This window comes from Alligator mississippiensis, chromosome 11, assembly GCF_030867095.1.
Source record: "Alligator mississippiensis isolate rAllMis1 chromosome 11, rAllMis1, whole genome shotgun sequence".
Taxonomy (NCBI): Eukaryota; Metazoa; Chordata; order Crocodylia; family Alligatoridae; genus Alligator; species Alligator mississippiensis.
The window spans coordinates 31,785,166-31,849,724 of NC_081834.1; the positions used below are offsets into that span (position 1 = coordinate 31,785,166).

General features: G+C 42.1%; 1 protein-coding gene across 4 annotated transcripts; it reads left to right on the forward strand.

Moving 5' to 3' along the window:
* The first annotated feature begins 19,249 nt into the window (after window positions 1–19,249).
* CA12 (carbonic anhydrase 12) lies at window positions 19,250–58,306 on the forward strand. Of its 4 annotated transcripts, XM_019477910.2 has the most exons (11): window positions 19,250–19,460; window positions 22,746–22,766; window positions 31,946–32,125; window positions 34,069–34,211; window positions 39,119–39,214; window positions 41,991–42,054; window positions 42,978–43,135; window positions 44,974–45,100; window positions 55,494–55,578; window positions 55,915–55,974; window positions 56,290–56,458. In XM_019477910.2, exons 1-11 carry the CDS (start codon window positions 19,370–19,372, stop codon window positions 56,366–56,368), a joined length of 1,104 nt encoding a protein of 367 aa, XP_019333455.1. In that variant the 5' UTR covers window positions 19,250–19,369; the 3' UTR covers window positions 56,369–56,458. The 4 variants fall into 4 exon arrangements, with proteins under 4 accessions (XP_019333455.1, XP_019333453.1, XP_019333457.1 ...); XM_019477908.1 differs by lacking the exon at window positions 55,494–55,578 and having other exon boundaries at window positions 56,290–58,306; XM_019477912.2 differs by lacking the exon at window positions 55,494–55,578 and having other exon boundaries at window positions 55,915–56,370.
* Window positions 58,307–64,559: the final 6,253 nt, after the last annotated feature.

Below are 64,559 nucleotides of genomic sequence, written 5' to 3' on the forward strand. Positions count from 1 at the left end.
TCCTCCCTGCCACCTGGGCAGCCTTGAGGATGCTCCCACACCTGTGCACCTGGGCTCAGCAGCCAGGGGGACATGTGGGGACTCTACCGGGGGGGTGCAGGATGTGCAGGGACACCCCCCTGCTCCCTCTCCCCCCGGGCAGCCTGAGCCCAAGCCCAAGCCCAAGCGGCAGGGGTCCCTCCCTCCCCGCAGCCCGTGACTCACCACCCTCAGCGTGATGTCTGCGGGCACGGGGGGATACAGGGAGGCGGGAGCGGCGCCAGCTTCCCACCCTGACAGCCACAGCCGCAGCAGCAGCAGCAGCAGCAGCATCTCCCGCAGGCCTGGCTGCAGCATCCCTCTGAGCTGGCATCCATGCTCCCTGCACTCGCCCGCCCACTGCACCGTGACCTGCTCCAGCCCACACGGCTGGCGAGGACCGGTGCAGGTCAGGGCTGGCATGCAAATGAGGGGCGGGGCTAGGAATGGAAACCCTGCAATGTGGGAGAGGGGAGGAGCTGGCATGGAAACGAGGGAGGGGTGGGGCGAGGAAGGGGCACCATGAAATGAGGGGGGAGGGAAGGAGCCGCACCGCATCAGCAACGTCAAGCTGACGTGGTGCATGTGGGAACCTTGTCCCTTCCCTAGCCCTTCAGCAGCCATTAGGAAGCTGCTGAGGGGCTGGGGGAGGGACAAGGAGCGGGAACGAAAGTAAACAGTGTTTACTTTCATTTCTCATCACAGCACCGCAGGCCAGAGAAAACGGCTTGGCGGGCCGCATGGCAGCCCATGGGCCATATGTTGGACAAGCCTTGTCTACACAGATGGTGGGTATAAATTCACCCTCACCCTGGCTGTCCCACATCATGTTAAGCAGGGTGGTCCCTTTGGGCTGGTGAAAAACGGACACAAAGTACCCATTAAGCGTGTTGACTTTTTCCTGGGTGTCGGTTGTCAGTTGTCCCATTTGGTTTAGCAGGGGTCCAATGTTGCCTTTGCTTTTCTTCCAACTCCCCGCATATGTGCAAAAGGACTTTTTATTGTCTTTGATATGGGTAGCCAGTTGGAGTTTGGTTGTAGCCTTGGCTTTCCTGGTTTGCTCCCTACAGGTACAGACCAGTGCAGAATACTCCTCCTTAGTGTTGATTCCTGTCTTCCATCCTTTATAAGCCTCTTTTTAGACGTAGTATGTCCCTGCTGAGCCAAGGGGGTTGCTGTGCCCTTTAGCTACCTTTCCTCTGAGATGGGATAGATATCCCTTGTACTTTCAAGATGGCTCCCTTAAAGAGCAACCACTCATCTTGGACTCCTCTTCCTATTGAGTCACGGCCCCTTAGGGCATCAACAGCAAGCCTCCTGAGCCTATCAAAGTCAGCTTTCCTAAAGCTGAGGACTTCTGCATTGCTGACTGATTTGCCAGCTTCACAATGGGTTGTAAAAGTAATCAGCTTGTAATCGCGGTCTCCCAGCTTTCCTTCAATTCTTAGATCGCTGTCTAGATCATCCTCTTTGGCCAGTACCAGGCCTAGCAGCGCTTTACTTCTTGTCAGTCCATAGACTTCTTGAGTCAGGTAGAGCTTGTTCACGCATTGAGGAAGCTTTGTGACTGTTTGGATTTGGCCAAGGGCTCTTCCCATGAGATATCCAGGTAGTTGAAGTCTCCCTTGAAGCTTGAATTTCAGTACCCAGTCTCTAAGCCACCACATGGAAGCTGGCTAAAGTTAGTTGCATTAAAATCTTTCCCAGCCATTTGGTCAGAACCTTGATTGAATACCTTAAAATTAAATGTCTAAATATATTTGAACTTCCAAATCAAGCATATCCAGGATTAAAAATATTTCTGAATAACTCTCTTTAACAACTATAAATACTGCACTCAGTCTGCTTCTCTTACGGGTGCTGCCTAACCTATTCTAGGCAACATAGTTTAGTCTACTGTTAAAACATAACCTAAACTTTCACAACAGCTGCGACCTGAGGCAAAGGTGCTTTGCACAGGCATTTTCCTGTAACAGGTTATAATCAACCCAGCAGTTCAAGTGAACTGAAGCCTTAAGAAAAACACATGCAACTAGAAAATATATACATTGTAAATGGATTTCGGTCCTGGCTGATTGAATTTGCACATCACACACCTGATTCCAGTCACACTGTTTCTGATCCTTAAGCTTATATTTATAAATAGGGATCTACCCTATTCATAATTTTTTGTTTTTCACAGAAACCGTGAAAAACAGCAGTTTCTATGAACCCTGAAAAAGTGGCAATCCCCATGATTCTGGCAAAGAATCACCGGGGGAAAAAAAACTTACTAAACATAAAAATGCCAGCTCCCCAGTGGGACCCAGGGATCCTCAGGGCCACTGTGGCCTGGCCTCACAGCCTGCCAGGGGGAGGGGGGAACCGCCAGTGTAAAGGAGAGCAGCAAAGATGGCAGCCACCCCCCCCCCCCGCTCATGATTTGCCAAGAAGGCTGCCGATTGTGCAGCCCCACCCCTCTCCGTCAATCAGCAGCAAGGGGTGGGGACCCTCTTGGCCAATCAGCAGTGAAGGGCAGCACTGACAGGGCCCCTAGGCAAATCAGTGATGGGTAGGAGGGAGCCACCACAAAAAGACTATGAAAATGATGCCACGTGCTGCAAGCAGCCCATGATTTTTCTTTCACCTCAGCACAATTGAGGTAGATCCCTATTTAGAAATGAGGGCATTCCAGACTGCTATCTTATTCTTCTAAGGGAGTATGCTGCAAAATATTAGCTGTCTCAGGCAGTTATAATTAAAGACGGTTAGAAAAGCAGGACCTTTCCCATTAAAGTGTTCATGAGAGAGGTCCCTCTGTGCAGTTACACCAGTTGGGAAATGCTGGTTTCCTGTGAGACTCTAAAAATATGTGTCCCCTATCACTCCAGCACCACATTCCAGCTAAGAGAATGTAAGGGTGAGAATGTGGGGATAAAAACACTTTAAAACAAGTTATTTGCTCAAGGAAAACAACATTTTTTTAAAAAGTTGTTATAAAAATTGTTAAAGAAGAATACCTAAAACCAGTTATTAAAAAGTTCATTCTGCCTGCCTGAGGTTTGCATAGGGATTTGTTCATTTGCAAACATTTAATGGAAGTATTAAAACTTATTTTTCCTATGAAAAGTTTTCATTGACAAAATTTTGTTTTGCAATGGAAAAAAAGATTGTTGGGGAAAAAAATCTTCTTTCAGGCTCCAGCTATGAACTTGCTAGTTTGCTAGAGATACCGTCTCTTCATCCCAAGTGGAGGACACTGTTACACAGTTTTAGATATCATTAGTAAGAGTTCCATAATCCCAGAAGGTAGGGGGAAGAAGCAGCAACCTGAGTTTGGAGAGTATGTGACCCAAGGCGGGAACTAGAGTGCTGACAGACATGACAGTTTTTTGCATGATCAGCCACTGAAAGCACTCTACAGCCATGTACTGACAGAAGTGCACTGCTGCAGAGCACTTTAAAAATGCCCAATCAGGAGACAATCTGAACCCTCATATAATGAGGGTTCAGATGAAGGTGCTCTAAAGTGGAGCATTTTTATTAATGTCTGTCAGCACAGCCAGGAGCAGGGATTGGGGGCTCCAATCCGCCTGCCCCACCCTCCAGCACCAGCTGGGCAACCCCCAGAATGAGCTCCCTCCCACTCCCTTCCCCCCGCCATTCCAAAGACAGCGTCAAGGTTTGGAGGGGGAAGGGGCGGAGCTAGGGGCCAGCGGCTGCGAAGACCCAGCCACTCTAAACTGCAGCTCATTCCCCCGTTTGGTGAGGGAATTCCGTGATGTCTTCAGTGAAATTCCTGGCTGTGCGAGAGGAATAACCCACTGTATAATAACCCCTCCAGGGCAGGTTGTCAGGGAAAAATGAAGGAGGATTCCCCATTACAGGTATGATGCCACTGTACAGAGCTCACTAAGAGGTTGGAACGAGGCATTATTCAGGAGTTGTGTAGTCTGTGGCGGAGTCCCATTGTAGTGGTCACTAAGCCCAACAGGTCATTGCGGCTATGCGTGGACTTTAGGAAGGTGAATACCATATTGTGATTTGACACCTTTCCCATGCCTCAGATCAGCGAGCTTCTAAAAAGAGTGGGGCAAGCCTGATTCATTTCTATGCTTGATCTATCTTAGGGATATTGGCAGGTGCTGCTGAGGAGGGAAGATAGGACTAAAATGGCCTTCACCACCCCATGGGGCTTATATGAATTCAAGAGAAAGCCTTTTGGGCTGCATGGGGTGGCTGCAATTTTTCAAAGGTTGATTGAGTGGGTGTTGGCCCCACACCAGCGGCATGCTGCCACCTATATAGAGGACATTATAATATACACCCAGGGATGGGAGGAACATCTAGAGGCCATGAGAGCAGTGTTACAGGAATTATGCCAAGCCAGTCTTACAGCCAATCCAAAAAAATGTGTCCTGGGTAAGGCGGAAACTAAGTATCTGGGTTTTATGGTAGGGCAAGGTCAAGTTCACCCATTGGTTGATAAGGTAGAAGCCCTGCACTAGTTTAAGCCACCACACAGCCATAAACAGTTGAGGGCCTTCTTAGGGTTAGCGGGATATTACCAACAGTTTATACCTCAGTTTGCAGAGATCACAGTGCCCCTTACAGATTTGCTAAAAGGAAAGAGGGAAGGTCCTCTTCAATGGAATCCTGAGAGTATGCAGGCATTTAAGCAGGCTAAAAGGGCCCTCTCTTAGGGACCCCAGACTTTGAGGTACCTTTTACCCTACAGACCGATTCTTCAGAGCGAGCCTTAGGCGCAGTTCTATCCCAAGAAGTCAACAGTCTCCCAGCCTGTAGCCTACACCAGCCGGAAGCTGAACCCACAAGAAAGAAGGTATGCAACGGTGGGGAGTGTCTCACCATAAAGTGGGGCATTGACTATTTTCGGTATTATTTGCTTGGGCATGAATTCACTCTCATCACCCATCATGCCCTGCTAAGGTGGCTCAAGAGCACGCAAATGGATAATGACCACATTACTCCGTGGGCCCTAACTTTACAGCCATTCCACTTCAAAATCATGTATAAACCAGGAAAGACTAACATGGTTGCTGACTTTCTCTTGAGATGCCATGAAGATGAAGAAAAGGTGGAGCGAGGTATGACAGGAGGGGAACCCGTCATGTCAGACTCGCGAGAAGATACGCATAACAGTGAGTTAAGGGGGAAGGTGTGTGAAGGACCAGAGGATACTCACCCAGGGTGTTCCCCTGGTTGTGAGCATAGGTCCGGCCAGAATAACACCTCCATGCTACAGCAGGAGCTCCAGTTCTGCCCCAGATCTGCTTTACCACCTTGTCAGGTGAGGCGGACTGGCAGAAATCAGTGGCCGGGACAATATCCGAGGCCGAGCAGGGAACTGGGGGAGAGAGGCGAGTGAGAGTGGAAGACGACAGGCAGGTAGAATGGTTGCCATACCTGGCCTGAGATTGAAGTCCCTGGGAACGGGGCAAGAGACCGATCTGGTCTTGTGGGCTTGGAGGAGTCCTCATTAAAGAGAAAAGAAGAGAGAGAGAGAGAGAGAGAGGAAACAGACACTTTTTCTTGGCTTGTTTTTTGGTTGTGCTGATTAACCGCCGCGGGCAGCCAATTAAGCCAGACGCAGCGACAATTAGAGAGGGAAGAGAAAAAAAACAAAACTCCATTTGCCTGCAGTACCAACAGTCAAGCATCTGGGAGAAGGCAGGCAAAGCAGAAGGGGTTGTCTTGACCCTGACAACCGGAAAGGGGACTCAATGTGTTCAATAAACTTTCTTTTTCGGGTGTTTTTTTTTCTCTGTCTTTTGCCAGCATGCAATTCAGCGGCATGAACCAGCGGTCAGTCATTGTTGGGGCAGGGAAGTCATCACCCCTCCCTTTTCTTTTACATCCTCAAAACAACAAAGTCACGGTAGGTGGGAATAGAGAAAGAGAAAGAGAGCCACCCCAACCAGACCGACACAGTGTCATGACATGTGGCAGAGGACCGGTGAATGCCAACCGGGTGCAAAGGCACATGCCCATATCCGGTGACCACCTGACAGACAGGTGCTGCATACAGCCCACACCCCAAACTAACCCCCTGTGCTGCATGCATCCCGCACACTGCATGCAGTGGGCAGGACTCAGGCTGGCACAAGCTCCATGTGGCAAATAGTGTTGGTCCAGGGAGGCACTGGGCTGGGGGAGGGTGGGGGGGGAGGGCGTGGTTAGAGAAGAAAATGAAAGATAAGGAGAGGGAAATCTCTCTCTGACCAAATACGGTCATGCTACACATTAAAATAACTCAGTATGAAATGTGAGGATACTGGATTAAATGGACCACTGGTCTGATCAGTGAGATAGTTCCCAGATTACACTGCCCATAACTAAATGCTGTGGAGGGGTGTGCAATTTGACAACCATGGAACAACCTGTCATAGCAGAAGTTTCCTAATTCCTGCCTCAGTAGTTCCTCCATGCAAGTTTATAGCCCTTGTAACTTTCTTATCATATAGATGATAGCCAGTCATGGGAATTAACTAGTTAAAAAGTTAATTAATTAGTTAAAAAGTTAAAGAAATGGCTAATTTTTAACTCTAACTAGTTAAATTTTTCAGCTATCAAATTTTAACTTTAACTAGTTAAAGAAAAAGGTCAACTGAAACTTTTTTAAAAGGATAAGTTAAAAGTTAAAAAAAAAATTGAAATCCAGCTTTCCCAGAGTTTTTCCTGATACAGTCACTCGCTAGGACTTACATGGAACAATATTTCTTTATTGAAACTCTAGGACTTCTTGTTTGAGAGACAGAGAGTAGTGTGCCTTCCTTTGAGTTATGGTCTCTTAAGAACTACAAGTCCCAGAGTTCTGTAGTTCATGCTGGCATTGTCTGTGCATTTGCAGAAGTCAACAGGGTAGCCAGATGGCTGCAGGAGAGGGTACAGGCACAAGCAAGCAGAGACATTGATTCCAGTAAGAGTGGGAGCAAGTAATGAGGGTGAAGCACATGATGACTTTTTAAATTTTAATGAAGATCCAAACCAGAGTCCAAACGCTTTCTTTTTAAGCGTACCCCTGGTGGCAAGGGGGGCATGGCTGCGCTGGCTGGAGCACAGCGGCGGCAGCAGGGTGCTCCTGCAAACACTGCTGGCACTGTCGGCAGCAGGGTGGGGGCAGCAGCAAGCACTGACCAGGGGTCAGAGACCACCTGTAGGCGCCACCAGCATCAGCAGCCAGGGGTGATCGTGGACTGCCCGCACACACCGCCGGAGGTGGGGTGGCAAGTGGCAACCACCTACAGGTGCTGCTGACACTGTTAGCAGTGACTTTTTGCAGGGGGTGTTCTACCACATGCAGGGGGTGCACGTGCACCCATGTGCACCCCCTATGCGTTGTCCCTGAGTTGAGCATTACTTCTCATCTGTGAGAAACTTATCTGAGATGTCCCCTACTATGAAAAAACTATTCGTCTGTTATAATACAAGCATTCCCTCATCTGCTCATGTAGAGCGATTGTTCAGTAGTGGGGGCTTAGTTTTGCAAGACAGAAGAGCAAAATTGTCAGATGTAAATTTTGAAATGCAGCTTTTGCTGAAGTTCAATAAGCATGTTTAAACAGTTTCTGCTATGCAACCGAACATTCTTTTTCTCATTTAAATTGAATTTCTTATTTCAGTCTAATTTTGATGTTCAGACACTTTCATTATTTCTAATTCAGATGTATTTCATACCCTTTTGTTACCTTTTGAGCAATAAAAATTGTAACAACAGAGGTTTTCTGTGGAAACAGTTTTCATTTGTCACCTGGCTATGAATATCTCCTTTCTGTTATTCTGGTATACCTATATGATGCATTGACTTTTACAAAGTACTTCACATGGAAAGGGTGAGAAGGATCTAACATTACATAGGTATTGGTAAATTGTTATTCTGAAAACTGGATGACAAGTATAACATTGTTTTCAGGTAAAGCAGGATGAATTCCAGTAAATTAGTGTGCTTCTGTGGGCTTATGGAAAAGAAACCCACTCATTGCATTTGAAAATGAAAAATGATGCTAAGAGGCAATTCACTGTGTTCCACGCATTTCTCACAAATCAACTTAACTTTTAACTAGTTACTTTCTTTTTAACGTACCTTTTACCTAGCTGGAATGGGAAATATTTAACTTTTAATTCAAATTAATTTTAAAGGCTGCTAACTTTTAACTTAAACTAGTTACATTTTTCATAAACTTTTCCCATGACTGGTGATAGCTCTTTCTTATCATACAGAGCTGGCATCTGGAACATTTTACTAATCACTTTCCATACTCATTCATTCCTCTCAGGAGTTCACTGCAAGTGTCCTCAGATGTACTTTAGGCCAGGTACTGTGCAACCCCGCTTCATATTGAACATTTTATTGCCAAGACTATATGCTGTTGGGAAAAAACAGCCATGAGTCAGTCCTCCCAAGATCCTGGGATTTTCCCTCTGAAATGCACCCTCAGAGATCAGTTCAAGTCAGACTTCTCAAGCTTCTCCACACAATGAAGCTAGAAATATTCTTAAATTGTATGATGAGATTCTCACATGTTCATTTGACTCTACAAGCTTAGGTTCAAGTGACACGTGACTCATAATCAAGTTGTGAGAGCTGGTAACACTAAACATTACCTTGAAACCAATGGAACTGACTAAAAGGAATAAGAGTGGCACAGTCTGGTCCATCTGATGGTAATAACTCACTTGATTTAATGTTCACATTCTGATAGCCTTGGTCCTCTAGCAGCTGCAAATACAACGCCTGCTCGGCATTCCAAAACAGAACACTTGCTAAAAACCAAGGAAGAGCACACACCAACTGCTGAAGCTTCCTTAGCCTGACGAAGGGTTTTTGAACCCGAAAGCTTGCTTAATAACTATTCTCCAACCATTTGGGTTGGTCTAATAAAAGATATCAAATTCACCCAAGGAACCTTGTCTGGCTAAAAACCAAGGAGTTTCTACATGTACTCACCTGGATTATACACTTAAATCAAAATTACAAAAGGCTGTAAGTATTTGATGCATATTTATTATTTGTCAAAAAATCATACGGCTCAAATCTATGACAGTTTAAATTAGATCTGATAAGTAGTATTAGCTACATTTTTCAAGGCATCTTTCCATAAAATTAATCAAAATTCAGGTTTAAAAAGGAATATATCCAAAAATCACTTGACATCAACCCTTAATCTAGTTTGAAATTTCCAGTTAGACAGCTAGATCATCTCACTGACCAGGGGGAATAATAATTCCTCCTACTCATGTAACACTCCTCAAAGAGATAATCGTAGAGCACTTACTAACAGAGAGGAGGAATGTTCAAAGCATGTTATGCTACTGACATTGAATAAATGATGTAGGAGAGCAGATTAAAAGTCACTTCTGAACAGAGTATTCAAGAGTAGTAGAATACAATTTAGAGGTTAGGATTTCACTTATGTATTGGGTTTATCAATCACTACCCTCGCAAAAGGCTAGATGCATATCAGGGTCTTAGTTTTATATATCATGCAAAATATGAAGGTTGATTTAAAAAGTAGCTCTTACCTTCCAATCTTGCTGATGTAAAGAAAATGAGATGAGCTAAATAAAATCACAACAGGAACAATTTTACAGTTATGCATTGTGCTTCTGGATCTATACTCAGTGCCTTTGCCAAGAAAGAGAAGGGTAATTATGTCCACAGATTCACAGAAGTTTAGAGCTGGAAGGGCCCTCATGAGATCATTGGGTTCAGGCCCCCTGCTCTAGGCAGGAAAGACTGCTGGGGTCATACAACCTCAGCAAGGCATGTGTCCAGTCTCCTTTTGAAGATCTCCAGGGTAGGTGCCTGCCCCACCCCTGCTGGGAGTCTATTCCAGAGTCTGGTCACACAAACCATGAAGAAGTTTTTCCTTCTATCCAGTCTGAAACTTTCTTCTAAGAGTTTATGACCATTGCTCCTGGTTTTCCCCTGGGGCACTTTGGTGAATAGTTGTTCACCTAGCCCTGATGCTCTCCCCTGATATATTTGTAAGCTGCCACCAAATCCCCCAAAAGTCTTCTCTTTTCTAGGCTGAACAGTCTCATATCTGTCAGCCTTCCCTCATATGGCAGACCTGTAATCATATGAGTGGTTCTCTGGACTCTCAAGCTTCTCCACATCCCGCTTGAAGTGTGGCGCCCAGAACTGGATGCAGTATTCCAGCTGCAGCTTCACCAATGCCAAGTAGATCAGGAGAATAACTTCTTAGTTTTGCTTGAGATGCATCGGTTGATGCATGCCAGCGTATTGTTTGCTCTGCTAATTGTAGCATTACACTGGTGGCTCATATTCATTTTATGGTCAATTATGACCCCCAGGTTCTTTTTGGACATGGTGCTAGCTAGCGTAGTGCCACCGAGCCTGTAAGTTTGTTGTGGATTTTTCCTCCCCAGGTGGAGCACTTTACACTTCTCGGTGCTGAACTGCATCTGGTTCTAGTCCGCCCATCTAACTAATCTGTCTAGGTCTGCCTGAGTTGTCAGCCTACCCTGATGCGTGGCTGCACCTCCCCAAAGATTAGTGCCATTGGCAAACTTTGCCAGTGTGCTTTTCACCCCCATACCCAGATCATGGATGAAGATGTTGAAAAGCACTGATCCAAGTACCGAACCCTGAAGGACCCCACTTGCTACCTTCCACCAGGCTGACACAGATCCATCTATTAGTACTTTCTGGGTCTGACCCCACAGCCAGTTTCCCACACATCTCACCACTGAGCCCACAGTCCCCTAGTTTTACCTTGAGAGCCTCATGGGACACCAAATCAAAGGCCTTCCGAAAGTCCACACTGCTTATTTGAAAGCACAAAGTTCATTTCAAAGATTAGTCTTTTTGTCAGTCATGGGTTAGGTCTACCCAACTTGAGGAGGTGGCTGGCCAATTCCACAGGCAGATCTCAACACTGACTGCCATTTTTGTGGGCTGAGTGCAGAGCGGTCCCCCCATGCCTCTGATTGGCTGAGAGGCCCTTGCAGTCCCATGCCTCCCCGGAAGTTGCCACACAGCCTGAAACCCCAGGTTTCCTGAAATTTAATTACCCTGATTAAGCCTGGGGAAGTCATTCATCCATGTTATTAAGCAGTTTTCGTCCATGCAAAAGTGGCAGACTCTTTGATTTTGGCGGGTTTGCTGGGGAAAAAAACAACTTACCAGCAAGCAGAGAAGCCCTGCAGTCTCAGTGCACAGGGCGGAGGGTGTGTGGGGAGGAAGGGGGCAGGGAGCCAAGGGGAATGCCTGCCATGGTGCATATCCACATGCCCTTCCCAACAGACGGATGGATGGCACAGCTGGGCTGGATCACCTGCCCGCAGTGCACTGCAGCCTGCAGGCACCTGGGTTCTGCCTCTGGCTTGGCAGCCCCACACTCTACCAGATCTGGGCATCACACTTGGAGTGGGTTGGGGGCCCTGGCAGCAGGTACAGCTCCTCTTACACTGCCCTGATTGCTCTGCGTTCCACCTGCTGCTGTGCTTCTGGATGCTGCCAACCAGAAGCTGCCAACCCACTTCTGGGTCCTGCTACAATGCGGGCAGATGCAGCAGGTGTGTTGGTCAAAGATGGGCTGCTGTTGCCCCATGCCCTGCTCCACGCTGCCAACACCCTAGCCTAGCTGTCGGGACCCTGTGGTGCTGCCACCCCCTGGAGCCAGATCTGCCCGTGCCTTGTCTCAAGCCTCCTCTCCACCTTCCTCCCCCCTCCCCCCATACTCTAAGACTGCAGGGTTTCTTGGCTTGCCAGAAAGTTTGTGGTTTTTTTCAGTGAGCCCAGCAGAAGCTTGATGTCTGCACTTTTACACAGAGCTTGCCTGAAGTTGCAGTTTCTCCAAAAATCGCACAATCATGATTTTGGTAGGTCCCTAATCATGAGGTATTATGTACTCATCATTAATAGCTGGCCAGTTATTAATGACTTGGGCTTTTAAGTTTCTTGGTATATTCCTTCCAGTATATAAAGCGGATATCACTTTCCCTCTGCTGTTTGCTTATTTTACTAGCTGCCTCCTCCCAGACACCAAGGGCCTTATCCACATGGCATTTTTTTTAAATCTTTCTTTCTCTTAAACTGGTCTTTTTTGTAAAGCATTTTTTCCTGAAAGAATTTTTCTCCTGCCGAGTAATGCATTTGTTAAGAAGGCAAGAGCCTTAGCAATCAAGTATAGTCTACAACCAAGAGGATGAACTATCAGTTGCAGAGACTGAAGTTATAGCCATCCCTAGTCATCATGACTCTCCACCTAAAACATTTGGATACTGCTTGTCTCGCAAAAACCAGAAGCACATTTCAAAATGAATCTATTAGAACTCTTACTAAGAATCCATTCCTCCTGTAACTTCACTAGAAAAATGGTTTTCAACCTGTGCTCCACAGATCCCTGGGGGTCTGCACACTATGTCTAAGGGGTCCATGAAAGATAGTTATGATCAATTAAAAATACGTAAATACCCACACTTACATTTCAAAGGGGTCTGCACCTCCATTTGAAATTTTTTAGGGATCTGCAATGTAAAAAGGTTGAAAGCCAGTGTTCTAGGGGAAGCCCATACCTAAGAATAATGGTCTGTGGTATTCCTGTGAGATGCTAAGCAACAAGAGAGAGGTGACAACAGCTGAAATTGAGACAAACAATATTAGTGGATAGAAGACTGAAGAAGGCTTTGGGTACACGCAGAGGTGGGCAAAATGCAGCCTGCAGGCAGGATGCAGCCTGCCAGGTCATTCTATCTGGCCCATGGGGGCCCCCCAAAATTTAGAAAATTAAGATTTATCTGCCCCTGGCTGCCTGTCTTGCAGGACTCAATGGCTTGCCAAAACTCAGTAAGCGGCCCTCCGCCCAAAATAATTGCCCGTCCCTGGACTACAGTAAGTTACAGATTTCTAAGATTCACCTACTTCACAGTGCACCCACTGTGCCAACACACACGTGGATTGAGACCAAAATTCAGATTTTGAAGTTTGGAGATACAGTAAAAGTTGTGTTAACTGACATTTCACTAACAGGAATACTTTATTATCAGGAATTTAATAGGTTAATAAAGTATTCCCAGCTGGGGTGGCTGTGCTCTGGGTGGGCTGTGGGACTGGCCCAGCACATGGTGCTAAACCGCAACATGCCTCTTTCAGCACCAAGGTGCAGAGGCAGGGAGCAGAACCCAGCCCGCAGCTGCAGCCCACCCTAGCCCCCTACACAGATAAAAGAAAAGTAGATCAAAAGAAACTTACCAGCCTGTTGGGCTGGCTGCGATCCTGGCTGAGCAGGGTATAACTCTCAGATAACTGGAATTTTTAGATAACTGGCACTCCCTTACCCCACTCATGCCGGATAACAAAGCTTTTACTATATTTGGATCCAGGGTTTGGGGTTGGTTGCCTTTCTGTTTAACAGCGATATAAGTCCAACTGGTTGGGATAACCTCTGAGAGATTTAATGAGGGCTGAAATCTCCATTTGGTGTTTTAGGAGCATGGGATCATGGCCTTACTACTTAGCACTTTATGATGTCTTGTTCAAAAGTGAAATAAAAAGTCTATGTGTTACGGTAGCTATGAAGTCTCCTGCTCTCAGCTGCTTCCTGGCAACCCACCTAAACTTGTTACTTTAAACTGCTATGCTGCAGATTGAAGAGCAGCAGGAGTAGGTCAGCAGAAGAGTTATTCCTTCCACACCAGTGTTTAAAACATCAGCCTTGTATGTTTACATTAAAAAGATAGCATCAGACCTTGTTCCTGCCAAGTCTTGGATCACTTGTGAGAAGCGCCAGTAACCAGCACTGTGACTAGACCCAACAGGGGAATGACTGTCATAAAGATCAGCAAACAAGTTTTTATCTTGTCTGTGCACATTGTTTAGAGAAGAGGACATTTCTAGGACTAAGGTTTTGTTGCCAGTAAAGGAGAAGGGGCAGGCTGAAGATTTCAGGTAATCAGGTTGCTTTTTGTGTAATATATCTGTTTTACTTATTAGCCATAAACTAATTTAACAGAATTATTTGATAGGGGGGGTGTGCCCCTCCAAACATGTTAACATTCTCTATTGCCTAATAATTCATACATGCAATTCTGAAAACAATAAGAGACTGAATGGCTTGAAGAAGGATCATGTCAAAGGAATAAGAAAAATGCTCAAGACAAAGATAAACAACAAAAATCCTATAAATAAGAACAGTCTGATTTTACAGTGGGCTGCCTTAATAGGGGAACCAATCCAAATATGAATGGAACAAAAACTGAGGATCAGAACAAACTATTTTATCTTTAAAACTAAACAGTCTGAGGAGTTAGGGTTATGCATGGGTACCCAAGCTGTTCACTCAGGACACCAGTGTTTATATTCTGATGTAGATCCAGTGTGAAAAAGGGAGTTGTTGGACTCTCATTCTCTGATTATGCATGTGACAAATTACCAGAAAATTGGCACTTGAGACTCTTCTAGTCACTGCAAAGGAGCTACAGTAGGTCAGAACTGAGACAGATGTGAACCAGGCTGGGACACAATCACAGCTCCCACCCACCCCTTATGCCTTTCATGTCATATTAACTGGCACTGGTCTCACTAATCCTTGTCCAAGATTTCTAAGCAGCCGGCCTCTGAGTGGGATACCACTAGATGTCACTATGTACGAGACTGATTTTTGTCATTTCAGAGGGTGAATTAACTCCTTGTTTGGGTTTTAACTGACCTTTGTGTTTCTTTTTGCTTACAGTATGCACAGTATCTTGTAGAGAATCTGTTCAGCTGCTTGTATTTGCCAGTTGTTCACTATCTGTTCATTACAATTCTTCTATGGAAAATCCTTCAGTCCATACCAGCACATCCACAGAACTTTGATATGGTTTATTTTTCTCTCCCTTTAAATTACTTTTACTTTTAAATTACACCAATTACGTTTTCCCTTCATTTAAATTCACTTTTGTATGTAAAGTTACAGATTTTTTTCTTTTTCAGTCAAGCAATTAAAACTTTGCAGAATGAAAACTTTCATATGTTAAACAAGTCTCCTAGTTCTGCCCCAAAACACCCTGGGGTTAGAACTATTCTGTCCCTAAAACTCATGGCAATACTCACTTAATCTTGGCCTTGTCTGGCATGAAGTGTGGCACAGTACATTTTCCTGTCTCACTGTGCATTTAAGACAGGGACAGGCAATTATTTCCAGCGGAGGGCCGCGTACTGAGTTTTGGCAAGCCACTGAGGGCCACATAACAGGCAGCCAGAGGCAGAAAAAATATTAACTTTATTAATTTGGGGGGGCCCCGCGGGCTGGATAAAATGGCCTGGTGGGCCGCATTTTGCCCAGCCCTGATTAAGATGATCATAGTCCAAGCCACCCAGTTCACATTAAGGTAAGTGGAAAAGGCTTCTACTGACCTGGTCGGTTGTTGTAGTAGGAATTTAATTTTGCCTCTTAGAAATCCAAATTGTCTTTAATAAAAGCAGGCTCTTGATAGACAGCCTTATTTCTGTTGGCCTTAGAGTGGTCTGGATGGAGTTACAGCATTGGACACAGAAAAAAAGCAGGGTAGTTGCTGTCAAGCAACACACTGTCCAAAGCCTAATACTTCTACAAATTAATCAAATCTTCTTATTGATCAGTGATATGGAACTTTGGGGGGGCTGTGGGGGAAAGGGGAGGTTTAAAGCCCAGATCCCCAATTCAATTCCCTGATAAAACAGATCCTTCAAAAAATATCCTTTCATTTGATTCTCACATAATAGTGATGATGCAATCCTTTTCAATGCCAGAAAGTATGTAAGGAGCTAAATATGTACAAACCCACAAAATAGTCAGTCAGTCACTGAAAATGAGTGCATAGCAGTTGTGCCATGGGAAAACCAAACTGTAACAAACCATAGGGGGCTGCGACAAAACCCACAGAGGTCTTCATGGGGGATGATCTGTAATTCTGTGCTCTAAATCACAAGCCTGCAGGCCAGTGTAGGCATAAAGATGCAGATGGCATTGCTGAACTTCCTTCAGTCAAAACTGCGGAGAGTATAGGGACTTTATTTTAAATATATTTTTCTAGTTGTCCTGGACCCACACCTTTTCTAGCCAGTGATGGCAACTTACTGCAATAACTCCTGCAGTCTTTGCTGGAAAAAGGTTCTTCCCCATCTCTTCCAACATCTCCACGGACAGCATCTCCTCAGTTAACTTTTCTGTTGTAATTTGGTTTGGCATCACATTCAGAAGGAATTTGGGACAACGCTAAGGCTTTCAAGGCTGCATGTGACAGAAAGCTTCTATGCTCTTTGCCTTCAATGTACAAGCTACAGGAGACTGTCCACAACACAGTTACTGTCCTATCTTACACAGAACACAGTCATTTTTGTTTAGAAAACTGCCAGGAACATTGGCAATGGCTACAGATGTGCAACTACCTTATACTGAGCCTCAGCACCATTTTCTCTACAAGTAAGCATTATCTGCACTTTGTAGCTGGGACAACTGAGAAAAAGAGTTGCAACATCACCCTCATTCAGGAGATATTTATTTGGGCTCTACTGGATATGGTACATTGAAGATGAAATCTCTTAACAGATTCCCTGTTCCATCCACGCTGATTTTAGTCAACGACCTCTATCATGCTCTGGCAATTGGGGGTATTCGAGGGGTGGGGGAGGAACAGGGCTGCTCGCTGGTCTAGTTTCATTTGGGGAATATCAAAACTTTCCACTAGGCACTCAAGAGATACTGCTTTTTTCAGAATGTTGCAGGTAATTGGAATATGTGCTGCACAGAAAATTTAGTGTAGAGAACTGATTTTGGGGACAGATATCCAAGGTTAGGTGGGCACTGAGGGCAGATATATAATATGACCCTGGCAGGTCACTTGTAAAGAGTGTTCTGCTTATTTCAGATTCTAGACACTGCTCTATCTCACCTTCCTGCAAGTTTCTCTGATCTAATATCCCAAACCAGAGCTCCTCAGACTCTCTTGTTTTAGATTCCTGTCTGCACTCCTTCAGTCCATTCTCATTTAGTTTATTCATCCACCCCCCAACAAACCCACACTCAAACCAAAATCCTAAGATGCATCTTTATTCAGACTTCATGGATTCAGTGGCAACATCTGACTCTCTGTATTTGAAGCCTTGTCTGAAGTTAATTGGCAGTTCAAAGGTGGGACATTTTCCAACCTGCCTTCATTTTGAGTTCAATAAATGTCCTATTTTTACAGTACAGTTCAAGTGATGTTGTTGCTTCTTTCATCAAGAAAATCTTTCCAAGCTACATTCTCACAGGAATTATTTTACCGCTTTTTGGTTAACAATGGTGTAAACCACTCCATTTGGGATACACCGTTGGAACTTTAGTGACCCCATAGAATGAACAAGTCCTTGACAGGCTTTGTCTAAAAGCTATGCACAATGTAAATTGCGTAGAAGTTACATACTTCTAAGAAAAATATTGAGTCAACCCTGGATTTAGGCTCAAGGCTGCAGGCAGCAGAAGGGTGTCTGAAATGCAGATTACTGAATTCAAGATTGGTGTCCAAAGGGAAAAAGGGAGCTTAGCCTATCAGCTTGCTCAGACCACTTTCCCTGAGGCTGCAGGCTATTTTGTACAGGAGTTGCCCCACACAATGATTTCTGCTGAATCCAACAGCTCGTAAATTAAGTTGCAAGAGACTTGAACCTTGGCAGGTGTGACATCAGATTCATTTTCTCAGCAGAAATCACTAAAACAAGGCTCAGTTCACGTTCCAAGACTCCCCCAGTGCATTAGCTGATATGAGAGGCCCCACACATGCACAGCTACCCTGTGGCATTGTTCCATAAAGCCCAGCAGCCTCATGCCTCTCACGCACACAAGACAGAGAGACAGGAATTCTTTTGTGACAGCTCCCTTGGAGAGCTGTTCTTTCATGGTAATGGGGACACCCAATGGAATCAGCAGCCAACCAGGAAAAAAAGAGCACAGAAAAAACTTTCTCAATAGCTCAAATCCATTTAATTATAGATGAGATGAATTATGAGAACAGTGAGAGGGACAGAGCCAGGGGAAGTGTTCAGAGCCAGGGGAAGGGCTCCTTTCAAGCCCTTCTCAGCAGATAGCATGCACAGACAAAAGAAAAGAAGCCTACCTGTACACTGGCCAGTGATGGTCTCTGCCCCCACTCGCCCCACAGGGACCTGGGAAACAACAGCTGTGGAGCAGAAACCTTGCTCCTGGGCCAGTTTTCTTCCAGAGACCTGGTTAGAATTGAGCCCAAATCTTAATAGTCCCACTGATTATGTCCTTTAAATAATGTAATTAATAATGCCAGGTACAAAATATGTAATGTTAATGATAATCCCAATGCTTCTAAGAGAACAATCATTAATTGCTAAATAGTAATGCTAATTAAAAGTTTAGTTAATGAATACTGAATACAAATATAGTTTAACAGGTGATCATTAATTGTAATAAGTAGGTAATAAAAGTTATACATAAGACAGTACAGCATTAAAATATTAACAGAAACAAGGAGAGCCTCTCAGAACCAGGTATCTCTCTGTGGGACGAACTGACTGCACTCCTTCACTAGGACGAGGGCAGCACTGAAGAAAGCCCTTCCCCACCTGTATCCTGGGATCCTGATGAGGAAGGGGGTGGCTGACCTCCCCCCTCCCCCATGTTCCAGTGTAAGAGGATGTTTGTCAACCTCCTTCCACAGGGAACATAACCAAACCTCTACCTCCCACCATATCCTGACCCTCACTCATACAGCCACCTCTGGGGCTGTTTCCTTATGACTCAGTAACTGTTTCTATCAACCCAGCACTGTTAATCAGGAAATCACTTACCCATAACCTAGACAATTTGTCACAGGAGTTTATTTCACTCTGAATTATAAGCAGTCTCCCCTACAGTCTCCTGTCTTTGGGGTCTATACAGCTGGGCTTATGGCTCCACTAACAAATCATGGTGGCTTGGAAATGTGAACTGAGTGATCCTGGGCTAGAAATAACAATGCAACAAACAGGTACCTCAAAAGGTAGGAAGGGCTCGATTGGTAAACACCTGCATCTCCACTGAAGGGTTTCTGAAATTCCCTTTTCAATCCCCCAGGGTAAGTGCCAAGCCTAACTTTTCTGGAGCACAGCAGAACAGGAATGATCAATATGATTAGTTTCATGAAGATGCTGTGACTGGCAGGCAGGTCTGATTACATCACTTGTTTGGGGCTGAGTCTGAGGAGCTTTATAAAAACAAGACCAAAAAGGAGCAGGAGAGAGAGAGAAGGGCAAGAGCTCATTAAAAGTAGCTCTGTGTGCACAGTACTGCTAGCAAGCTATCTTCCAGGGGATTCCTTCAGTGAGGGAAGAAAAGTCTGTGAATTGTTGGGATATTATAAATCTTTCCTTGAGATGTCAGCCAAGAGCTTTAGCAGAATCAAAGTGACTGCAGTGCTTTTTCTCTTCCTAAAGATACAACCCTCAGTGCAAGCACCATTAAATGGTAAAGTAAAGCCTTTCAGATTTGTATGTTACTGCCAATCTTAACTTAGTATATGTGCATGCAGAAAACTGGCTGGGTTACTGGTTTCTAAAAGAGTGTTTATTCATGTGTTACTTGGAATAAGCACTCTTAAGGCAATTTCTCAGAGCAGGTATATTTCCAGGGGGAGAGACTGAGTCCAGGTTAAAGACCAGTTGCATGTTTAGTACTGTTTTCTCTGTGACCTATTTGTTCCTTCGGCAGAGAGGCAGAAAGGGGATGCTGCCTATATTAGTGGGATAACCATATTCTTACCCTCAGCCTTTATAAAATAGAGCTCATTTTATTTTTAAAGAGAAGGCAGCCCTTGTTTCTCCTTTCTGACAAATTAGTTCTTATTTATTCAGGAAAAATAACTGCAACTATATACAAAATCATGGAGATCTGCAGCAAGACAACATATTCAGTACCTTTATTCATGGGAGGGAAGTCTGTGTGGTTCAGAGGAGCCCTGAGCACTCAGCTTCCTACAGTGTCATTCCAGGACAAGCAGTACATTATGGCAGTTTGTTCACATTCCTGATGGGTAGAATTTAGACTTTTAAGGTCAAACTATTATTTCAGGCATTTTTTTCTGAGGGACTATCATCTTCTCCAGCAGCAACTCTCACCTGTGTGCTAGTGGTTCTCAAACTACCCTGCAGAGTCCTTCTGTGGTAGCTCACAGAATAAAGTATTTGGAAAAAAAGCAGGAGGCTTGAAAGTGAATGCACATCCGGGCTAGGAGAGAAGCTTTCTTATGAAGTCCTCTGGAGAAAACATTAGAAAACACGTATTGTCCCACTACAGCACACACAGTAACTAGCATGTCTTTCCCATTTCCTCAACTGTAACAGTTTCTGGTGGGAAACGATCACTCCTCACATACAGTAACTAAGGGCTATCTACTTCCCCATTTTTCCATTTCAGAGGTACAGCTAGGGAACAGTCCCTCTCCATATGCTTGTATGATTGGCCACTGCCACTATGTTCCTCCTCCACTTTATGCAAAAACATCACTGTGTTACTCATCATTCTGTGTCCTTGTACAAACAGAGGAGATTCCCTGAATGAAAAATGAGGAAGAAACAAGAGTTCCCTGTCACTGACAAAGAAAGAGATAAGACATTCTGTTGACTTGTGTCTAGCTATGGGAATTGCTGTTCTAAGATACTTTATCCCACAGTTACTGGTATTTTCTAGGTAGAGTGGTATTTGTTTTACTAAGAACAACAATGACAACTTTACTGCATGGGCAAATGTGCACACCACCATCACTGCTGCTCTGCCTGTTGCAGTGCAGACAGGGTTAAGGGGGTTTTCCTACATAGCCATCAATTCTTTCTCTGATTTGAGTTAGATGACACAATACTGCCCGAGCCCTCTCAACATCAGTTTCTACTGTTATTACCACCCATTGAATAGGAATTCTAGAGCTTCACTAGTTCCTCTTGACCAAGTTACATGTTGTAGCCATGTACCGTACTATATAAGTAACTACATTTCAGAATACTGGAGACCTAGCTAAGTATTAGTAATTGTGTAAATACAGATACTAGCTTTCAGATTCTCTTTACTTAGGATGCTTTTCTACGAATAAACTCAAATTGAATGTGCCCAAGCTTGGGCTAATTGAGATTTGCATTGGTTTGGAACCAGTTCTGCTTCAAGTTAAGTCTACCTTCATGAAAACAAGTGCCCCAGAGTCATAGATTCATAGATTTCTACAGTTGGAAGGGACCTATTAGTCAATGGCAGGCTTGAAGTTTTATAATTACAACTATGAATATATCCCAATTTAAAAAAAGAATTTGAACAGTTATGAAAAGTTCCACACCCCTGGTCAAATTATTTTAATGGAATTTTTGTCTGGCAATCAGCAATGGGCTGAGATTGGGAAAGAGAGATTTTTGTTAGCAAGAAATGTGATACTTTGTTGTGACTGGCCTTCTCAGATCTTTATATCTATACTACAGTGCTACATGTAATATCAAAACCATATGTAGTATATAAGCTGTACCTGTTGAAAATTATAAACCAGGATCCAGATTCAAAGTAGCTTTTAATTGATCCTGGCTAATTACTCATTCTTCAAAATTTTACTTTGACCCCTTGTGTCTGTGTTTGTCTAGTACAGGGGTTTTCAAGCTTTTTTAATCAGTGTACTGCTGGCAGCTGAACGCGGAGCTGGGGGTGCCATGTGGCTGGATATAGAGTGGGGGAAGAAGGGGTGTAACACGTGGCTGGATGCAGAGCAGCAGCAGCACAGGGTGGTGGATGGCAGCAGCGGCCACCACATGTGAGCTCCACGCCCTGCCACCTGTCTGGCTGGCCAGGCAGTGCCTGTGTGGCCTGCAGAGGGGTGCCTTGCCCCTCCCCCCTGGCCCTGTTCCTGGGAGGCAGCAGCATGGGGTTGTGGGTGGCAGCACTCCATCCCCAACTGCCCGTGTGTGCCCCCCTAAGGCCTTCCCACATACCCCGCTTTCTAACCCCTGGTTTAGTATAAAACTTAGGTTAACAAATTAAAAAAACAAATTAACAAATCTAAAAAAAACTATAGTGTTTTCTGTAGAGAAGTTTGTTGTGATACATGGATCTTCCAATGAAATGGATAGATGCTGCCACGAACTCAGTCCCTCATGCAGTGGTTTAACTTGGACCACTGACTAACAAATAAGCAAACAACAGCCACCAAGGTTCTCACAGATCTATTGTCCCATGCCTCACGAAAAGGCACCTTATACAGCCTCTTAACAAAGTACAACATTTCTCAGCAGCTTCAGGTGGTGAATACAAAAGTTATTGTGCAGAAGGGACTTCATGTCATTCCTTACTTCAGCAGCTGGCCATGAACATTTTGCTTGGTGCAGGTGTGTTTCAACCATCTGAACTATGCATGTGACCTTAATGTCAGCAATGTGCCATTTATGTTTCTTGATGTAGAAGCCAGAGAAAAGAGCTGAGTTCTAAGAGCAGACTGCAGCTATACCTAAAGCTTTGGGTTTTAAGGAGGTATGTGCCATGACTCAACTAAGCTAGCCTTGTAGGCAGAACACACAAATAACTATAACCAAAATTACAGGGGTTCAGTGCTTTTTAATCTTAAAAACTGGCCTACTGGTGTTACATAGTAGCTGAGAGAGGAAGGCATTGTGAAATTCACCAGATCAGTTTAAATTCTGGGGGGGGGGGGGGGGGGGGGGGTGTTAAGTTATAGAGAAATTCACATTTCAAATATTCACAGCTGTGTTTTGTTTTTTTTAACAGGAACTAAATGGTCTTATATTGGTAAGTAGTGACCAGTTTATACATGACTATCTGATTCTTTATTTTGCACTTTTAAGGGAAAAAGGCCAAATTTATCCTGATGAAATTGAACTAGAATGTGCTTCACCAAGGCTTGGTCCATGGTCTAAGAACCTTGTCTTTAATTGTCAGGGTAATGAAAAGATTTCTTAAAAATACAAATAGGTGATTTTTAGAGGGATCTATGTGGAGCTGCAAAAATGACAAGAACTACAATGGGATTATGTAAGAATATGGAACTGCACAGGTTTCCCAGAGGTGGCATTTTTATTCAGAAGCCTCTACATGGTGTAGCTATGTCAGTGGTTCTCAAACTTTTCAGAGTAAGGGCACCCTTCTATAACTTCTTGATTTTGGCAGCATGCCAGTTGAGAACCATAGATTCATAGATTCATAGATGTTAGGGTCAGAAGGGACCTCAATAGATCATCGAGTCCGACCCCCTGCATAAGCAGGAAAGAGTGCTGGGTCTAGATGATCCCAGCTAGATACTCATCTAACCTCCTCTTGAAGACCCCCAGGGTAGGAGAGAGCACCACCTCCCTTGGGAGCCCGTTCCAGACCTTGGCCACTCGAACTGTGCAGAAGTTCTTCCTAATGTCCAATCTAAATCTGCTCTCTGCTAGCTTGTGGCCATTGTTTCTTGTAACCCCCGGGGGCACCTTGGTGAATAAATACTCACCAATTCCCTTCTGTGCCCCCGTGATGAACTTAAAGGCAGCCACAAGGTCGCCTCTCAACCTTCTCTTGCGGAGGCTGAAAAGGTCCAGTTTCTCTAGTCTCTCCTCACAGGGCTTGGTCTGCAGGCCCTTGACCATACGAGTTGCCCTTCTCTGGACCCTCTCCAGGTTATCCGCATCCTTCTTGAAGTGTGGTGCCCAGAATTGCACGCAGTACTCCAACTGCGGTCTGACCAGCACCCTATAGAGGGGAAGTATCACCTCCCTGGACCTATTCGTCATGCATCTGCTGATGCACGATAAAGTGCCATTGGCTTTTCTGATGGCTTTGTCACACTGCCGGCTCATGTTCATCTTGGAGTCCACTAGGACTCCAAGATCCCTTTCCACCTCTGTGCCACCCAGCAGGTCATTTCCTAGGCTGTAGGTGTGCTGGACATTTTTCCTCCCCAGGTGCAGCACTTTGCATTTCTCCTTGTTGAACTGCATCCTGTTGTTTTCTGTAGTCATTAGTCACTAATGAATGCATTGCCAGGCTTAAAGATATAAGAGTTAATTAGAAAGACTGAAGATTGAGCTTTCACCTCCAATTACCTATGCCCTTCATTTTATGCCAGTAAACTCTGCGATGCAGCAGTAAGTACTCTGCTCCTTGATAAGTGCTTGCCTGCCTATCTCTGTCTATGCCAGTGATCATGTACAGGCAGCAGGGAGATTTAATAAATCAAACTCTGAAGCAGATTGCAGAGCAGGCTGATTAACTGTTGGAATGTTACTAGAGAGCATGCCAAAGCATCTTTCTTCCCATCCTGTCTGTGCAGCTCTTAAACCAGATGGATCAAAGCTTTGACCAGTATCAGGAAGTTAAAACACAGTTCATTAACTTGTGCTGCTTTCTCTGCTTGCTGCAGAAAGGCTACAGGAGCTGCTTTTGATGATCACTTACAAAATGTGCTTACTAGAGCTCAAAACAGCTTGTCTATTTCAGGCCAAGACCACCCCTTAAAATATTATGGAAGCAGCTTTAATGCAAGCAAGTGGCATGTAATCAGCAATTATAGTGTCAAGCAAGGACACCATGTCACAGAGACTCAAGAGAGAAGGAGCCAAAAGCAAGACATTTTCCCCATAGGGCAGTGGTTCTCACCTGGGATGCTGTTACTACCACTGTCATCATGGTCAGGTGAAACTGTACCACGTAGCTCCTGCAGAGCCAGATCAGGAAGCAGCTGCGGCAGGAGTGCCTGTTCTTGCTACAGGCACTCCTGTAGCAAGAACAGGAGTGCCTATAGAACCTTCCCAGTACAATCCTGCATTGTCTCTCTCAGAAAGAGGCCCATGGGGCAGATGGAACTGTCCCATGTGCTTCTGGGGTTGCACCTGAAAGGGCTGTGGCAAGAACAGGCGCTCCTGCTGCAGCTGCTTCCTGATGTGGCTCGGCAGGAGGTGTGCAGAGCAGTTCCACCTACCAGTACCAGAGGTAACTGTGCTGTGGCGCTCCTGAAAGGGTCTCATGGCACCCAGTTAAGAACCACTGACATACGTGCTACAGTTCTGGATCAGAAGACACACCAGGAAGTCTCAGCAAAATTTCATGAGCGCTCATATCGCTAGTCCAGTTGATCTTTATTTCAGCAACCACGCCTAAATCCAGATTCTCCCAGTTTCAGAGAGAATTGCTGTGACTGGAGATACAGGCCCTGAAACTTCGGCTAACAAACTGATACTGACAATATCTTTTACCAGGATGAGGAGTATATTTTAGGCAGTCCCCTCTTGGCACTGGGTGTTAAACCAGAGGAGCCTTCTGCCAGGCTCTAGCAGCTGTCCAGGAAGAAGATGAGTCAAGTATTCTTTTTTTTAAAAATTGAAGCAATATTTGTATTCAGTAACTAGATTCTAATACTTCACACCCATTAAGAAGCAGGAAGGATTAAGAATCTCTGAAAAAAGCCTTGTTCTCAGCTTTAGGTGCTGCTCCAAGCCAAACCTCAGAAACTTTGAGATTTACTCACTGCTAACAGCTCCTCTGTTTGGCTGTATGCCAATTTAACCAATTTATTTGCATAAACAGGAGAAAAGAAATGTCTAGGCTCTTCTCAACTTGTGGCTGCATGTCTGTGGGGTTCATCTGTCTAATCCTCACATTTGTATTCATATTTTCAAATGCTCATATTGAAGAAGACTTAGAGACCTACTTTCATAAAAGTCAAGATTCTCCTTTACAAGAGCAAAGGACTCCTTGGTCAGCGGCTTGCTTCAGCCCATCCCTATTCAGTAATAAGGAAAGCAGGATGTGGTTTTCAACACGTGATGTAGAATGGCTGCCCTTTATATCAGCAATAGGGGTTGTCTCACCATTTAATTCATACTATATTGTGATTTCCTGTAAAGGGAGTGTAGAAAGCTTGCTTCTCAGAAAACTTACTTCACCATTGCACATTAAACACCACTGAACCTGCAGTCAGGATTCCTAACACCTACTGGAGGAAGAGTTTTTCAAAGTTAAAGTTTTTTAAATAACTATTCATCTAATAATTTTTCATGTCAAAAAGATTAGAGGAGAACCTGAATTTGCAATTAAATATGATTTGAATGCAACTGCAGTGTTTGTTAGAACTCTTCTTACTTGGTTATATAGGAAAAAACAATGCATGTGTGACCTCAAAGTTAGTAAAGAGTTTTGCTTACGTTATTCTACTGCATATTGACGCGATTCCTCCCCTCTTTAACCCTATTACCCTTCCATCACACAATGTCACATACTAAAAGAAGTCAGCAGGGAGGGAAAACAGAACAGCATTATGCTCATTATGATCTTTGATCTCAAGGTGAGGGCACAGTGATAGAAGACAGGAAAAAACCATGAGTTGCATGAGTGAAGTTAGAGAAGGGGATGCTGTCAGTGAGCACAATCACTCTTTGTTTAACAGAACAATGGGTAAAGCTAAATGATAGTGCTGCCAAGCAGCAGTGACATTACAGTCTAGAGCGGGAACATTTCATGTCATTGTGCTTGACAAAGTAATACTTTTCAGAACCAACTTCGAAACTGTTAGAATCAAGATTCCAGTATGTAGTTCATACATCATGTGCACACACAGTGAGTAATAAATCCTCTTTGCAAACAGGATTTAAAAAATAGCCAAGCAAACCAGAAGTGTAAGCTCACTGACAACTGTGTGATGTCTGAGACTGGAGTCCAGTCCAGCTTGTTCTTCCATGCCTCAGCACTAGTAGTAATAGATGGCTCAGTATTAGTTAAAACAAAGTCCTGCACTATGTGATGCAGGGCCTCACTATTCTTGTGGAACCGCAGCATTTCCTGGAAGAGATACAAACCTTCCATGGAAGTCTCTGGTGGTGTGGTGAAGTACTGCCATTATTCCTGCTTATAAGGTAGCATGTAAGCCTTTGCTTCACCAGCTCTGTTGGCTGTACAGGAAAGACTATCAATTTGCTTCTTCCCTACACTCTGTCATGGCTCATTCCCAGAAGGGAGCAGGGATTGCTATTTTTCCCAATCCCTGGGGAGGACAAGAAGGAAAGGCTCCTTCTACTCTTCTACAGAAATAGCTAGCACTGATATGCTAAGAAACAAGATGTTATTGTGACATCAATTTTCCAACTCCAGTGCTGCATAGTATGACCATAGTGCTGCTGGGCTTGCTTGAGTTTTATGCATGCAAGTCACAGGGTGGAAGCAAGGGGATGGCACAAAATGAGAATGCAGCCTGAGTTTTGATAGTGGCTGCTTAGCTCATTGCAGACCGGGTCATGAGTGTTGCTCAAGTAGTTCTTACTTATATTTTAGTTACAAGCTTCTACTATACCACTGCCAGATTACTTTTCTTACTTGGGCCTACTTACTGTTTATAAGGAAACGTGTCCAGGAACCAGAAGCTGCTCACTGGACCAGGAGGTGGCTTATAGTTCCAGATCAGGGGTGGGCAAAATAGCAGCCCGGGCATGGCATGGTGGCCAGACTCGGCTTCCCAGCAACCCCTGCGGCAGTAGCTCACTCTGCCTGGCTGCCGCTGCCAGTCCACCCTGCACCCACTGCTAGGGGCACTGGACAGAGCCAGCAGGCAGGGTCTCCATGGAGATCGGCCCAGGACCCCCATGGGCAGAGCGCGCTTGGCCAGATGGATGGGAGGGGCCCACAGGTGAGTGGGGAGCAGGACAGGTGGATATGTCTGGGGCTGGGATTGCAGGGTGGTGACAGTGCAGGGCTCAATCCACTCTGTCCCAACTCATGCGGAGGGGATCGAGGCTCTGCCCCAGCTCTGGCCCCACACTATCATTGCCCCATGATCCTGGCCCTGCCCACCCATCCCACTCCTGGATGCCATTCCCTGCCTGTCCATGGTCCCATCCCATCTGCCTGCCTGAAAGCAACCTGCCTGCAAGTGTCCTGGGCTGGTCGCCAATGAGAACTTGCCTGCTCTGTCTGGCACCCCCCACAGCAGTGGGTGTGGGGCAGATGGGCTCAGGGTCACATAGGATCAATTGCCCCCCACCTGGCTGGGTCAGCGCTCCCTCCTTCCCCGGCCTCACAGCAGCTCACTTAAACTCCTTAAGTGGCCCTCCAGCCCAAATAATTGCCCACTCCTGTTCTAGATGAAAACAATGAGGCCCTAAGTACACTACACCAAGGTGGAATTCATGCTTTTAGTCTCCACATTATGTTATAGAGGTGGCAGGGGTCCCTTCCCCTCCTAGACAACCAGGGACAGCAGCAAGGGGCATCCATGCATTATACCTCTAATTCAATAGCGAGCCAGATTGACCCCTAGTATAGAGAGTTGCAGCTTCCATTGACTTCTTTGCTGTATGTCGGGGTGAACCTGGCTCACATATAGGAAAATCTTACAATGAATTTGTCACAAAAGTAGTTGGGAAATACTTCACACCTGCAAAAATCAGTTTCATAATCACAAGATCTTTCAACAGGCCAGCTCTTTCAAGTGAGAGCTCTGATGTACGAAAATGAGGAAAGCTACTTGACAATAAGGAAGGGTTCTCATAAAAAAATTGGTTTCCTGCAAAAGAACAAATAGATGAGATGGTTGAAGTAGCAGTGGGAAGCAGGCCGGAATTTCTGTCATTTAATCCCCATTAGCTGTCATTCTTTCCTTACCAGAAATGTCCCTACAAAGGTCATTATTATGCTTAAAGACTTCAATAACTGGAACATTTACCAGAACAATTCACCTCTATCTGAACTCCTGACATGGGATAAGAGATGTAGAAGTTTCTGTATCCTGTTACTAATCCCCAAACTCATCTAATCCCTCCAAAAAGAAGTTTCAGAAAAAAGCATATTGCACTTCATAATGTGGCTTCCAATGGATGGAGTCAAATTCCTGTTTTACCAATAAAGACCAGTTATTTAACTATCATATTGGTATCATAACCTATTAAACTAGTGTCTTTCTGAAAACCCATAATAGTAATGAGGCTTATAAAGTCAATGGAACCTTACCTACATTACAAGCTTTCTACTAGTTTTCAAGCACTTCTAGAAGAATTAGTTTAGATGCGACTGATTTTTTAGGATTATGTCACAAAGCCCAGAATGACACTGGTCCCGATGGTTTTATATTGTTTATGCCTAAAAGAACTCAATAAGTTTTGTATGAAGGATGGCTGCAAGATCATTCCCATTCAGTCTGAAATGCATGAATATCGCTGAAATCTATTCTGCATGGACTTATCTGCATGGGGACCCTCAGGAAATTTTGGACACATGAAATATGTCCACTAACTCATCACATGTAAACTAAAGCATTATTAAGCCATGAATAGATGCTCCCATTTACAAGTAAAGAGGTCTAAATTTGCTATAGCTTAATCCTCCCCCAAAAAGTTAAAACATAAATTATTGTTCTTGCACTATAATTTAGGATTTGTACATCAAGTCTCAGGTTCAGGATGAGCTGGATTATGTCTCTGTAGTATATCTATTCCCATAAACCTGTTAAAAATATCACATATCTTAAGATTACTTTCCTATGTTCTTTTGGAAATGACTAGACAGACCTAGCCACATGTGAAATATATCAGGAAAATCTAAATGAGAAATCAAAATGATTGGCAAGCAAATGGAGAAAAAGATATGGATGATTTCTCCCTGCTACATACATAGTATAATTTTTTTTCAGCAGTTCTCCCCAGAACATTAGGCATCATGCTAGGCATTATCTGCCTGTAGATTGCACAGGGGAGAGTCATTCATGCCAGGTATCAATCGAATTCCTGTCATATGGCCAAAATTAGGTTAGCATGCAGAATACCATTTAAAGGAACATCAATAAAAGGAACAGGAACAAAGCCACTACAATTAGAATGACCAACCATTTTGCTGCTGTCTAAAAGAACCCTATCACATAATTGCAGACATACAGGAAAATACAAGTAATTGAAGCATAATTTCAGGGGGTAAAATCTATTCTTTAGGGATGCATAATTTCAGGGGGTAAAATCTATTCTTTTAGGGATGCTTCAACCAGGCATGCAAGTGACTTGATTTGTACAATCAGTCCCAAGCAGCTACCATACTGATAATCAATATTTTTAACGCTTCCTTCAAATCATGCCAGTGCAACTGCCTGGCTAAAGCACAGAATGACAAAGAATTAAACTCAGTGCATATAACTGAGTCAGCTATTCCTAAGAGCTTCATACTTTGTGGAGAATACTAGTGAAATAATCAGTGGGTGCATCTACACAAGACACCTTACTGAGGAGCCGACTAACTAGTTCTGCAGTTTCCTGTAGTCCTTTAGAGGCACTACTGTTTGTTCTTGTTGGGTGCATCTACATGTGATGCTACATCATCATAGTGATGAGCTATAGAGATGTAGCGCCCATGGGTGTCTACATGTGACCAGCAGCTACTTTGCCATAGCAGTACACTCCCTCATTACAGTGCACTGCTACGGCAAAGTAGCTGCTAAAAATAACTGTGCACCATGCATACGGCGCAGTACGGGCAGTTACTGCACCGTGCTTCAGTACTTCGAAAAAGAAGTACTAAAGCAAGGCGTAGTAACAATGTTGCCATAGGACAATGTGTAGATGCACCCTGTGTAGAGCAGTGGTTCTCAACCTTCTAAGACTCAAGGCACCCATAATTAGGCTCAAGGCACCCCTTGGAAAACTAGCTCTTAGGTTTTATTAATTTTTAATATGGAAAAAATAATAGAGCAATTCTTCTGTTGCAAAGAACTAAGAAAGACCACAGCAGGTTAGAATGTTTTTGACACTATGGATTTCTACTTGAAATGTCTAGATTTATCTTGTGAATCACATATAGGTGTTCACACACCAACAGTGCTAATATTGCCATTGTCATTGTTAGCGATCCCTCACAGTGAAGAATGATTGCTCCCACAGGTCAAGTAAAGGATTGTAGATGAGCTAATATTGCACAACACCCTTAAAAGGAGCCCATGGCACCCCCCGGGTACTGTGGCACCCTGTTTGAGGACCACTGCTGTAGAACACCTAGGTGCCTAACCCTAAATTGCTCTTAGCTGCATCTCTCCATTGACTTTATAGAGGTCTGAGGCATCCAAATTGGTCAAGCTGAATCATCCTCCAGGGTAAATAACCTAATACTTAGGTGCTGCAATACCTAGGAGTAGTTGCCTAAGAAACCAATTTAAATCCTGCCTGCATCACATTGTCTCACTTGGCCACTTTCCATAACTCAGTAATGCAATGAACTACCAATGGTGTACTCTGGATCTAAGATCCAACAAGATCTATGAAACGCTTTAATTTGACTTGTAACAAAAGAACTATTTAGCTCCTAGTTAAAAATATTGTTAGTTCATTTATATGTAAGTTAGAATGTATATTTACGATGCACAAATGTGCGTGTGTGTACACACACACGCACTCGTGTAATCTAAATTCTCTGAAGGTTTTGCCTGTTCGAGGGTGAGGATGACTAGATGCAAGGTCACATACAGATTTATGTCTCCTTATCAGTGATCACTAAGTAGAAGTGAATGTAATAGGCATTTTTGTACCACAAGCTCTTATTAATGGTAAGTAAACCTCAAGTGTTTGAGAATTTAATTTGTTTTGAATGGCATTCAAAAGCGTGAGTTCTTTAGCCAGAACTAAAAGCTGTATGGGTCTGCCTGTAAGTCTCCCTTAAGCAGCCCCTTATGTGTGACTTGTGGTGTGTCTGCCTTGAGAAACCACTTGCATGAACAGATTGGGTTACAGAAATTTGGCCCTAGTAAAAAACTGAACATGTGAAATTGAAAATTGGTTAGTGTAGCAAACCATGTTTTTAAATCCAGAAAATGACAGTTGGATCCTGCCCAAGTTTGGAGTAAAGGTTCTGTGAAAACATGAGTTCTTACATTAGCCAAACCAGATGATCCACACCAAGCTATTATTAGCATGTAGGGAAGGCATCAACATGGGCAACAATAACCATGTCTTCTCTGTTAACTTTCTCAGGTCCTGATGGAGAAACAACCTGGCCCCAAAAGTATCCATTTTGTGGAGGAGGATTTCAGTCTCCAATAGATCTTCATAATAATATTCTTCAATATGACTCTACTCTCTTGCCTTTAGAGCTCGTAGGTTATAACATGTCCACCACTGACCAACTTGCATTAACCAATAATGGTCATTCAGGTAAGAAAACCAAATAGGCAGGTAAGAATTTGAAAGTTACTGGATTCCATAAACTTGTATTTTGTGTGTTAATTACTTAAATTATTGCATGAAGTAAAATTCAGCTATAATGGACCAAACCTTTGAAACCGAATATAAACAGTTAAAGATAACTACCTAAAACACTTGGTAAGTTACAAAATTTTATCATAATCATGATGAAACTTAAAATTAATTCTCTAAAGTCCTTAAATGAATGTTTAGCAACTCATAGAATTGATCTATAAACTTCTGAAAAGTTTTTCTAGATAATCTGGTTCAAGTATTGAGAAACAGGAACTTACTTTGTGGCTTTGTTTATAAATCACTAAAATCTGCATGAAGCAACTTCTGAAATTCTAGCCTAAGGACCTGGAAGGATAATAGAAATGGCTCAAATACATTTAAAACAAATCAACAACACTGGAGCTTTACCATATGGCTCTACTACTGGTGTTAAGACAGAAAACTTCTTTGATTGTGGAAGAGCAGTGTATATATATTAATCATCAGGACTAGCTTACACATGTACTTATCACACTTCATCAGAGAACCAGAAATCACAAGAAACTTAAGTATCTATTACATCAACGCAATCTAGAGTACCCATAATCTAGCTCCTGGAACAGCAACAGTTCTTCAGCACAGTTTTCCTTACTACTGCAAAACCATTACAAAATATTATAAAGGGGCTTCAGTCTCTGCTCCTTCTCATCCTGCTTTGTTGAAAAAAGCTTGACAGGTGAACCTCTTTTTTCTCACTCTTTCAGTGGGGTACCTGGTTTGAGCCCACTGTACAGGTAAGGATATGAGCCCAATCCTGAGACCACTGTACCTCCTAGGGCCTGATTTCTGGTCTCTCTCTCCCCCTCACCCAAAACCAAGCTGCTCTAGATTAGTAATATTGAAGGGCAGTCTGGCTCCAACCCTTCTTGTGGGGCTCCAGCATGTCCTTCTTAGTCCTCAGTGACAGCTTGTTCGGTTACACTTGTACATATTAGGCCAGTGTATTACGTTAGAAGGCAGAGAAGAACCTGTTGTCATCGTAGCCCCTCACAGGTGCCATGGAGAAGATGGAAATAACACAACACTGACGGTCTGTTCCTTAATTACTAGTGATGCAAAAAGAATCAAATTCTCATGTTGAATCTATGACTTCATAAATTTTTCAAATTATGACTTCTACAAATTGCTGTCAGCGCGCAGAAAAGCAGCCCTACCCAGGGAATTTGGTGAGATTTCCAAAAGTTCCATACTTTCCCCAACAGATGCTTTGTACTATAGCATAATTTATTTTTTAATTTAATAAAAATACATCAGAAGTTGCAAACAGAGGTACACAGTCACCTATATATAAGATAAACTTGAAACAGTGGAGAACAAAGGAAAAATCTTACACACTGGCTGAATTATTCCAGGGGGAGCGGACAGGGGGAGCGACCAGGTGGTTCTTTGTTGGGATTCCAAGGATATTTTCTTCAATAAAAACTTTGAAAAAACTAATTTTGCCCCAAATATAGGAAAAATCAAGAGATGAAAAGCACACAATCTTTGTTTTGCTTCACAGATTCCCTTTACTGAGACTGGGGTGCTTTTGCAGCCTCCAGGGAAGAGAAGGAATTCCAGCAGCAATTGAGAAATCACAGCTCTTATTATATTCAATTCAAATTCCATGGAGTTCTAAGAGAACTGAAGATAAAATGTTCTAAACTTCTTTGAACTACCTAAAAAGGCCAACACTGCTAAAACAATAATCTTTAAGCTACTAAAACATGAAATGTGTAGGATTCTGTGTTAAGCACCTCAATGGTTCAATCTGCTGTTGTAATACTTTTCATCCAACGGTGTCAGTCATGGTAGTTCTGTGCGTCCCACACTTCTACATTGTGGTATCATCTTCTCCCACATTTTTGGTCTAATTGCAGTGAGAGTGGGTCTGCCTCCTACCATGTACATCAGAAACCTCCCTTTCCAGTACACTGCAACTCAGCTTCACTTACACTGGGGAAACAGAAAGAAGCCAGAAGGCTCAGAGCACACAATCCGTGGGAAGCATTTTGCAGCAGAGGTAAGAAGCTTAAATCAGTGAAAAGGAAGATGGAAGTTGGACAAACGCTAATTCACAGATTCACAGAAGTTTAGGGCTGGAAGGGACCTGGTGAGATCATCGAGTCCAGCCCCACCTGCTCTGGGCAGGAAAGACTGCTGGGGTCAAATAACTCCAGCAAGGTGTGCATCGAGTCTCCTTTAAAAATCTCCAGGGTAGGTGCCTGCGCCACCCTCACTGGGAGTCTATTCCAGAGTCTGGTCACACGAACTGTAAAGAAGTTATTTCAAAATGAAAAGTGTAGTTTGATTAATTTACTTTGGCATAAAGCAGGGCCAGGCATTTATTGAAGCGGCTGTGTCTTAGAAATTGGACAGTCATATATCAAATATTAAAGCGGCTGGGGGTCAAATGCCCTGTTGACCACACCAGCGGGGCTACACACCAACAGACTGCATTAGGGCAAGCCACAGACCCCCCTGGGCCACATGCTACGTGGATGCCCCCCGCTGTTGCACTGTGAGGTCACCCTCCCACCACTGCACCATGTGGCCCCAGACTCACTTCCTTAGGTCCTCTGGCTGCGCCAGACTGCATTGCCCTGCCTTCTGCATCCAGAGGAGGGAAGGGGAGCCCAGACTCTCTGGCTGCTGTTGCACACGAAGCAACGGGTGAAGTGGCCAGGCAGGAGCTCAGGGACTGCAACTTGACCCCTCATATGCTGCCAGTTAGACAGCCCGGACTTAGATCAACTTTGCAGGTTCTGGGTAGTCATGTGGTACTTCAGCCCCAGACTAAGGTTGAGAGTGGGAAAACTTCTTTCTTCCTGACTACTTGAGCCTTGTGCACTTGAGAAGACCAGAAAGAGTGCGAGGTACAGTTATGTTAGTAACCATAGTTACTAACCACTTCACCCATTGCTGCTGTTGAACCTGCAAAGTTGATCTACGACCCGACTGTCTAACTGGCAGCACATGGGGGGTCAAGTTGCAGTCCCTGGGCTTCTGCCTGGCCACTTCACCCATTGCTGCTGTTGCAACAGCAGCCAGAGAGTGTCCGGGCTCCCCTTCCCTCCTCTGGACGCAGCAGGCAGGGCAATGCAGTCTGGCGCAGTCAGGGGAGCTAAGGAAGTGAATCTGGGGCCACATGGTGCAGTGGTGGGAGGGTGCCCTCACAGTGCAGCAGCGGGGGGCATCCATGCAGCATGTGGCCCAGGGGGGTCTGTGGCTTGCCCTAATGCAGTCTGTTGGTGTGTAGCCCCGCTGGTGTGGTCAACAGGGCATTTGACCCCCAGCCGCTTAGAAACTGGACATTCATATATCAAATATTAAAGACACAGCTGCTTCAATAAATGCCTGGGCCTGCTTTATGCCAAAGTAAATTAATGGTAGGTCCCTCCCAGCCCCTGTAGGCTGCAGGAAGCTCTTGCAAAACTGCAAAATCCGTGGGTTTCTCCACTAAAATGAGAAATTTGTGGTTTCCTCTGATTAAGGGAGTTAAACGGAAAACCTGGATCCCTGCTAATAACTGAGAGCCTGTTAGCAGAGAACGAAACAATTTGACTAGCATCTGTCACATGTGGTTTGTTCTCTCTCATCCTCCTTCATAGAAAGAATGGCTTTGGGTTGATTTTTGTTTTATTTTGTTTTAATGTGACCTGAGGCTGCTTAATTTGTGTGAAGATTTATAAAAAAGTAGGATAATGTAAGCAGCAAAAAACAAACAAACAGACAAACAAACAGACAAAAAACAGAAAAAGTTTAGCAAATCAATCCTTTATCACAGAACTTCCAATTCTCCTCTGATGTTTAGTGAATAATTTTCAGATATATTAAATAAGATCAAACTAAGCATTACTGGGTGCATCTCCATGTGCTATTAACTCTATGCTTAGTTTGATCTTATTTAACTTGAGTTTGATCTTATTTCAAACTACATGTGCAATAAACTCTGCCACATATTGTGCTGGAGTTTATTGTTTCTGGGCACTGCAGCTTCATGTGCACCCAGGACTGCAGCACATTGAGCTGAGTTGGAGCAATCCTGGCTGGCAGGAGGACCCGAGGGAGTGGGGGGTAAGCTTGCCAGCCACAGGCTGTTCTGACCTGGCTCAACATGATGCAGAGGGGCTGGCTGGGGCACAAGGGTGCTTCGGTGCAGGGCTAGCTGACAGGAAGACCCGCACCGAAGCATGCTCAGCCAGCCCCAACAGCATTTACACATGCGTTGCTGCTTGTTAAATGCTGCTGCAAGATAGTATTTGTATTTACAAGTATTAACCTGTGGCAGAGCTAGTTTCCTGTGGCCTAATAGGGCCACATGTGTAGATGATGAGACTTTACTGTGTAGCTAATTAGGCAGCTCGCAGTAAACGTCTCATGTAGATGCACCCACTGTCATTTATTTAATACCAATGCAGAGGTAGCTATATAAGAGAGATTTTCTGGGAACTTTATAAATAAACTCCACACACAATTTACACTAAGTTCTCAGCTCTTTTTTGAAAAGTAAGCAGAATTGAATCAGATGTTAGTTTTGTGTTCCTATTCCCATAATTGATCATTTTCAACTGGAAGTTTCTCTCTCTTGCAAACTTCTCTTCATGTGTCTTGAACAATTAGAGTTGAGTAACAATTACAGTTAGTTTGAGACCCAATTTTGCATCTTTGAAGTGAACAGAAAAACTATTTCAACAACTACTTAAAAAAGTTATTGTAAAAATAAGTCAGAATACCATTAATCACAGGCATATAAAGGACTTAATTCTGACACTTGCCTCTCCAGTGTCGATGCTTGTCATTGTCTTGTGAGCACAAACAATGCCAGTAGTGTAACCAAGTCTGTCTAAAAGCCTATTTACTTACAGTTTTGAGTAGATGGCTTTAGTTTAATAACTTTAAAATTTCTTGTTCAAAATATGTGTCTTAGAACTACCTTGCATTGGTTTCTGATGATGAAAACACCCACAGGTACTCAAAGAGCTGACAGGCATCGTAGCTCAGCCCCTGGCACGGATCTTTGAGAACTTCTGGTGCTCTGGAGAAGTGCCCGACAATTGGAAGAAGGCCAATGTGGTGCCTATCTTCAAAAAAGGGAGGAAAGTGAATCTAGCAAACTACAGACCCATCAGCCTGACCTCTATCCTGGGGAAGGTCTTGGAAAAGATTATCAAAGAGACCATCCTATACAGGCTAGCTGACGGCAATATCCTGAGGGATACCCAGCACGGGTTTGTTGCGGGTAGGTCTTGCTTGACCAATCTCATTTCCTTTTATGACCAGGTGACCTATCACCTGCACAAGGGGGAAGAGATTGATGTAATTTATCTTGACTTCAGAAAAGCCATAGATCTGGTATCCCATGATCACCTCTTGGCAAAACTGGCTAAGTGTGGCATTGACCTCACCACAATCCACTGGCTGGGGAACTGGCTTCACAGCAGGACCCAGGGCATGGTGGTTGACGGAATTCAATCATCGTGGTGCTTTGTGACCAGTGGGGTCTCTCAGGGCTCTGTCCTAGGGCCCTTACTTTTTAATAGCTTCAATGATGTAGACCACGGTGTCAGAAGCAGGCTGGCCGAGTTCTCTGACAACACCAAACTCTGGGGTAAAGCATCCACACCTGAGGACAGGAGGGTGATCCAGGCAGATCTTGACAGGCTCATGAAATGGGCGGATGAGAACCTGATGGTGTTCAACACTGAAAAATGCAAGGTTCTCCACCTTGGGAGGAAAAACCTGCAGCATGCTTATAGGCTTGGCAGTGCTACATTGGCTAGCACTACAGATGAAAGGGACTTGGGGGTCATGATTGACCACAAGATGAACATGAGCCACCAATATGATATGGCTAGTAAAGCGAGCAAAACACTGGCTTGCATTCATAGATGCTTCTCAAGCAAATCCCAGGACATCATTCTCCTGTTGTACTCAGCCTTGGTGAGGCTGCAGCTGGAGTACTGTGTCCAGTTTTGGGCTCCACAATTCAAAAAGGATGTGGAGAAGCTTGAGGGAGTCCAGAGGAGAGCCACGCGCATGATCAGAGGTCAGGATAACAGACCTTATGACAAGAGGCTGAGAGCCATGGGACTCTTCAGCCTGGAAAAGCGCAGGCCCAGGGGTAATCTGGTGGCCTCCGGGGTCTCTTCCAGCCCGAATGTCTATGAAATCTATGAAAAACCATGAGCCATTTGTTTTTGGCTTCATTAAAAGAACAGTAAGAAGTCAGAGTGAATTTTTATGCCTCTGATTAGTTGGCCTGCAAGAACACTAATCAAGTTCTCCTGGAATTATTTTGAAATGTCTTTGTCTTTTCATAGCCAATCTTAATGTCTATCCTCTATTTATGTTGGCCCCAAAGCAGTTGTCTAGAGCACCAGCTTTTGCACTTAGTGATTAATTGAAAGCTGAGATTCTGATACAGAATTATAATGGCTGCAAAGAAAAGTTTGAAATATGCCCCAGGTGTAAATTATGCAGTGATATCCGTAGAGAATAGACAGCCTGAAATAACAATGCTTAGAGGGGCAAACTGCACTATGCATCTTAATTAGATATTCGCTACTCTGGTCTCCATCAAAACCACTCCAGCAGAGGACTCTGTGCAAAAGACCACCTTGCTTAGCCAAGCAAGTATTCCTTGACTGCTGTGGTAAGTACTGGGCAAGGGAACACCTGCTACTGCCCCTACTTCTTGTGCTGGAAAGGTTATCCCTGTCAAACATGAGAAGGTGGAAGAGGAGAAAGGAATGTTATGTCAGTGCCTGTTTCTCTCCCCCTTGCACCTGCCTCTACCAGGGGAGCAGGTTCCTGTGGGCAAAAGGCCTTATCTCATCATATTTAAGGCTCTTGCTTCAATCAGTCGATAAAACAGAAGAGTTATTACTACCCAGAAGTTATAATGCTGTTATTTCTCCTTCTTTGTAGCTACATATTGTACATTACAACTCTGACAAATATCCTGATGTAACAGCAGCAATGGATAAATCAGATGGATTTGCAGTTTTGGCTATCTTCATTGAGGTAAAAGGCATGCCTTGTTCGGGGACAGAGATTTAAAAACTCGACTGGGAGCCCTATCAGTGCTGGTGTGTCTGGATCAATGGCTTCCCTTTCCCACTGCACATACCAACAAAATACAGGGCTAGATAGTGCCCTCACTCACATCCCTGCAAACTGAGTACATACTGAGAAATAAGTGTTGAGTATTCTCTCACATTTTAAAAATTAGCTGCAGGCATGCTCAACCTTTTGAAATGTGACTTTTACAAACTAAAGAGCAGACAAGCTTCTTAAGTTATAGTACAAAATTGAACTCAAACTTGCACATTTGGATATTCTCAAATAGCACTGAAGTCAGTTAGTATATATGGCATGGAACGCTTCTTAACATAACAAGGAGACACGGGTGGGCAGAATCTTGCTACAAATAATTACCTGAGATTTGTATCTGACCACACAAGTGGCATCTAGCACTTCAGGGGTACTGTGTATCAATGATTCTTATAATGACACCAAATTACAGACAAGAAAATGTATTAGATTTTTCAACCTGACAGAGGGACCAGCTTCCAAATCCCATTAGTGAGTTGTGACAATGACTAATTAAATGAATCCGTGTTCTGATGGAATCTCTTGAAACTATGCCCTATGTATGTATAGAATTACTTTGCGAGACAAAACAGAAAATTGAACTCCGAATTGGGCCAATCAACTGTACAGTAAAACTGACTGGATTTTTTTCTGCAAAAAATTAAGAGTAAAAAAATCTACACCTTAAAATTTTAAAAATTGCCATCAAAAACTACAAAATGGTCAAGAAGCACATATACCTTCCATGAAACTTTTCTTTTAATTCAAAATCCAATTTTCTATTAAAAATTCTATAAAACATTTGACCAGGAATATTTTACAGAAGTCTATTTTTTCAAGAAAAGCTTTCATGGACTAGAAAATAAAAAGGATGTTTTCTAGAATACCCTTTTCCTGCTTAACCTTCTCCCTCTCTGTTAAAGTTTCAAAGCAAAAAAGGGTTCCCTAAGTTCTCCTCCAGAGTTGATAATATAATCAGGGAAGAGAAACAATATTATATATTGGTCATATAAAAAAATCACATACAAGCAAAAAGGACTAATAAATACAGTTCACAATTCTAAGATGCTGAGTGTAGAATAATCAAATTGTTGATGATCAGATCACAAATAAAAAATGTTTGAGGAAACACCTCAATGTCCTGCTTGTGGACATTTCACAAAGAAGAACAGAGCTAAATTCATGATGCTCACTCAGCTCTGGTTACAAGAGAACAGGCAAACATTCTAGAGATGGTTCAGAAATTTCTAGTTTTACTGCATATTACTTCATCTGATTTCTGAGCAGGTCTAGGAATTAGACAACAGATGTGCTAAATTTCAGTGCATTTGGGTTACTATATAAAGTGAAATCAAAACAGCCGTGCACAGTATGATAGTACAGCACATCATTTTAAGGCTAAGAAAGAGTCTAGGCTTTTGTTTTCTCTACAAATTACTAACTGCATGATGCTGCTTAAATAAACAAACAAAACATCAATGAGCACATCTCTAGATTTAACAAGATTCTTTTTTTTTGTCTGATGAAAATAAGCCACATAGTAGCTTTCACAGTTAAACAAGTACACATATTTAATGTGTCTGGCTGCCAGATGAATTGCTGAGTATTAGCTCTCAAGAACTCATAAAACAGGCATTGATCAACTCTAGCAGCTGTCGGGAGCTTCACCGCTATCCAAACCAGCTACGTTACAGTTAGTTTAGGTATAAGGACATGTACTACAGTCACACTCCCAACATAGACATACCTCCAGAGAATGCGGTCTAGATGGGGACACTGAGCTATACCTCTTCGCTCCTGTATGTGAGCATTCACATAGTTTTATGAACTTTAACTTATGCACACTCACTTCACTTCCTGTATTTATTTGTATATCACACACACCCTTTCCCCAAAAATCAGGCTTCCAAAACTGGGGTGCCTGTTCTAAGTAAGGAAGCTGATATCCACATCAGAAGAGGAATGCGGTTGCTGTAATGGCTGCTGGGCTGTGCTGCCTTCCCATGTCTTTCCTTCTAAGGCTGCATGGAGGAGAGGCAGAGTTTGCTGCTGGTCACTCACTATCCTTGCAAACTATGCCGCTCAAGCTGTAACCCATCACAGCCACTGCCAAACTGGCTGAGCAGTTAAGCTAAGGACAAAGCAGCCAAAAGCTGCTGCAAATTCAGCAGCAACTGTGTTAAAGCCATACTGAAGAGTTTGCAAGGACAGAGTGAGTGATGCTGAAGAACAAGCACAAGGTGCGTGAAGCATGTGAGAAAATACAGTATTTATTTTATCTAAGTAGCTATCCTTGGTGTTCTGTGCAGAAATGACCCACATAAGGCATAAGACTCAGAAGACGAAAATGTAATATCTTCAATTCAATAAAGCTATTTGCACTAGGGAACCAATCCTGCAGTCTCTTTGCAGACAAATGACAATTTAATATTGGGTAATATGAAAAAGCAGATCCAGTCCCTCTAGTTTGTTATTCTATTGTGAGAGTATTAACATGAAAAGACAAAACAAAACAATTCCAAAAGACAGTTAATTTCTCATGTAAAGGGCTATATCAGTGTGCGTTATCAAATAAGTATGTGTCTTTTGGGATAGTTTCATCAAAAGATAAAGTTGTCAATCAAATGCTGACATCAGCTGCTACAGAATTTACAATTATACACACAGAATTCCGAGTACTCGAACATCTCCTGTCTCTTTGTTACAGATAGGTCCATTCAATCCATCATATGAAAAGATCTTCAGTCATTTCCAGAATGTGAAATACAAAGGTGAGTGGCTACAGTGTCCAAGGGATCAACAGTGGCTGAAGGTAACAAAAACAACAACAAAATATCAACCTTGGTTGAAATGGACATCCTTAAATGTTAGGAAACAATGAAGAAGTCCATAGCAAGCTTCCATGAAAACTGTCTCAGAACAGTGCCAAACACAGCACACTCCTCTTCAACGGACAGTAAAGCTAGCTTGATAGACACTTACATACATTACCATCACATGGATCATTACGAGACCCTATTTCTTGCATGTACTATTACTTTAGTTAACAGAGCCTTAGTTAAATATTCAGATAGCTGATTGCATGCAAATACTAAATATTGGTGTGTTCAATCCCAGTAAGTGATCAGATTTCACAATATTTTCCTCCACATATATTTTTAAAAACTAGTGTTGGAGCATACAGTAAAGTGCAAGACAATATGGAAGAGATGAGTAACATTGTGTTACCAAGAAACTCTTCATTCTACCAGTAACAACATTCAAACCATAATGAACAGTAGAAAACATTAAAAATGTAGTCTTCTAAAACCCTAACATTGGGTGACTGCCTGCACTACTTATAAGGAAATGTGTTGGATAATTCCATGCTTAATTGCATGAAAAGAATGCACTCTAAAGGGAAAAGCAAGTTCTCTCACTAATTAGAATTCTGGCTTAGTATTTAACATGTAACACCAGATTTGGAAGATGTTTAATTAACTACATTTCTAAATTAAATTGGGGCTAACATCTGTTAGAGTACATCAGATATATTTGAAATTAAAAAACTTGCTGAAAAATAAATTTGCCTCACAGGGCTTCACCTATGCTGAGTCAACAAGGCAGTGCAGCCCAACAGCATGTTAGGGTGATGCAGTTAGTGCTGAGATGTATATATTAAAAATACAGTATTTACAAAGATGCTCTCTTTCAGGCCAGAAGGCTCAAGTCCCAGGTTTCAATATCCAAGAACTGCTTCCCAAAAACATGAATGAGTATTATCGCTATGAAGGATCCCTGACCACTCCTCCTTGCTACCCTAGTGTTCTTTGGACCGTTTTCCGACATCCTGTACACATTTCAGAAGAACAGGTAAATTTAAATCAAACAGTATTTTATCTAACCTGGCAGTGTAGTCTAGAGTCTGATGCTAAATTAAATGCTACCAAATAGATTTCATGTTTGAGGTTTACTAACGTACGTAAATAAGAAATTTTCCATTATAATACTAAAAGATTTTAGTATTATATCAATATTATATCAATTATTGAACTTAATCCTTTGAATGCAAACAAGATCACAGCCTCAGTAATTTTGTTATTTGTTTATAGTTGATGTGCAAGGGTCAAGGGACTGCAAATGGAAATACTCTTGTTGAGGTATTATCTAGAATAAACATGTTAAATGACAGTTTTTCAGTCCCATTTTAATAGGATCTCTGTTTTTGGGGCCATAAATTTGGGGCTGTAAATCACTGGGATAACTTAAGTTCAATTGTCCTACAGTATTTGGTAGTTCATCTGAAAATCAGAAGCAAGCTATCTTAATAGGGCACATCCCCACAAGAGGGAACGTACATTTCCCTGGGGACAAAGAGCAGTGGACAAGGTGTGCTGCTGTTACTTGTCCCTGGGGAACCCCCATGCATGCAGTGCTCTTGTGTACAGGACATTACCTAGGGTGGGGTAGGGGAGTTTGGGGCGAGCACCTGGGCTGGCCCCAGCAGCCTTACCTGGGGTCCTGGGGGTCTCCGAGGGGGTGGTGCTGCAGCTGCGGTGATCCTGCAGCAAGGAGCCTGGCTTGGCCAGCAGCCGGAGCATGGCTTCAGCTAGCCAGGCTCCAGTTTCAGGCAGCACATGCTGCCACCACATGCACCACCCCACTTATTTATTTCTTTTAGGTCCAGGTTTCTTTTGACACCAGCATCTCCTGCCATCAACCCATCTCCCTCCTCCACCCTGCCAGGCTGCAAATTAGCAGTGTGGGGAATGCCTGTGCAGTGCATACAGGGTGGGGGTGGAACACTGCAGACCTGTCTGTGGTGCTGCATACTGCACGTGCGTGCTCATCTGGATGCACCCATAGTGTTTTAAAAACGGCAATCATAGATAAAAAAAAAAAAAAAAATCCCACAGTTAAACAGGCACAAAAAGAGATACCTATTTGGAAATCATAGTAAGCTCATGTTCTTACTTTTTGTCTCCACTTAGTCCTTACAAGTTTTTTCTGTAAATTGCTACTCCCATCTTGTGCCTTTTTAGGCATATGCCATACATGGAACTATTGAAGACTTGAACTGCAATGATTTTTAAATAAAATAGGACCCAGTTCTGAACAACTTCTGGGCTGGATTTTGTTTCTAAAACCTGAAGTCTAACTAGGGGAGGGTTATTTCACAAAAGCTATCTTGGATCTTCCCCACATCTAGTCTCTGTTTATACATCTTAGAAAAAAAAGAAAGATGTTTGCTTCTGAGGTGGGCCACCAATAAGTTAAGAGGGAAATAGTATATAAATGCTTAAAAGCAATTCCACTCATCCACATTTTACTGGGGATTTAATGAACACTGTTCAATGGTTCATCAATTAAGGAAGGCAGAGAGTTCAAACATTAGAAAAAAGGAAAACAAGAACAAAAAGGATGCAAATGCCCACTATGAAAAAACAATTACCCTTTCTACATTTGATCTAATATGAATTAAATTAAATTCACAAATGCATATATAATAGAAAAACAGCTTGTTGGACAGCTGAAGTCACATTTGCACACTGCATTTGGGCTCACACAGCACACTCAAACTACTGCATAAAATATCCCACCAATTCTGCTGATCTCTGTGCAAACACTCCTTACTAAATGATTTCCAATGTCATGTCTAAATACACCTACACTGTATACCCTGTATACTGAACTGAGTGCTCTGTTTTTAGCTGCTGGCATTAGAAACAGCCCTGTACTGCACACGATTTGATGATCCTGAACCCCTGGAAATGGTTAATAATTTCAGACACGTTCAAGAGTTTGAAGAAAGACTAGTTTATGTCTCTTTCCATGAAGGTAAGTAAAATAAACAGCTTTGTGTAAGAAATGGTAAACTGTTATGCATGTGGACTTGGAACACTGAATGAAGTGGCTGTATTATTGCACTGGTTTCTTTAAGCACATAGATATTAATGGGGGAGATGACACACAGAAGCATTAGCTTCTTGTCTTCCTTTTTCTTCTTTCACAACTGTATGAGACTAAGCCATACAGAAAATGTTACCGCTTATCAGTTAACATTAGGTGAGCAGATCCTGCACAACCATTGTGCTTTGATCAGACTGAATAAGATAGGGTGTAGGAAAGAGCCTATGGAGGAGGGAAAGAGGGAGGGCTCAGTCCTTCCTCTCATGTCCAGTGGGAAAAAAAGAAAACAACCAAGAATGTCTGATGCTGTTCATACTCAATTTTCCTCTCTGTCAAAGCCTTCAGGTTCAATTCACTATATTAACTGGCAATTTAATAATGTAAGTTTTCTTGTAAATTCTTTGCACTCCTGCATTTCTCACTTGATTCACCTCCTTAAGCTTGTAGTAGTTAGCCTACTAGCACATAACATGATAACACTGTTGCAAGGCACCTCTGCAATTCACATTGTTTGAAAACCTTGGTGCAGGGCTGGACCCTAAATAAATCATAAGTCATTAATAAGCAACTTAATAATTTTAAGTTTTGGAAATTACAGAGATCATTTTTTATTGTTTGGGGGTCTGACCCTACAAACATGAAGAACAATAAAGCCATCCCTGTGACTCTTCTGCAATAAGCATTAAAATCAATGGAAATCTTTCTATCGACTTCTAAAGGGTTTAAATCAGGTTAGGTGTTTACAGGCACTTGCATTATAAAGCTAGCAAGGTTTTATTTTGTAACAGTGAAGATACAACCTTGCTATAGGAGAGAGATTCCAATCATGAGAACGTCAACCATGGTTGGCAAGGAATTATTATTGTGCTCACCAAACAGTTAAAAGGATTCACAACTTTGCATTGCAGGGAGACTGTTTATGGGGAATTACAGAGGATCAGAAGAAGCCCTTGAGGCACTTGAACTTGACACCTAGAAGTAAAAATATCTCATAACATTGGACTCCTTGATTCACTGTTATGAGCGTAAAAATTAGCCATCTTATTAGGGTGAAGTCTTAAGACACAAGAGTTGATTTAGAAGTTTTATTGTGTCACTATGTAGCTCTACAATGCCAGGAGAGGCTTTGCACAAATGCCTATGCCTTTGGAGATAAGCCTTGCAGTAAGGTACTTCTGTAGCTTGTTTGTGCAAAATGGAGGGCACTGATCAGTACATTGCTTTGCCATCAGTCAACACCTCCCCAACTCCAGCAGACTATCACTGAGTTGAAGAAAACCCTACAGTCCTGGCATGTAGTTTGAGAAACAGACAAGCAAAATGTTAACAGGCCTGCAAAATAATTACAGAAAATTAAAAAGAAATTAAAAATGAATCCAGCAAATAGTCAACCTGCAGATTGATAAGAGCAGTACCATGTACAAAATCTTCCAACAATGCTGTCTACTTGTTCCTCTACTTCTTATTTAAAATTAACAGAAAGAATTTAGGGGTTGTCTACATGGGGAAATTTACCCCAAGAGCTACTGCAGAAAACAGCTTCCTGTGTAAACATACCACATTAAAGTAAAAATTCTGGATTAATATTGTAGAATAACTAATTGTATGACATGGGCAGATAAGATTCTTTGGGTATAATGCTATGACAGGTACTTTTGTTAACTTCTGTGTGTAGACAAGTGCTTAAATATACGATTTTGAAGCAGAAGCATATAAAATAGAAACAAATCCCATTTTATAAACAGGCCTCAACTTTGGGGATAATTTCACTTCAGATCTAATCCTAGATGGTTCCTTCCTCAGACTGACCACATCAAAACTCTGGATCAAACAAACAGCAGGAAGGTTTGAAGTCAAAACCCAGGTGATGAGAATTTCCCAGCTGGCCTTACTTTGGGCTCAAGCTAAACCCCAAATTTTGGAATGTAAAAAGTCCAAATGAGACTGCCATTTTAAGGTTGTGGCTTTCAGTCATTTATATACAAATATAGATACAATGTCTTGATAAAGAACACGTAGACTATCCCTTTAATATGCATTATATAGGAGTATAAAATAATGCCACCAGAAATTTTAAGTGTGTAAGTGTCTTGCTCTGAACTATTGCATCTAAATCAGGACAGTAATATTTTAAATAGACATACCATTTTCCCTGCAACTTCAGCTCTTTTTTTTTTTTTGATTGATTTTAATAATTATTTAACTAGTAATTTCTTTACATTTTTGTTAGAGAAAAAACATCTACAATCTAGAGGCTGAATGTATTGTAATTAAAAAAGAGATACTGTATTTTCAGAGTTTAATAACATTCTCCAGTGATATATTAAATTCCTATACCTTGCTATTTCCAAAGTTCCAATGTCAAAAGCTACTTTTTCCTCTTAGACTGCCGCTCTCCTGACTTCTATCTGATGAACCACTCTTACTATAAAGTACAAAATAGTTACCCCTTAGGAAAAGCAAACGGAATGGGTGCACATGAAAAGGTCAGAAGGAAGTTAGAAGTGCCCAAAAGAATTCAGGGAACTTTCAAAAGTGGCTTTAACGCAGATCAAAGATTTAATCTACATCAGGTTCCCTTAGGCTTCATTTCTGTGCATTCTGCAAAAAGCAGATACCAATTAAAACAACTATTTTCACTTGCAGTGCTTAAGAAGGGAAAGTAGTTTAAAAATAGATGTTTTACCTCCCTACATCTTCATATGGAATTTTATTAACAAATTATAATTGTGAGGGGGGATGCTACTATACGCTCAATGAAAGAGAGCACCAATTACATTTGGTGTTTATATGGTACCTTTTAGCACCAGTACTCAAAGCATTTAAGTGCCCTAGTTGCTATTATATAGTCACTAGGCACAGGAAGATTAAATGACATTCCCAAAAAGTATTTCAGTTACTGGAGCAGAACCAAGGAGTTCTGATTCCTAGCCCTGCTTGAACCACTACACTACACCTTCCCTTTCAATAAAATGAAGTGTCCCATGCAAACATCTCAAGTTTTGCAGGAGTCTTGAAGCTAAAACAACTGGTGTCTGCTTTTTTTCCTGTCTTCAAGGATAAAATGTTCCAAGCCTTAAATCCCAGTCTTTGGAAATACAAACTTTCCCACTATACACACAAAGAAATTTAAATTAAAATGAGTTCTGATATACTTGACTGCAAAAAATGAATCTGACGTCACTCGATGAAAAATGAATAGCTTCAGTAATTGCATTCACCATACATTCTTGAACACTTAAAATTCTACCCAGAAGAGCAAATTCTACTGAATACCCCTGGAATTCTAATGAAATCCATTGAATGAGTTCCCATAAAAGATATTCTTCCACAGAAAAGATGGAATTTTAAGATTTTGGAAAACTGGGAATATATTTAGCATACCTGAAATATTTAAATCTTGTTTAAAATATCTTCATTTCTTGGTGCAGAAAATACTTTGATTTATATCACAAAAATGACATAAATCTAAATGCTGTGACCATCCTAAAACCAAGGGAGATTCTTAATCATGTCAATAAAGCTATGCTAATTTGTTGCAGCTGAGAACCTGGTCCTAAATATCACTAGTACCTAGAATTTATAAAACACTAAGATGGCTAATTTTTCATTATGGTGATGTTCGTAGTCTTCTCTCTAGACAAGAATATTGGGGTGTTTGGCTGTTTTAAGATGATGTGGCTGAGGGTGTCTTTCTTTTCTATACTTTGTAGTTTTACAATTGGCCAAATGTAAATAAACTAAGGTCTAAACTGTAATTGTGTATCATACTTTGTTCGTTAAAAAAAAGGAGTTTGTTGAGTTAATTAAAAGTGAGGATATATTTTCTAAAGCCAGAGCTAAATCAAGAATCAGATTTAAAGCACACCAAGAGATGGTTTCAGCTCAATACTATTCTTACTGCAAATCAAACAGCTGAAGAATATTCACTCCCACATTTCCAGCTGGAAACTTCTGATATATTTACTCAGTTTACATCAAAAACTCCTGACAGACATTAATTGTCAAAAAGGATCTGAGGAATTTTATCACAGACCCCAACAAATCATGCATTCTGTCATGTCAGTTGTTCAAGGCCTAGCATAACAGGGCATGCACTTATTAGACCTAGGATAAAATTCTTCAGCTCACAGTGTGTTTACCAGGGCATGCAGCTGGCTGCATGAGTGCCAGAGTACAGGCAGCTGTGGATTACAGAGCTCCCCAGTCTCGAACCTGCATGCAGCTGACTGCCTGTGCACTGGGGTGCAGGCAACTGAGGAAAAGGAAGCTCTTTGATCCACAGCAACTTGTGCTAGGGACCTGTCAGTCTGCATTGGACTGCATGGCATGGCTTTAAATCTCTCTACCATGGGCATTCTACACTGAAAAAGGCAGACAGCAGCATTCATTTACAGGAAATTGTAATGATAACATCACAAGAAATTAATAAGGAAATGTTGAGCAAGTACAAAATCTGAAACTCCCCTTTATGTCATTTTTAATTTACCCCACATACTCCCCAACAGATTTGACTTTGAAGTTGCAATCTCCTTGTCAAGTACAGACATTTTTTTTAACCCACTTTCTGGATGCAAGTGAAATACAGAAATCCAATTTTTATCCTTTTTCTTATCATTTTTCAAACTACCAGTTTATTTGCAGTAGGAAATTATTATGGCCCTGGATTCTGTTGGTTTCCATGGGGCAAAGGTATTAAGTCATTGTTTCAAATAACACTATATGCAGTGCAAGCTACCTAGCTTCATGACATTTCTCTACGCCATTAATTTCATGATGTATAAACAATATGCATTATACTCCTTTTGGATTTTCTTCTGGGGATGAAGAAGATCCCTATCAGCAATTAGATACCCACTGAAGAGAGAGAACATGGAAATTCCTCAGCCCCTGGATCCTGGGAACCAACTCTGGTCAGGTAGAAATGCAAGCGTAATGCACAGTATGTCTAAACGTCATCCTGAAAACAACTCGCAGTTTTTGTGGGATGTACTTAAACATACTGTGATGACTTCATTTCTTCAGTATTTGGGTTAGGCTGCATGCATGTAGATGGTTATTAGTTTACACGTCAGCATGACAAAAATTATTCTCATTTTTGTTGTGTCTGAACTGAATTGTACCACCATGGTAATATTTTTTTCAAGTGAGCCTAGTTTATTGTCTATATCCAGCTATCTGCAGTGAAATACAGGCAGTCCTTAGACTTACGACACAATTGGTTCCTGAAAACCACGTCTTAAGTCAAAACGTTGCAACTTGGAATTGATTTCTCCATAGGAAGCAATGTTATAAATGGGGGATTGGTTCCTGAACCAAGGCCCAATACCCTATTTCCACCAAAAATAACCAAGAAGTTTGTACTTAATCAGTTATAGATGCGTAATATAGCTACATTAATGTATTTATACTGTAAAATATTGATTTGGAAGGACTTCTTTGAGGTGACTTTGCTGGACTTTTTGAAGGACTCTTGTTTGGACTTTTGAAGGGTTCTTGGCTGAAGTCTTCTCAGGAATCTTGAATTTGTTCACTGGTGTAGTGTTGCATCAGATCAAGCGTTGTAAAGTTGAAACTGATGTCAGAAAGTTGAAACAGGGCGTCAATTTATAAAGGTTCTAAGTGCAAAACATAACACAAAAGTTGTAAGTCGAGGACTGCCTGTATCTGCATGAGGTAACTGATCTGCCTAATCTTCTGATAAATTGTTCCCTGTGCACAGTAGAGGTAATAGAGGTTCTGCTGTGAACTTTTTAGAAAGGCTACTTACATTTTACTGGTGTGTATTTTCACCTCTCATTGTTCCATTGTAACAACTATCTCCACTTTTTTCTATTTGCTCATTCTACGATAACTGCATGTTATTGCTTACTTGAAAATGAGAGATTAAACTTCTGTCATGTTTACCACTTCTAGCAGTAGATAATCTAAGTAAACAAGCCCAACATCACTGATTTTGATTAGGTAGAAGGCAGAGAAGAGATGTACCTTATAAACTAACTGAGTCATATAAATGGATAAACTTCGATGAGCAAGAGTTCACTTCATCAGATGCTATCATATGCATCTACTTCAACAGTCATCTTAATCCTGTGTCATTACTGAAAGGAGAGAAGTTACTCTAATGGTTTTGTCCCTCATCTTTTTCCACTGGGTACTGAACTAAATTCCAAAGTCTGTCCAGGAAACTTGCATGTAGAAAGAGCTAAATTTAGTGCTTGAGGCAAGGATTTTTAGGGTTACCTTTTTTAGTGGACCAACTATGTAGTTGGTCCAACGTTAGACAAGCCTTTGACTGCAAGATATTCTTCCTCAGGCCTCCAATCACAAGAAGCCAGGCACAGCCTAGTGAAAAACAAAAGAGGGGAGAGGATGAGAGAAATTCTCAGTGGTAGCAGACACCCCCTCCCCTTTGCTGTTTTTCACTATGCTGTGCCTGGCTCCCTGTGATTAGAGGCCTGAGAAAGAATGCCTTGTATTCAAAAGCTTGTCTAACTTTGGACCAACTATGTAGTTGGTTCAATAAAAGATATCACCCTAAGAAACCCTTGCCTCAGATCATTTCTGGACCTTCACAGCTACTCTTACACTACTGCTCTTTCTTATAGCAAAATATGGATGGCACCTCTGGCTACCTCAGTGTTATATACCAGTTTCTGTTGGTGAACATTCTACTGAAGCAGAGATCTCTTCCTCTAAGAGATCACAGATAGAGGCTTATCTGCTGTGCATGATAAAAATTGTTGCCCCAGTCTTTGTTCATGTATCACTCTGTGAAGCAAGCAGACACCTGATTCTTACTGCTTTGTTGTCAACAGTAAGTTATCTGTAATAATGGAGAAAAGCCCTATCACAGTTTATTAGCCAAGCAAATCGCTGTATCTGTGACAAATTGGAAATATTTTCTTGTTTTATGCAAGTAAAGCCTTGACTCTGATTTAGAAATAAATTATTTTTGTGAAATTGATGCATTTACATACAAAGGACAGAAAGATTCTGTCTAATATTTTGTCCATTTTGCCTCTTGAATTTTCATCATATACTACATAAAAGGTCTGAGGAAAGTAGGAAAGTATCCTCCTACAACCACTAAGTGTGCTTATCACTCTTCTTATTTATCTCACAATAGTTCAACACATTATGTCCCAGAGATGTGGAGTGGAAAATTTTCCAGTGCTTTACCTTTGTGTGGGAAATTTTCCATTTCTAAAAATTCATTGTTTCATAAAATGTATTAGTAACAATGAATGGATGCCAATACAATATTAGGCAGCTTGGCAGCTTCAAAGTTGTAATAAATGTTTTTCAGGTGATTATCCTTAGGAAGTGTGAGAGAGAGTACATATATGTTTTACTGATTTGTAAACAGGAGGGTAAATACGATCACATAATAATCCAAACCAAAAATCAAGTTATGAATTTACCTAATTGGCTGTGCAGGTCAAATCAAAACCAAAGCATGGCATATCATGCACAGTTCTTTGCGTGTGCTAAAATTAGTGTGACAACAGTTTTCAGTGCATTTGTTTTTCTTCTTAAATTTAAACAAACAATGTAAGGGAATTACATGCTATTGGGTATTGTCTTTACATTTTTACAAGTATTCCAATAAAAATAAGTTCTTTCCACATAAAGCTTTGAATTTATTTGAATATAACATTTAAACTATATTAAGTGTGCTGTATTTATTTTTTTTCCTAATCAAATATTTCAGTTCAAGTACCTGTGGATATTGGGACATAAAATTAACATGGGGTACTTTTTAGTTTTGTTTACTAAATATAAGTCAAATAAACATGCTAAATCAGATCATGCTCTATTTAGGGCATTGGAAAATTTTCCAATTCAAAATTTTCTGGAAAACCCACATCTCTGATATGTCCCAACAGAACTTAACTCCAACACTGCTCTGGGGTAGAATAAGGGGTTCAAACTATTCCTATTCTTGACCTGTAACCATTGTACTAGCTGCACAGTGCTAGTAGCACAGAAGAGCAGCATCCCTTATGATTCAAATCCTCAAGGGAAAAATAAAGCACAAAACTGACTCTCTCAACAAACCAGTGAATTTTTGCCAATGCTAAGAATAGATTTGAGTCTCCAGTGTCCCACTTCATTCAGTGAAGCACATAATTCATCTTCTGTTTAAATGTGATGCCAGCTTCTATGATGCTTCCAGTATTACAGACCTAGGGGACGTCTTTAAAGACATATTGGAAATATCTCATACAAACTATGAATAAATAGGAGCTCAGTCATGCAGTGTACCCATGTCCTGCTGTTCTCACCAAGAAATGGTCTCTATGGCTAATAGACGTTACACTAAAGACAGGATCAACTGGTTAACTTGAGTCGCAAGTAGTGGCTTGGCCACACATTTACTCAATTCATGGTATGATAAAACAAGGAATAAGCCACAAATTTATAACACAAAATATAGCTAATATTTATGGCTGCTTCCCACCATGCCTTAAATTGAACATATTGCCAGTGCCAAGCCTCTGGAGCATACGGGAAACTTTCAAGACTTGTGTGCTCCAGCTGATTGGAGTTCTCAGCTGCAGGCATGCATGGTGCACTCCCCAGGCTGGGAGCTCTGATCATCTGACTGGGGCTCACAACCACAGGAGCAGATAGCATGTTCCTGTTGCTGAGAGCCAAGCTTGCTACTTGCTGGTGCAGAAGGAGCCTAGGATATGACAGCACGGGATCTGATGTGGAATCTCACAACTATGTCTCCTGCCATGCATGTGTGGCAAGGCAGGAAGCATGACTGTTTGCATCCAATATCAGATCCCACTGCACCTTTATTTTAATGTCTCTCTGGGGCTTATGACTACCAAATAAATTACTAAAAGCTAGTGCTATTTCAATAAAAACCCATTCAGTCTAATACTGCAATTAATTGTAAACATCACTGACAGGGTCAGAGAGCCAAAAAAGTTTTCTACTAGTGTAAGGGCCCTATTTATCAGCTTCAGAATCTCCTAAGCAGCCTTCTACATACATTCCACCACTTTTGGCCTTAAACACTACCTAATAGGTATAACCACCATCTCAAAAAAACAAAAACAAACAAACAAACAAAAAAAGGCTACTCCTGTAGGGCTACTACTTTTTCAGGACCTGAAAGCAGCACATTGCTGAACCTTGCGCATGTACATAGCTGTCCCAGAAGTAGGAATAAAATGTATTTGGAAATAGGAAAAGAAGATAAGAGCCTGTGCATAAGGCCATGATTTTGTCCAGGCAGCCAGATGTTTGTGAAGCATATCCTATTATGCACATCTGCAGTAACGCCAGCTCTAGCAAAGTTATTGCAGGAGTGGCAATTTCTGAGTAAAATTAAGTCTGACTCGTGATCTCACCATAGAACTCTCAAATCTCGGAATGTTTTCTTCTGGCCCCAACTGGGTCAGAACCAGCCACAAAGTCCCTGGGAGCCCAGGAGGGAGCGTAGCCCAGGTGGGGCCCAGCCATGGGAGTGGAGGGTGCAGGGAGCCCTGCCAGGTCAGCACTGAGCCCTGGGCTGCAATGGGCTGGTGGGGATGCTCAGGGCGCATGTGTGAAGAGCCGGGTGGGGGGAGGGAAAGGGGGAGGGAGAATCAGAACAGAGCATCTCATGATTTACATACCAAATCTCTTGATTTTTCAATTTGTCTCTTGATTTTTGACAGTGGGGTTGGTAATACAGCACCTGTGACTTTCAAAGAGCACAAAATTTGCAGGATGGGATTACCATGCTGTGCTCATGGAGTGCAAATGTGCATGGTGTCAAGCCAATTACACTTGTGATGTTGATTAAATGCTGAAGTCTCACCAACCATTTTTACAAGTATTGGGTCTTCAACATTTCAATCTTTAGAGGATTAGTTGATGAATCTTAAATATGTTCACAATAAACTTTGCATGCAAACAGCATCTTGCAGTTAATCAGATACAATCAGCTTCAAGAACATGCATCTGAAGTACATTACTATGCTCACCTTTCAGATAAGGAGAGGTAACAGTCCATAAATTAAATGAAAAATATTTCCCAGTTTTAATCATATGGTTAAAGTGGTTCCATGACTCTCAGACCCATACATTGCCCTCTGACTTCAATAAGGTGAAGACACTTGTAGGGATATGATTTCAGCTTTGGGGCCTTCAGGTTTGAATCTTTTCAAATGCCCAGTTAATAAAGGAATAAGTTATCCAGTCATACCTCTTTCATGTGGTGTTACATGCAACACACACAGATTTAAGCTGTCACACATGACAGCTTTCTGGTCTGACATAAATCAAATTATCTACCTGCATGCTTTCCTCCCACTTCTAGGTGTTGTCCTCTCAGTGGTGTTAGCCAGCATTTTTGGAGTTATCATCATTCTTGCAGCAGCCTTTTGGCTGATTAGGCAGAAAAGGTAAGATGTTTTGCTGCCACACTATGGAATGCTGAACAATTATTTCTATGTATTCACGAGTACTGGCACTACTGACTAAAGCAAAGTATGCTGCCACTGAGAAGACCTCACCTTTATAGACCATTTCATAAAGAAGTAAGGCTGGAAGGGACTTCAAGAGATCATGCAGTCCAACCCAGGATTGAAGCCATGATCTTGGTGTTATTAGCACCACACCTTAACTAACTGAGCTGACCTGGAGATAAGATGCAGCATTTTAAAGTCAGTGCTACATTGCCCACCCTACCCCTTGCCCCCCACAAATTTACTTTTGTTAACGTAATCTCTTTTTTATAGTTGCAGAAAGGACAAAGAAGACAACAAAGGTGTCATCTACAAGCCAGCAGTTGACAATGAGTACGACGATCCCTCCAAAGTATAAGTTATACCCTATCACTGAAACCACTTTTCATTCATGGGACTGGCAGAAATTTGCCCTGGACAATGCTTCTCTAGCCTATGATAAAGCTTGGAAACACTTTTAGAAACAGAAGGGACCACACAAGATTACACAGTCCAACCTGGGATTGAACCTCTGACCATGGTGTTATTAGCACCATGCTCCAACCAATTGAGCTATACTGGTTATAAGATACAGCATTTTAAACAGTCATTCCACTCTTGCCTCCCTGCAAATTTACTTTTGCTAACATTGCCTTTTTATACTTGCAGAAATGACAGAGAAGACAACAAAGGTGTCACCTACAAGCCAGCAGCTGACAATGAGGATGATGATCCCTCCAAAGTATGAGTTATATCTTATCACAGAGTCTGCTTTTCATTCAAGGGACTTGACAGAAATTTGCCCGGGACAATGCTTCTCTAGCCTATTACAAGGCTTCAAAACACTTTCAGAAACAGAAGCCTAAATACTCTGGTAGCTCTTACCTTCTGTCTCCTGGGGAGATGTGATCAGTGAGTACTCCTGAGGCCATGTCTCTCACTACTCTCTACTCACTAATAATTTATTCCATATTTAATCATCAACTCAAGCTTTAGAGGTTGTTCATACCACAGATTTCCCCTCCAAAAATTCAAGACTAGAGAAAACAAGTCATTATCAGTACTACAAGATTAAGTCTGTATCTATTTCTTCCCTAAAATTTGGTCTTTTCAGTAGTTTTTTAACCATGTTCTTCAGATGATACTGTTATTTAAATTGCAGTGAACAGCTGATCATAGTATCATACCACCATTAGTGGAGCTGCAGCATGGGCTCATGTAGATGCAACCAAGCCCCCTTGGGCTGCTAGTGAGGTCTGAGCATAGGATCTTCAGTGTTAGCATAGTTCAGCTCACTGCTGGAGCTAAAAGCCTTTAATCTCATGGTTATAGAAGACTCACTGAACCTGTTATGGAGGCAAGTTACTAGAGAGATAAAGACGGTACTTTCCTTCCCTCTTTCCCCCACATGAACTGCAGCAGCAACAGATCCTCAAGCCCTTCCTCACAACTTATTGTCCTCATTTTAGTTAAAATATTTGCATGAATGATATGTAGATAAAGCAATTATTACTTTAAAGACATCTGCTTTCCAATTTAATCATGATTAAGTCATTGTATACTTATAATTATTATAACTGAAATTGAGCAACAGATGATTTTAACACATCAGTTGCCTGAATTTAGCAACTTATTTATTAGAAGGGAACATGTATTTTATTAGAATTACCTTCTTGACCTTGTAACATAGTGTGTGATGGGAGATTATGATTCACCTCAGAAGGAACAGTGTTAAACCAATCACACCAAACATGAAGAATTCCTCTTGAAACCAACACTTTTCTGTGTGCCATTTGAGTAACCATGTTGGCAACTGAAAATGAGTACCCAAGCAGGAAACTGAGTAGAGATGGATCTAAAATAATTTAAGGTCTAAACGGCACTGAACATTGGGGAAGGCCTGATTTGAACTTTGCAGTTTGAATCTGCTTACATTTTGGGGAATTTAAATGTTCTTTTCTCGGTGACTCTGCACATGCTATTATTGTCATATACTACTGAACTTGCCACTTAACCACAATTACTAATATGCTAATATTACATGAATGTTCAAATTCAGCACACTGATATGATTATACAATAGGCTGAATGTTACCTTCATCTTCCCCTCCCCCTATTTATTACTTATTCATTATGCCTTAAAAATCTAGATCATGGGCTGCTTGTAGGATAGATGATAGGGTCAGGGATTTTGTCTGGTATCTTGGTAGCACCCAGCAAATCCTAAAGGAACTTCACAGGCACTACTGGAATATAAATTTCAGTAAGAAGCAGAGTGTGTATTGATTTGGACTCAGAGTTACAAGGAACTGTAATGAAAGGCAGAAAATTACAGAAGTGGTAAAGTGAAGCTCTACAGCTTTTTAAGCAGTTTAAATTGAGAAACCCAAATGTCACATTGTCTTCCTAGAATTCTTCAGGGGTCATCAGGATTTACTCTGTTAATTTCAAAGACAGAAGTTTGTTTTTGGTCTACTTGTCACTGTTTTTTAAATCTCCCTTACAGAATAACTATTTTCTGACTAAAATATTGTTTTAAATAGCTCTTTGTGCTCACAATAGGCAACAATCACAATCTTATATGGAAGATAATATGTGACCATAATGAAAAAATAGATATGCGCTCTATAGTTTGAACTTTAGTTCAACACAACAGAATTTTTATTAAAATGTTTGACATTGCTAATACTGTAGTGATAACTCTGTTTCTATTGTGTAAATGAATATAGCCTCTAAGCTAAATTCAGTACTTCCTTTCACTAAATAGGAGGATACATTGCATCTATAACAGTGGTGCCCAACCCATGGTCTGCCAAACCTGGCTTGCAGAGCTGTATTATCTGAGCCATGGGAAGGCCCAGTAACATAACTGGGATGGGGGGAGAAAGTGATCAGGCAGTAAACCCAGGCACCACCTTTTCTGGAGGATGCAGGGGGTGGGAGAGAGGAGGGCACAAAAATATACATCAGCACAGCAGCAGCTAACCACACTGCCACCACCGACACAGCAGTAGCCAGGTCAGTGCTGCCCTGTGCACTGCAGCTGTCCCAGGTGTGGAACTGCCCTGCTATCTCGCTGGGGAGCCCAGCAGGCCAGATGACATGCCTGTCATTAGGCCCATACACAGGGTTGGTCCAGGGCTCAATTTGGTGCACAAGCTTGGTCTACAGGTACAATCCAGCCATGGACTGGCTCCATGTGCCTGATCCAGCCATGGATCAGCCCTATGAGCTGGCCCATGGACTGGCCCTGCACCTGTCATCCAGCCTGCAATTATATAGCTTAAATATATTTATTCATTTGCTTAACTCTAATGTTTTTATTATGTTCTAAAATAGAGAAAAAATACATGTTTCTTAGTTAAAAGTTTTTTTTATACTGTTGATGTTGATGGGGCCTACTCAATTCACAATTTTGTAGGAAGTGTGAAAGCAGGCATTGTCCGTGAAATGGTGGAAGCTCCATCCTTGGAGTTTTTCATAACCTGGCTAGACAAAGCTTTGGCTGGGATGATCTAGATAAGGATGGTCCTGCTTTGACCATCCTCCGGAAGGTTGGACTAGACCTCCTGAGGTCCCTTCCAAACCTAACTGCCTATGATTCTAAATCCACAAAAAAAAACCAAACAACCCAGCAACCCAACCCGCTGGGGAGCCAGCAGTCCTCATGGCTACTGGGGCTTTGCAGCCCAAAGGGGAATGGGGAGGAGAGGGAACTGCCAGCACAGAGAGCCGCCAAGATGGCAGCCACCTCCCCTCCCGCCTCCCTGCTCCCCCTCCCCACTGACTGGCAGAGAGGGCTGCCTGTTGTGCAGCCGCACCACTCTCCACCAATTAGCAGTGAGGGGTTGGGCCTCTTTCCACCCAGAGGCAAGGGGTGGGGCCACATGACAGACAGCCAGTTGGTGGTGAGGGGCACTGCCACTGCGGCTCCTCAGCCAATCAGAGTCATGGGTGTGTGTGCATGTGCATGTGTGTGTGTGTGTGGGGGGGGGTCCTGCTGCAATAAGCCTGTGAAAGTTCCCCCATTGTTGTCTGGCAAAGTCAGCCCCTGCCTTGATTCTGGTAGGTCTCTGTTGATTTGTGTCAATTTGCACTTGGAAGGTAACAGAAATCAATCCTTTAAATAGATTTTTAAAACAGTTAATTATTTAAATAAAGTTACCTTAAGTGTCCTGGACACACATACACACACATTTTGCATTTAAAACGAACTGATCTTTTAAACTGAGGAACTCATAATGATAGCTTGTGGTCATAATGGGTCAATTTGTTCCCATAAGAAGTAGGTGCCAAAATACATTTGCAATCTAGAAATCCAACTCAGTAACTGAATACTTTGACAATCTGACCTGTGCCCTACATGTTTTGAGAACAGTAAATCCCACCCTTTCCTAGCTGGTTCTTATTTTGATAGACTACAAAAGGAAAACAAGCTGTCCTGCTTTTTCCATTTCCTACTTTCTCAACCCTAAAATAATACAACTGAAAACACCCTCCCTGAACCTACTCATTAAACTGTAATCAAAAGTAATTTATGCAAAAACATTTCTGCACAACAGAACCTGAAAGTACTTGTATTTGGAACAGCATTTGCTCCATTGTAAAGATTGAAAATCATATTAATGAAAACATTAGAATCTATTTATTAAGTATGAATTGACTTCAGAAGTTGAAACCATCTTTTCAGAGTTGTACATTGCAAAAAAGCAGCACTATTTTACTAATTAAAATGTGAGGGCTCATGACGTTGCATTTTTTAAAATTATTCAATTAATTTTGATGGGTTATAATTATGCCTTAACATAGATCATCTTAATTGGAAATGTAATACTTTTTTTTTAAGAAAAGCAATATATTTAATTTAAATCAAATCCAATTTCAATGAAAAATGTGAATTATAAGATCTAATTTTTCGACTCTAACAAGAGCTGTTGAAAATCCTTGTTTACAGAAGAGTCAGCACTAATTACCTTTGTAGCTGGGTAAGTCTTAAGATATACCAGGATAAAATAGACCATGAAGATTAGCTTGCTCTTGTTCCATATTAGGAGCTAAGGTAAATTTATGAGGCAGTGCTATCTAAAGCTTTTCCTGCCCTTCCTGGTAATGTATGTGTGCTAAGATCAAATATTTCAGTCTCTAAGGTTCATACTCGCTCCTCTAAATTTGCATAAAGTATAAAAATGCAACAACTGTAAAAATAGCTGGCTTGCTAAAGCTTATTTGAATTTCTGCAGCTATAGATTTAGCCTTAACTAAATGTGGAAATGTCAGTGATAAACATTCATCATTCAAACATTCAGCATCATTGACTAATTCATTTTAAGCCAGACAATTTCTCTGGAGGGAAAATATTTATAGGCTACTGATCAATCAGAAAACAAAAAGGAAAAGTTATTTGAATCACCCCCATTAGGTTGTTTTTAAAAAAATAATAATTACATGTTTTTCTCAGTAGTTATGTAAACGCATTTAGGATTTTAAATACTAGTATAAGTAAATATGTGCTTACTCATTTTAGTATTTCTATTTACAAACCAACTAGTCATTAAAGCCAAAATGTTCATTTCAAATAAACTGACTACATAATGCAAATCAGGAGATGAAGAAAACACAGGCTGTTGGTGGAAGAGCATAAAAGTACGAACAGAAAAATTAATAATAAATATTTTAGGGTAATACAAAAATTAAGTGACTTAAACTACAGCAGCTAACAACAATTTTATAATCAATTTCCAAACAGACTTGATTCCAAGAAAAATGTTTTAAAAACATTTACTACATTACTATTAATTCATTAATTTTCAAACATTAACTTCCTTGACCACACTGAGACACAGACAACCATCTGTATGATTTCAAGTGCAAATACAAAGCCAAAATTTCTATTCAGGGTTATCTATCAATTGACCCTGGATGCATTACAGAGTGTTGGTAAAAATATATATAGCTGATATTTAAGCATAAAACCCAGTTCAAACTCAGCATCTCTTTTCATTCCCTCAGTTACGGAGTTATTTATGTAAATCAACAGTAAATGGCAGTGCTGCTTGCTTACAGGTTTGGCCTTCCAAACTCTTAAGGAAAAAAAAAAACAAGAGAGATCCCTCCAGCTCACTCCCTGCTTCACTTTTTTTCCTCCAGTACTCACTCCCTTCCACCTCAAAACTACCTTCCAAACTTTATACTGTGTTGAACCATCCCACAGTACTCTTTGTAAAACTTCAGTCATTGCTAACATCCTACATGGACTCAGTATATCAGGCTATGTGGCAGAATAAGTTCTCTAACTGAAAGAGTAACTGGGTAATGGATTCCCCATCAGGGTGAGCCCAGTGGCACTGAGACGTGAATGTGGCTTGAAAACTGAGATGCAATGGTTACTGAGCCAGACCCTGTGAGGCAGCTACCTCCTTAGGCTTCCACTGATCATTTTGTATTGCTTAGCTAACAAACCAGCATGACATCAACCACTTAGTAAAATGGCTAATAGGCTAGCATTTATCCATGACCAACCACCTGGTATTTAAAATACTTGCTAGTGTCCCAAACATCAATGAAGTCATCCATGCCTCACAGCATTAGCACTTCTGTATTATTATGCGAGAGTCTGGAAAACATCTGCTCTTGATGGAACCAGCAATTCAATTAAAAGCCTTTACCAAGAGAATTTAGTTAACATGGTTCTGGGGAAGGAGTTGAGACCTGGATTCTGTTCCTGGCTCAACCACTCATCTGTTGTGTAACACTGGGAAGATGATTTAACCTCCGTCTCAGTTTTCACCTTATATTGCCCTTCCTCAGTAAAACACTGTGGGTGCCTGTAGACATGCACGGATGCTGCTCTGAGACGCTGTAATTACAGTGCGTTGGACCAGACTCAATTAATCGAGTCTGCTGGAGCATGCTAATTACCATATTCCAGCAGCCTCCATATCCTGTGTATTAGCATCTCTGCACTTCAAAGTGGTGGTGGGAGTCCTTTAACTTAAGCTCATTTGAGCTTCCCCCTCCCTGAATAAGACCCAGGGGACACTGATACACAGGACACTGAGGATGCTTTAATTAGAGCAGCTCCCCCACCCCTGGAACACATGTAAAGATGCCCTTTAAACTCTTCAAATTAAAAATGTTATAAAGCAGCTAACAAATGTTAATGTTTGTCAACTCACAGCAAAGATAGAGAAAAGAATAATAGGATGCTGACAGATGTGGAAAAAAACCCAAAACCCTGTGTTTTACCTGAAGCAGCAGCACATTAGTTTGACCCAGCTCCTCAGTGTTTGTATAGATCAGGTGCTTCAGTGGGGCTTTTTGGTGCTTTTATATGAAGCCAATTCAATCAGCTATTAGATAAAAAGGCCAAAAACCCCTACTAAAGCGCATGATCTGTACAGACATTGGATGAGCTGGGTCCAACTAATGTAATGCCTCTTCTGGCTTTAAAGTGCCTCCTCCCGCACCATCTGCAAGCAGCCATTGTTTTTTTCAGTAATTTCTCAAAATATAATTAATTTAACAGTCAAATTAAGAAAGCAGAAGTTTCATTACAGTTCATTAATGAAAATTAATATAATTAATACCACTATCAAATTATAAGAAATACTTTTAGAAGTCTTTGAAAAAATTATCAAGGCTCACATTTGTGAGAGCCCTGCAGGACAAATTATGCTGAGGGAAAATCAGCACGGGTTCATGGCAGGCAGATCATGCCTGACCAATCTAGTTTCTTCTTATGACCAGGTTACGAAATGCCTGGACACAGGAGGAGGGGTGGATGTCGTATACTTAGACTTCAGGAAGGCCTTCGATACGGTATCCCACCCCATACTGGTGAACAAGTTAAGAGGCTGTGACTTGGATGACTACACAGTCCGGTGGATGGCGAATTGGCTGGAGGGTCGCACCCAGAGAGTCGTGGTGGATGGGTCGGTTTCGACCTGGAAGGGTGTGGGCAGTGGGGTCCCGCAGGGTTCGGTCCTTGGACCGATACTCTTTAATGTCTTCATCAGTGACTTGGATGAGGGAGTCAAATGTACTCTGTCCAAGTTTGCAGATGACACAAAGCTATGGGGAGATGTAGACACGCCGGAGGGCAGGGAACAGCTGCAAGCAGATCTGGACAGGTTGGACAAGTGGGCAGAAAACAACAGAATGCAGTTCAACAAGGAGAAATGCGAAGTGCTGCACCTAGGGAGAAAAAATGTCCAGCACGCCTACAGCCTAGGGAATGACCTGCTGGGTGGCATGGAAGTGGAAAGGGATCTTGGAGTCCTAGTGGACTCCAAGATGAACATGAGTCGGCAGTGTGACGAAGCCATCAGAAAAGCCAATGGCACTTTATCGTGCATCAGCAGATGCATGACTAATAGGTCCAAGGAAGTGATACTTCCCCTCTATCGGGCACTGGTCAGACCGCAGTTGGAGTACTGCGTGCAATTCTGGGCGCCGCAATTCAAGAGGGATGCAGATAACCTGGAGAGGGTCCAGAGAAGGGCCACTCGTATGGTTAAGGGCCTGCAGTCCAAGCCCTACGAGGAGAGACTAGAGAAACTGGACCTTTTCAGCCTCCGCAAGAGAAGGTTGAGAGGGGACCTTATGGCTGCCTATAAGTTCATCACGGGGGCACAGAAGGGAATTGGTGAGGATTTATTCACCAAGGCGGCCCCGGGGGCTGCAAGAAATAATGGCCACAAGCTAGCAGAGAGCAGATTTAGATTGGACATTAGGAAGAACTTCTTCACAGTTCGAGTGGCCAAGGTCTGGAATGGGCTCCCAAGGGAGGTGGTGCTCTCCCCTACCCTGGGGTTCTTCAAGAGGAGGTTAGATGAGCATCTAGCTGGGGTCATCTAGACCCAGGATTCTTTCCTGCTTATGCAGGGGGTCGAACTCGATGATCTATTGAGGTCCCTTCCGACCCTAACATCTATGGATCT

Coding starts and splice junctions, on each gene's coding strand:
- CA12 (XM_019477908.1), top strand. CDS start 19,370: ATGTCAGCCAAGAGCTTTAGCAGAATCAAAGTGACTGCAGTGCTTTTT. Junction 19,461..22,745: donor AGTGCAAGCACCATTAAATG/GTAAAGTAAAGC, acceptor TTTTTTTAACAG/GAACTAAATGGTCTTATATT. Junction 55,975..56,289: donor AAGCCAGCAGTTGACAATGA/GTACGACGATCC, acceptor TTATACTTGCAG/AAATGACAGAGAAGACAACA.